This window comes from Falco biarmicus, chromosome 2, assembly GCF_023638135.1.
Source record: "Falco biarmicus isolate bFalBia1 chromosome 2, bFalBia1.pri, whole genome shotgun sequence".
Lineage (NCBI taxonomy): Eukaryota > Metazoa > Chordata > Aves > Falconiformes > Falconidae > Falco > Falco biarmicus.
Window position 1 is genome coordinate 65,108,242 of NC_079289.1, and position 60,415 is coordinate 65,168,656.

Here is a 60,415-nt window from a genome sequence, read left to right on the forward strand (position 1 = left end):
TCAGGGCTTTGTTCCAGTGTCTAGTAGCTGGGTGTTTCTGCATAACTTTATATTAAAGGGGAAAACTTTGTGGTGCAAAGAGACCCCTTCTTGGAGTACAGATGGTGTGTCTACCATCTTGTGCCAGAGTGTGGGACTCCGGCTGTAGTGACAGGAGAAGAAATGAGATAATGAGAAGATAGGAGCTGAATTCTTTAGAGTTTATAGCTTGTTTGCAGCCTTTTAGTCATCTGAGTGAACACTGATGAGGATAGGGTAGTGAACACAGGACACTGGAGGATTAGCATGGGTGGGTCAGGTGTGAAAGCTTCTTTGGCAATACCTTGAGTTTGAGACAATAGAATTATTTTTTTTCTCTCCAGAATACCTCACCACACCTCGCTTACTGTTTCAGTTTTCCATTCACATTGAGCAGCAAGCACTAAGCTGAATATTTCATATGTCAGCATTATGTATTTTGTGATTAATCTCCTCACCATCATCAAATGTGCATATGGAATGAAAAAGATCTAGGGTAGTACAGTGATAAATACAGGGGAAAAGGGGACAACGGGAAGTGAAGTACCTCCCCTCAAATTTAGCTGCTGCTTTTTGAAGTACAGAGGAAGATGGTGCTTGTCTGTTGTTGAACACAATGGGTTAGCTGAATTGTGTACCAGGCCCAACAGAGCTGCTTGTGAGTCCTAAAGCACCTGTAGTTCTTTTTCCTTACTGAAACACAAACACATCAGAGAAAACATCTGAAAATCTGAGTTTAGAGGCAGATGTAGATTCAGTATTGGAGAGTAAATAATGAAGTGTCTGAGATTTGGGGAAGGAAAAATGCATTTGACAAGGTAGTGTGATGCTATTTCAGGGTTATTGGCACATAATCCATGTGTTTCTATTGCACAACTCAAGTCCAAAGGGGAATTTCAAACCTTTCAAACACAGTAAAGAGAAACCTGGACAATACATTCCAGCCAGTGAGTAATTTGGTGTTGTATTGTTTTCCTCAGTTTTAGCATTGCTAGCTGCGTGAAACTGAGACAGAGTATAAATTAGTTTTCAGAAAATACAACTGCTTTTACCTTGTGCGACTTTGAAAAATTATTTTACCAAATGCTGTCCTTAACATAGTGTTTGCTTAATACCTTCTTTAAGTGTGTTGACACAGTCTCTAAGGATCTGAATTTGTGTGCTAGTCTCAGGCCTGTTGTCATGCGATAGGTTAGTCAGCTTGACTTTGGCAGCTTTTGTGACTTGTAAAGTAACTTCTTACCTACTAAGAACTCTGCAGGTTCCCTGACATGCTGCTTTTGAGATATGTTCCCTGGGTTCCTCTTCAGGCTGACAGAGAAGTTTTATTTTTGGTGTTAACCTGTTTCTAGATTGTTCTGTAGTGAATAGGATGTTTGCGAATCAGTAGCAGGTGGTAAATGGAAGAATTACCTCCAGGTATGGAGGAACCCTACTCAAAGAAAATATGGATATTTTATTGAGAAGTTAACTAATTATCTCTATTAAGCTTTTCTATGTTGTAAAGATAACTTATTTCTAGCACTAAGAAGGCATGCCTCACCTTAGTTTATTGCACCTTAACTGCCAACAGTTTGTCTTGAGTCAGACATGATTTGAAAATTTCTTGAGAAAGCTTGATGTCATAATGGATTTCATGGTATTTATTCTCTTGGCAGGAGACCCTTTTGGGTATGTGAGTGGCAGTAGTTACAACAGCTGTTTGCACACTTTATTGTATTATCTTAATTCTAAATTATATATCTTAAAATGTACCTTATGTTTTGGTAAACCACATTTCCATGTTTTTTGTGCACCTGACTTCAAGATGGACTGGTGTCCTTTTCAGTCTAAGGGTAACAATTTCTTAACCTTCTCTGTCACTTGATAGCACCACTGACTGTCAGTACTACTTTTTCTACTGTAATTTGAAGTGTGAGAATGCTAGTAGCACCCCAGCAGTAGAGTACAGTTTCAGACATGGTTCAGCTCTGTGCAGTGGACTCTTGTCTAGCTGTGCCCTCTCCATTGTTCAGGCTTGAGCACAGCAGTCTGCGCTTAAGTCTATTGTATTAGACTTCAGTGGCTTCTGATTTCTTAATAAGGCAGAATTCAGTCTGTGTAACATGGGAACACCAGGATGTCTTTACTTTTCTTGACAGGGGTGAGATCTAATCTTCTCTCAACAGGACTAGGAGAGTGGTTTTACTCAGGCAGATGGTTTATTATCTTTTTTTTTTTTAATACCCTCTCCTGTGGGGAGGCTTTCTCTTTAAATTGTCAACACAGTATGCCTTCCTCCAAAATGTTGTTTGGGGCTGTCAGTTACCTTGAAGGATGTGTGTTAGTTGTGTGGTGTGAAATAGCAGCACTAACCAGAGCAAGTGCAAAATGGACTTGTGTGCGTGCTGGAAAGGGTCTAGCCATGAGAGTTCAGACCTTCCAGTGGACTCATGTAATCAGCTGCTGTAGAGCTATCCCAAGACTTCCTTCCTCTAGATAGGAAACATAAAAAAGCTTCATGTGACTAAACTTGAGGCAGTTGTGCAATTCTCTGGCCAAATGGCAAGTGTACAGCTGCTAAATAGCCTTTCCTTTATAATGCTTTTGTACTTTTATTAAATTTGTTTATAAAGGCAGAGGTTATTAATTTGCAAACTTGAATTGACAAACAAACATTTACTGCTTTAACAGAAATCAACACTATCAAAACCAATGTGAGGCAGCATTAATTTGTTAGTTGGCAAGGATGTATCTTCTAGGGCTGGATCAGGAACTTGTTATAATCAAGTGCCACCTGCACAAGTGCCGCTGATTCTCTTCTCCCCTAAAGTATTCCATCCTTGAATTAAGCTCTCTTCCCCCTTTCCAGCACTGTTTGTGAAGTGAGTCCAACCTTGTCTTTTCCTGCTATGCTTTCCAGATAGCCAGCGCTCAGTTTTCTGAGTCTGCTGGTGACAGGTAAGTGTAAGTCATCATTTTATGAAGACCATCTTGTCTCAGGTAGAGCGGTTCGTGCATTAAGTCTGTCAAGGCGTTTTCCTGCTTTCAGTTGTTTCCCAGAGATGTATAGTTAGTAAATAGTGTGATCTTTCAAGAAATACATTATTTTTTAAGTTCTTGGGGTTTTTTTCTGTACTATCCCAAGGTGGTATAGATCCTGCATCCTAAGCAAATGATCTTGACTTGGTGTTCTGAGAAAGGACTTGTACAAGGTATCCCTCTGGGAGCGGTGCTTACATTAGAAGACAAGTGATTAGAGGAGAGCATAACTCCTCAGGAATTTTTCCATTGTCTTCTCTGGCATAGATTTAAGAGTCTAAAGTGGTGACTAAGGTCACTGCTTTTCTGCTTTGTTCACAAAATGACACTGAGATGACAGGATCCTTCTGAACCATCAGAATGAGTAAATTGCTGGATACTTCTGATCGCACCTACAATAGAAAAACATTCTTTAAGTAAAACCCAGCATTTCTTATCTCCTTGGATTAATACCCCATAGATAGCAGCGTCTGCTGTGTATACCATAAGAACATCTGGGCAGAGGTGCAGGGCAACACAACAGCGCTGTAGCTCAGGTAGTGATTGTGTAGTGCCGGCGTGGGTCAGCAAGCATCACTTACCTTCGGAGCAGCGCTGCACAGTAATTACAGGGTGGGCTGTAGCCAGAGAGGCTTTGATGGGTGTGACCAGGCTGTGGGGGTGATACTCTGAACGGCTCTTGAGATGCTTGTGGGGAGCCGGGAGCTGGGTTATGCTGCATCCGTGGTTTCCCTCCCTGATGCCATAGGCTTTCAGTGTAACTGCGAACAGTCTCATCATCCACTGGATAATCTATATCGCTTAAATTACTGATGATGTGAAATACGTGCCCAGCTGGATTTGGATGGCTTGCTGTCCTTTCTTCCAAGAGGGAGGAAGAAATATGCTGAAGAGGTTTTTACTTATGCAGGAAACATGACTATAGTAACAAAACCCAAGGTGTATGAAAGTAGCTTTTGTTTGAGATCCTTGCTGACAACGTTCCATGTTTCTGATGGAAATTGGAGACAAAGTTGAATCATTAACTATAGTAACTGAAGTCTTGTTTGCAAGCAGTGTAAACAATTGCCATTAACAGTTGCCATTGCATTTTTAGAGCACAACCATCCTTCATCTTTGTCCCATAGTAGGTTTCCATTGTATGGGAGAGTAATGCAAGGGTAGCTGTAGTTGGCTATCAGGATTTCAGTTATAAGTGAAAGCATCTTTGTGTGGTAAAGAGATGGGGAATCTAGCCATTCTAAGAGTCATATTCAAAAGGGCTTAGATTTAGATTGTTCAGATGTGCTAGATTTTTCTGTTAGCTTTGTAGTTTTCAGTTTAAAACAAACTTCACCTTTTGAGGTAGATACTGTTAAGATAAATTGCTATATAACCAAGGAAGTATTAGTTTTGTTTGTTTGTTGTATCAGAGTGTTAATGCACTGTGCTTGTTTTTTTGATGTAGGTATGTTAGATAAGGATGCTGGATTTAATTCAAGTGACGCATCCAGCTGTTGCTTCTACAGTTTCACCTTCAATCTTTTCTTGCATGAGGCTGTAATTTCAGAAATGAGGCATAAAGGAAGAGCTTATTTTATGATTTTAAATTGAAAATATGCAGCTAGAATAAATGTGTAAGCAGCCCTTTTTCAAAACCTATTGGAATACAAAGGACGCATCTGAACTAAGTGAAATTTCTTTGATGCAAGTACGTTTTTGATGATTCCTCTTCTAGATACCCATAATGTAGTATTTCCAGCTAAGTGAATAATGGACTTCACAAAACTTACTTTTTGCTGTTGAAAAGTCTAGGAGCATTTCAGTTCTGTAGATCTGAAATATTGCCCTTGCTCTTCCACAGATAGTTGTAAAATAGGGCACAGCAGTTTATGAAGAACATTTAAAGTCTGAAGTTAAGGAGCTGGAGGTTGTATCTGTTTCTGTGTTAAGTAGCAGAGAATGATATTATGAGAAGTAAAAGCACTATTCTCAACTCGTAGATATGCCATGATAAAATTGAGCAATACTTTATGTAACTTAATTAGAAATATTCCCAGGACAGATTGATTCAGCATCAGTTTGCTTTTCTGTATTCTTGACATTTTGACTGTAGGCTCTTACTATTTGTGGACTGGTGGTGATTCATGCATTAATCACTAGTCAACACTGAAACTGCCTTCACAAACTCAACAGCTGCTTTTCTGCAAAACCCAGGGAGCTGTTCGTCTGCCTTAAACTGGCTGGAGCAAAGAGTAGGCAGAACCTTCTTTCCTTCAGTGTCTTGACTTGTTCTTCAGTGGTTTTTTGCTAGTTTTTCTTTGCCCCTGTAGTCTTCACACTTTCCTCTGCATTCCTCTGAGACCATGGGAGCAGATGATGCTGCAGCACAGTGCTCTCTGATCGCCATCCTTACGCACATCGGCTTACTTGCAGTGGAACAGCCCTCTTGCCACTTCAAGGACAGCTCAGTGTCTCGTGCTTGATGTGTCTGTCTCATCACTGACACTGCAAATCCAGCAGCTGCTGAACATTTCTCAAGGAGTGGAGGTTTATAGCGTTTGTTCCACACTAACGAAATTGGGATTCGTGTCATGGTGTGAACTTAACATTCCAAAAATCTAGTAGTTTTGCAGGTGATACATTTTACTGTTTGTTCACACCCTTTATTTTCTTACTACTAAAGCTTGCTGAAAGTGATTTATCAGCTCTTCATTCCCAGACTCTGGCTTCCATTTGGTGCTTTCTGGTACTTCTGCATTGTCTTTTGTTGTTCTCTGAATCATTTATAATGGGCAGGTCTGTCACATTTTCCTGTAGGTCAGCAACATTTTTCTTAATTGCTTCTCAGTCTTTTATTTCTCTTGCAGTTTTAATTTTTTTTTTCTTCTTTCATTCTTTTACTGTCTATTATTTTTTTATTTTTAGCTCTAATTTTGCCAAGATTTTTAATAGCTGTCAAACAAGGGAGTCTGCATGTGCACTGAAGGCTTTCATTCTAGTGTGTTTTCCATTGGTAGTGTTAGTTCAAGTAGCCATGGACTCTTATTGCCTGCCTCTGTGCTAGAAATCTTCAGGAAAGCATAAGCAGCTTGCTCTTGAGAAAATAAGGGGTTGGGTAAAATGTAAACAAGTTACAGATGTGAACTCAAACTGAAGGCAATTTTGCAAATTGAAACTTCCATGTGAAGGAGCATTGACTGTTTAAAGTACTGCTCTAAACTGCAATGAATAAAATTTTCTTTGTGAATATATGTTCCTTAATGAACATTATGAAGTGGACATAAAGGCAAAGGTAGGACAGTTTTGCTGTGAAATATCAGTTTTCTACAGTACCCATTCTTAAGCAATTTGTTTCTTTTCTCTGTCTTTGGTTTCAAGTCAAGGCTCTTCGAACAGCTGCATAAAGTGTACTAATTCCAGCTTAAGCTTTGGCCCCCTTTGGTGCTGGGGAGGATACATTGTTGCTAAGGGGAAGGCAACAAGGGAAAATGCTTGCTGAGTGCCAGAGAAATTGTTCCCTATGTGTTCCTACAACTGAAGGGCCTTCTACCAAAGTCCGGATGGCAAAAGTCCAGTTTTTCATAATAATTGTCTTAACACAAATGTACGCACCATCATTTTGTAGTGAAAAGTTTTAAAATCGGGATTTGCTTTTAGAAAACTTCTTAGGGAGGGAAGCTAGCTAATGGATAATCCCTTAGCTGGATCTTTTTGCTGTATCAGCAGTTGAATGGATTAGCACGTTTGACTCTTTAAAGCTTATTTGCTGGAGATAGTGGTTTATGTCCTAGAGCTGCACTTTTATCAGGTTTTCTGCAAGACTGAAGTTGTTGCGAATGCAAGCTGATAAAGTGCTAGCATGAAAATGTTGCAGGCTTTTTGCAGTGAGGCTTGTTTTACATGTGTGTGGTGACAGACTGAGAATCAGAAAAATTAAAATTCTACAATAAAGAACTCTGAACACCTTGGTATGATTTCAGATACAGGAGATCTGTCCGGTTAGCCCTTACTGCAAATGAAGTATGAGACAACCAGCTTTCTGGCTGTCTCCAGCCTGCTGCAACATGTCCCCTAGGTGAAGCTTCTTTGGCAGTGGATGCTGCTGTCAGAAAGGATGATTCTGCGCTGCTCTTGCTGCGTGTTCTTACCCTGTTAATTCAGTACTAGTGTGGGCAGTTGTACTAGTGCTCTGAGCCCTGGGGCTGGAGGGGAGCAAGTTGGGGAAAAGCTTTTGTCAGCAGCTCAGTCTGAGGTTAGCTTAAACCAGTCAAGAAAACAGAACCTTGGTCTGTGTCAAGGTCTTGGCACCCATCCTCCTATCAAGTGCAGAAAGCATGATGACAGTAAAGAGAGGTTCTCCTGGCAAGGGTGACATGCTCTGTCACACCATTTTTGGCAGTCCATCCAAAACATCTGCAGTCAACCCAAGCTTTCTAAATGCTGCATTCAGTGCATGTACAGCTGAGTGTCCTGGTACAGCAGCGGGAGTAAAGGCTGCGTGGTGTGCTGCTGGGGAAGGCTGAGTGCTATATGAGTGCAGGATCAAATATGCTAAGTCAATTCTGCCTGAAGCTTGCAAAATAGTCACTGTGTAGGGTAAATGCTGCGTAGCTGCCTTGAACAGTATCACTGGTGTTTGTTGCAAGTTTTTCTTAGCCTCTGAGGACCCAGACAACAGTTCTGGTTTGGATGGCTTTGTCTTTTCATAAATGGGGTGTTAAATTTGTCCTCTGCATTAGGGATGTTGAAGCTAGTATAGAAACTGTTAATGCCCAAGTTTCCAAACTCAAGTGCTACTTAGGATGTACTCACAAAATGTACAGTTGTACATTTTTGTCTGTTCGGGATCAAAAATAAAGGTTTGTCACACCAAGTTAACCACTTGTCATTCTTAACAGGCTTTTTACAGGTGTCGTCTTCATTTGAGGTGAAAGATTCAAGTGGTAAGGTCTGCATAATCGCTGATCTGACAGTAGCCTTCTCGGTGGAATACAAAAGCAGTGGGCAAAAAGAGGTAAGGGGAGGCGATATCTCGCTGCTTGTCTCTAACTTGTGTTTGTAAAATGTGTGGTATTTCTGCATGTGTACAGCATTCCAATTTTTTACAACTATTTAAGCATGTAAAACTGCTTCAGCAGAGATTTCCCCCCTCCTGGTCATGTTGCATCAAGTTTTCTTTATTACTGATGCTTCTTCTAACTAAGCAACAGGGTTCAGGCTGCCTGAAACCACCAGAAATAACAATGTGTGAAATTCCTTTTGTAACTGAAATTCCACACCAATCTGATAGGTAGTTAAAGTAGTTTTCATTGGAACTGTAAAGGCAAAAATGCTTACCAGTTGTCTTTCGGTGAACTTGGTCATACTTACATGGACTAAATCTGAACTGAAGTGGCTGTTGATGTGTAGCTTTTAAACTTCCCTTTAATCTGTGATCTTCTCACTTGGCAAATCTCTGTTTCAGTGTGTCTACAGATTAGTGCAGTGCTTGCAAGCTGTTCCATGTTAACAGGAAAAGCCTGTTAATGGAAAGTTAAGAATTTTTATTTATAAATACTCTGCTTTTCAGTTTATTTTTTGGTATCTCACTACTGAACAGGAATTGTGGATTATTTATAATCTCATTGCAGTTGCATGTTTTGAGGCACTCTTGTTGAAGTTGATTTTTTTTTCTAGCTATCCTACTACTATGCCAGTGATGCACTAGGTATGTGTGATTTATGCTGAGAGTTCTGTTGCGTAGTCAGCTTTTTCAGTGGTGCTGATAGCCTGAAAACTGGCTGATACTGGTATACAAGTTTGCGTTCAGAGGTGACTGCTTTCATAACATGTTTTTGGCTGTTTATTCTTGTAAGCAGTAAATTCAGAACTTCCCAGTAAACATTGTGTTGGTCTTCAGGTACCATGTTACTTCTCAACGTGTAATAAACACAAAAGTATTGTAGCCAAACTGTGTAGGCTGTATCAGTTGCTTTTGGGTTTGCTCAATTGTACGACAAGAAGCAAAGCTTAAATTCTCTCGTTTTTCCCATTTCCAGAGTTTGCCAGATTTGATTCACCTAGTTCAGACGTACCTGCAAATTCATAGTGCTAGTTCAGGGGTAAAAAAAGTCTTAAGAGGTGCTGTATGTACTGTTTTGTCCTCAGATTTCAGAGAGCAATATTCTTAGAAATCCAAGTGCCATTAACATGCTACTTCCTATATACAGGTATGTAAGTAGACATCTTACAGCATGTATGAATGTCAGCTGTATGTTTTATAACGGTTTCATAGGATATTTAAAAAGCAGTAAGAAAAAGCTGTTACACCATCCCATTTAAATGTGTTTTGTTTTCTACCCCACAGTTTGCATACTTTTTTCTTCCACAAAATGCTACAGTAGATCCACAGAGCTCATGTGGTAAAGATAACACATCTCATCCACTTCTGGTGTTGGCTTTTGGAGCAGGACATTCATTAAGCCTGAATTTCTCAGAATCTGCAGACAAGTACCAAGTTGAAGAGCTAGTTTTCCACTACAATCTGTCAGATGCAACTTTATTCCATAATTCAACTGCAGGTAAAATGAAAACTTCCTGTTCTCATTGTGTAACCCTTCCAGATGTAATACTAATTTGTTTCTGTAAATACTGTTAACATACTAATGCAATATAATCTTTTTACAGGTGAAATGAAGAGAGTATCACATAAAACTATTATTCAGGCATATATGGGCACAAAATACAGATGCATCAGCTCCAAGCATGTCAATATGAAGAATGTGAACATTACTTTTAGCAATGTTACTTTGGAAGCCTATCTCACAAATGGCAATTTCAGTGTGAACAGTAGGTATCTTGCAGCAGAAAATGTATGCGGTGAGCTAGTGTTTCCAGTAATAGATTATTTCCTTTTAAGTCTTTATTAATCGTATTAGGCAAGTACAAGCTGGATCTGGAGCTGTGATAACAGCATCTTTCTAAATGAATGGAGTTGCTTCAGGTTTTCTCTGTAGGGGTGTCACCATCCACGACTAGAAGACAGGGCACTGTGTTCCCATGGGTTTTGTATAGGTATTTGGGAACATTCCTTCTGTTAATGAATGTTCACAGGAGTAAACAGGTGCTGCAGTAGGTCGACTGGGCCCATAGTCAAAATCCTAGTTTAAGAAGTATCTGGTAATTTCCAAGTATTATGCCTCCAAACCAAAGTAATTTGAACTAGTTACTGTGTGCTTTGGGGAAAATTGGTGGTAAATGGCAGACAACGGAAACTGGCCTGTAGGGCGCAGATATGTACACATTCCTACAGGAGGCTTTATCTAAACTGTAACAGTGATGTTCTTTCTCTGTCAGGCTCAATCACAAAGCAATTTTTTGTACTGATTGCTTGTATTGAAAAGCATTTTGGAATTTTACTGCTGTAATGATTAGAAGAAGATTAACTACTTCATGGTGTGCTCATGTCCTTTGCTTTTGTGGCAACAGTCTTCAATCATAAAGAGCTATGTAAACTGACCACCCATGCTATCGTAAGGAGTGATAAGTCTTTGCTTTACTTTTGGGGCAAGTAAGAAGTCTTCATCTTCTCTGGGGAATGTAGAACTTTTCTTATGCTGTTAATCCCATTTATGCACCTTTTAAGTTGAAATGAATCTTAAAAACTAGGGTAGTTAGTGCTGGCATGCGATGGATAAATTGAACAAGTGCCTTCTTACAGGAGTATCTCAACCTGTATGTCTGAAAAGTGCCTTGCCTGAGGATGATAATACTGGCATTGACTTCTTTTATGGCTGCCTCACGTGACTGGCTCAGATTTCGGTGTGTGTTGTTCTCTTGATCAGCCTTTTCCATTTAATTAACTAGGCCACAGCAAAGATGTGGACCTACCTTTGTCATTTCAAAAAAACTTGATTTCTGATTCCAGTATTCAAAACTCATGTCACTTTTTAATTACAATGTCTTGATCCCATTACCATAATTAAGTGTAAGTGATCAGTTATCAGCAGGCCTGAACATAAGCCACGATACTGAGGAAAGCTTCTTTAACTTCTACAAAACCTCCCTACTGTGTGATACTTTTAAGACCACCTATTATATGTTCTTACATAGTCCTTTAGTTTTAAAAAAAATAATATATTATTTCTGGAAGGTATTCCTTATGCAGCACAAGTTTGTCAGCATTTGCTTTATTTTCTGTTCTTATACTTTCTTCTCTTCTTATTTTAGAGTAGTATAAATGCTTTAATTTGCCACAATCGCTTCCCCAAAGTTGCTTTTCTCCATCCTGTGGTACCACTGTCTTGATGAAACTGTTGATCCTCAGAAAACCTACGTGATTTCCTATGATCCTGGGATAAACACTGGTCTGAATTCAATCTTTTTGTTTTGGAGTTTCTTTTTTGTTTCCACATTCCTGTTACCCATGCTGCCATGTGCAGTTTTTTCTTCAAATTGGCATCATCCCTACATTTTTATTACTGTTTTGGGTCTGCAGCCAGATATTTTTTCCATTCCTACCGCACAGTGAACTATCTCTCTCTTGTGGTTTTGTGGTTTTTGGGGGTTTTGTTTGGTGGGTTTTTTTTTAATTCAGATGGTTAAAGAATTCTCACTTTATTCTTTTTTTAAAATCTTCTTGACCCTGAAATCACATTGTTCTTTCCAGATCAGTTTCTTCTTTTCATTCTTGGAGGCTTGAAACTTCCCCGGTCCTTTTGGCAGCTAGTTATCGATATTCTTTTCACAGCAGCTTTTTCATTAGAGAATATTTCTGCTGCTGATCTGGGCAAGGCTTACTGAAGGGAAGAGGAGTCAATATTTAGTGCATCTGTGTATCATTAGTGATAGTAGCTTCTGTCGGTGTACCTAGAAGTTAGTGACTGAGGTTACGGTAGTGATTATCTGCAGATCTGAAGAATAGACAGCTTTCATTTTATCTGTGTTGATAGTTTTGTCAGCTGCTTTCCTGTAACTCTGAAGAAGACACATCTCATCTTCAAGTATGTCTCAAAGTTACTAGGAGCTATGCTGTAAATCAGTTCAGTAAAAATACTGTACAAGACTCCACCTAAGACAAACTTAGAGCTGAAGTGATTTGGTCATTTCCATCTCTGTCAACTTGAGTAAGAGGCTGCATGTCTTGAGGTCCTGGAGGTGAAGGGAAATTCTCCCTTGAAGTACCAGGTAAAGTTGCTGTTTGGTTTATTTATTAGGAAATGATCACACGTTGGGACCTGAGCAGTATTAGTCTACAAAAGATAGGGTTGTTCCTCCGTTCATCCACCTTCCCTCTGCTTTTTGTCTTTCCAGAAATGGAGTAGAAATAGGAAAGCATGCTATGTTGGAGTCTGTGTGACTTCAGAAGGTGTGGTTAGAATTCTTCTTTCTTGAGCCATAGTCGAAAGTTAAGTTGCTGTTTAAGAAGCTAGTTATTAGATATTAGATATCTACAAGATGCATATATGGGTTACATTTTAGAGGTAGGCCCTTTGAGTCAGAATTGACTGCTGCAGCAGTTGCTGTTGTCCTTATAAAGTTGCAAGCTGTTATCTCTGACATGTGGACATGACCTTGGCTTGGAACATGGAAGCTTCTACAATAATGCCTTTACTATGACCTTTGGTCTTGGCTTAGATGTTCAGTGCAGGAACCTTCTTGGCTCCCAGATCAAGTTAATAATAACGTGTGGCTAATAAATTGGAGTCACTGTTCTTTCTCTCTTCTTTTGCCTTGGAAGTTGCTGCTGAACTGGATGACAAGAGAAGGCAGTCTTACACATCTTCACTCAGCCGTGTACCCCCGGTGGTGGGTGGCTACTAATGCAGGACTAAAGGGAGGGTGAACATGAGAGGATGTAGCAGAACACTTGCCATGCGAAACAGTGTCTTAAAATCCCTTTCTTTAAGGATAGAAGAGCCACAGCATTGCTATGAGGACTTGAGAGGTCCAGTATTATTTTAATGTTACTGTGGGTATTGCCAAAATAATGACATAGGGTCCTTGCAACCTGGAAGTGTAACTGAGGGAGGGGGAGGAGGACAGCACATCTTCTGGGAGGCAGTTTTTAACAGTGGGCAGGAAAACTGTTCCTCTGCTTCTAGCACACAAGTGCCCACCAGAGTGTCTGAGGGGTACTCATCTCAGCCTTGCTGTGAGCATACGGCAGGAACGCTGGCTCTGTCGTGTGGCAGTGTCTTATTTATCCCGACTTGATGGCAAAGTGAAATGACAGGCGTGAATGAAAGCAGGTGCGGTCACCATGAACTTCTGTAAATGACAGCAGAGGTGTCATTTTCAGATGCCAGGCTTTAAAAGTGTCTCAAACTTTGCAAGAGAGTTTAGGTAATGCTTTACCATTGTGTTTCTCAGCTTTTATTATCATGTTAGGAAAAGCTGCTTGAAATTACCCTCTTTTCCCTTGAGGTTTAAAAAGGTAGATCATCCCACAGCTTAATTTTCTTTGGTAATAAGTTTTCCTTTCCCTCCAGAGACAGAATGTGCTGAAGATATGGTCTCTACTACTGCTGTAGTGCCTACAACTCCTAGACATACTACTAGCCAGGTTCCAACTAGCCCAGCACCGACTGCATCACCTCCAAATCCTGCAGTTGGTAAATACAATGTGACTGGTCCAAATGGAACCTGTGTACTTGCCTACATGGGCTTACAGCTTAATATCACCTATCTAAAAAGAGATGAAAAGGTATGTTTTTTTCTTTTTTTTTTCTTCAAAGCTTTCAGATTCCTTCTTTGGGGAAGACTGGGTAAATTATTGTAAGCTAACTTTTTTCTTTAAAAATCCCAGTTCTTTGTAGTGTTCCTTCGTGGCTGTCCTCTATTGAATTGCTTGATTTGGATTAGACCAGTGACAGTTCAGCTAGTTCTCTTCTATTGAAAGTGATCATGAAAGATTTTTCCATTCAGTAGGGACGCTTAAACTTGTCTGTCAGATCCAGTAAGTGTATACAGCCATTCCACAGAAGCATTAAAAACGGTCAAGATAAGAGTAGGGGGAAACCCTTTTATCAGAGATGCCATCTAACCAAGATTTTAAAACTGTTAAATAAAATAGAGGAATTTGGCCTGAGATGCAGCTTACACCAGCTTGTAACTTGCAAGTGGTATCTGCCCAGTGACTGCAACGTGTGGGCAAATCCGGCATTGTATGGCTGTGAGTGTAAGCAAGCTAGAAGCCGACTGAATATACGGTGATGTGTTGGTCTCTCTAAATGTCGTAACTAATCCTCTTCTCTCACAGGTGGGTTTGGATTTGCTGAATTTCATACCCCATAATACAACTTCTTCTGGGAGATGCGACAATACGTCTGCCTTGTTGAATTTGACTTTTGAGAAAACGAGGGTTATCTTCCACTTTGCATTGGTAAGTATCTGAGGGTCTGCATGACATTTCACGTGGGAAAACTAATCAGGGCAAGTACAACAGAAAAAAGATGCAACTACAGGAAGGGGGAGCAAATAATTCTTTTGGTTTTAATACTAGGATTTAAATTGTTTAATACTTTATGACTGTTGTGAGGAAAAGATATGTACATGTATATCTGCACACATATACATAGAAATGTCTTTTGTTTGGAATGGGAATTGGAATGGAAAAAAAAATCAAATGCGATTGTATTGCCTAGTTTCTAAAGCTTCTTGCCCAAACTGGGAACAGCCTGTGACAAGTAGGCATCTCACCTAATCATACAGATCTGGAACTGATTTAAGTCCTCATTAATAGTACAGCCCAAGCGCCATGTGTGCTTGTCTTATGGTCTCGTCATGGTTGGGAATCCTGTTTCACACAGCCCTGCCCCAGGGCTCTGTTAGAGTGGCGTACCCTTGGGGACTGAAACCACTGTGTTTGTCAGACTCCTTTTAATACTCTGGGGATGTGATCGTGTTTGATCACTTGACCTGTTGCTATAAATTACTGTCCACATCTCTGTGGGGTACCTCTCTGTGGAGCTGCTTTGAAGCTGTATGTGTATGTGTAGCGCAGGTGAGATCATTGCACTGGCATGGGTCGGACTATGCCTGTAGCTGGGGAATCAAATCAGGAGTCTGAGGGGTGACAGCCCCCCTCTTTCTTCCCCCCTTCCCTTTCCCCTCTTCCCTAAGGCACATACCTTCTGTAACTTTTCTCTCCTTAAGCTCTTCCTTTGGATGCTAATCCCAGTTGTGGACTATCCTTTGAAAACCTTTCTCAAAATGCATGCAGAATTGAACACAAGTGTTAACAGCTTATGTTGTACATCATTAGCTTAAATGACAACTACTGGTTTCTTTTTTTTAAAAAAAGAATGCAAGTACTGAAAAATTCTTCCTGCAAGGTGTGAATGTAAGCACGACTCTGCCTTCTGAAGCAAAAGGTAGGGACTTTTAAGAAACTTATTTTCTGTGACTACTTCTATAAATATTAAGGGTAATCTGCATTAAATAACGTTAGAAATGTTGAGGATGAATGCGATGAATTTAATTAATTAAATCCATGAGCTTACAGCTCCTGTTCTTCAGCATTCTGTAATAAGACTTTCTCTTAACACAGTTCCGAATTTTGAAGCATGGAACAACAGCATGAGTGAGCTGAGGGCTACAGTAGGGAACTCCTACAAGTGCAGCGCAGAGGAGAATCTCCAGGTCACGGACAAAGCCCTTGTCAATGTATTTAATGTTCAGATCCAGGTTTTCAAGATCGACGGGGACAAATTTGGGGCAGGTAAGAGGCTTACATTTGGGGGGAAACCAAGATTTGTGAAGTACACTTTGATATAAACTTAATATTTTGTAGTGAAAGGTCAGCCTGTGGGGTGCTATGCTGAGTCTCTGCATGCCCTACTACAGATGTTGTGGAGGCTAAGACGTCCGTGTTGAGGCTGCTGTGAGAAGTATGTGAAAAGCTTTGAAGTAACTAGAACTTGTTCCTTGTGGTCCAGAGGAGAATTAAGGAAGAGCGTTAACTTTCCCTCCTAACTGTGTGCAGATAGCTGTATGAAAGGGATAGTAAAGTTCTGGGCGCTAACAGACTCTTAGTTAACGCTGTCCCCTCTGACTGTGGTGGTTAAAGCAAAACAAAACTCCCACCTGAGGAGCTGCATGGATATATTTGATGGCTAAGCTTGTGCGTAAGAGTAACAGCTCTTGAAGGAAACTATTACGAACCTCTTTATTGGGCATACAACAAGTACTAGAAAGACTTTGTCCTGAATGATCACAGTTAGTGGAGGTGGCTTCCTCCTGGTTGTTGGCAAGCTAAGCTAGAAGTTAACTTGAGCCAGTTTTATCTGTGTACTGGGAGCAGAAGCTTGCAGTTCTGAATTGAGCCATCTGTTGCTGCCGTAGTGCCTAACGTGGATCTTTTTCTCTCTCCTCAGTGGAAGAATGTCAACTGGATGAAAATAACATGCTGATCCCTATAATAGTTGGTGCAGCTCTTGCTGGTCTTGTTCTAATTGTCTTGATTGCTTACTTGATTGGCAGAAAGAGGAGCCATGCTGGATATCAAACAATTTAATGACTTGCACTAACATCCACTATAGATGAAAAGCAATTGCAAGAGCCTGGGAAAAAAGCCCCCACACATTTCCCCTGAGCTAAAATTGATATTGTAAGGGAACACCTTTTCTTGCAAATTGCTTCTTCTTTAAAGTCTGCTTTATTAAATGTGAAATCATCCTGCAGCATTTAACTATGCACAAAAATAACTTCTGAAAATTCTGGTGTTTAATTTTGCTAACTAGTTTAAATATTTACCCACTTAGAAACAAGCTAAAAGTTTTTAAGGGTGCTTTTTTGGAATTGGCATAAGGTCATGTCAGCTAAAGATTCCAGAGAGGGATGTTGCTAATTCACACTGACTCAATTTCAGAGCTCTTAACAAAGGGAAAAGGTTCAGTCTTTGTACCGCTGCCATCCAGTGATGATGTTAATTATACTGATGATGCATTGTGGGAAAAAAAACCCCAGTAACAACTGACAAAATTGGAATTTAAAATCTAAACTCCACCTTGTCTCTTAGGTGTGTATTTTTTACTAAGCTTTAAACTCGATGCCTGGCATATGCAGGGTGTGAACGACGCAATACTCAAACCTTACAGGAACTCTTTACAATTGGACAGCTCCCCTGTTTGATATTTTTGATGCTATGCCAGCTTGTTAGGAGCTGGTACTTTTTTAAAATGGGTGTTATTTTTATTTACTTTTTTTTGTAAAGTGACTTCAGTCTGTTCTGTTGGAAGGTCCAGAGAGATCCTGTTACTGCACACGTGTACAATATAGATCTCAATCTGCTGATTCTCTTGCTTTAAACTTGGCTGGGGGGTTGTACACTTCAAGGATCAGTTCTTATGTATGCATTGCCTGTAACAATGCTAATAAAGACACTTTTTTTCTGTATCTCTTAGTGTATTGCTCATGACTTTTAAAAACATTTGGCTGTTTGGTAAGTGCTAAAATCTTGGTTTGTCTCTACTTGGGATGTTTTAATGATCCTTTGTGGAGTTACGTTAACCAAGTGTGGTTTTGGTTTTTCCTCTGCGGCACAAAGGTGAGGCTGAACTGCGTATGCTTCTCCAGAACAGTCCCTTGTTTTGGACTTTGTGCTTGGAAACAGATAAAAGCTTCTGTGTATCAGTAACCTGGCATCTGGAGAAGTTCATTTTCCATTAAATTGCTGCTTGCTGAGAAATGTCAGTTTATTATTGGTCTGCCCTGCTAAGCATCACTTTCTGAAAGTGCTGCTAAGATAACTCAGTATAAGGAATATGTAAATTACATTTTGTGTTTTATGTTGAAGTTGGATTCTTACTACAGAGTAGGAGGCACATGTCTGTTGAGGTCTGTGTGTGTTGTCACGTGCTGGAAATGAACAGTTGTGTTTAAAGCTTGTCTAATTCCCTCCTGCAGCAATGTTTTGGTGTTACTGGCACTGGCTGTGCAGGGCAGGAACCAAGGCACACTGAAACACTGCACAGGACACGAGTCTTCTGACAAGAGCCAAATGTATGGCAGCAAGGCTGGCATACTTTGGATCATCTGCCCAGCTAGCTTGAAGGTACCTGGAAACTGGATTTTGCCAGTGGTGAATAAATATTTCAGCATAATATTACATAAACATTACAGCGTAGTATTTCATAATGCCTGCTGCTGTGCCAAAAGTATGCTACTGCTAATGTCCTTATTCACTACTCGAGGAGAAAGGTGTCTGTCTGGTACCATGAAGGATAGATAGCTTGAAATCCTACTGTGGAGTAGCTGTCTTTACTGTCGAGAAGAGCGCTCACCTACTTCCTCTGAAAAGTTGTGGGGGTTTTTTCCCTGCTGAGGAATGAAAGAAAAGCTGCAGGGGAGGGGAAAAAGAAGTCTTTTGAAAGACTTTTGAAAGAAGTTTTTTGAAAAGGAATGAAGATAGCTTTGAGTGGAATCTGGCAAGGAGTGTGGAATTAAAAGGCGAAGCTTTCCCCAGTAGTCGTTCAACAGGGTGAATAAAAAGCACAAATTGCTGGTCTCTTTTCAGTTGCCTTCCCTGCCTTCCGCGGCCGTCGGAAGGTGAGGGGAAGTATTTGGCCACGCGAGGGCGCTGTGGGGACAAGGAAGCAATTCCTAGCCCGCGGGCCCCAGCAGGGCTGGAGGAGGCGTAGGGCCAGGCTGCGGCTGCTTTGCTGGCTCCTGCCCAGGGCTAGGCTGTTTGGACTCGCGTTAGGGTACAGCTTCGGAACTGCCCGCTGTCTCGCCCTGTCAGGGGAGAAGTCTGTTCGTGCCTGTCTTTACAAGTGTTTCTCCCCAGATTTTTAGTGACGGTGGTGTATGACATATAGCACCTGTAGTGCAAGCTTCGTATGCCAGCATGAAGTGGAAGTACAGCATCTACTTTCAGCATCCCTTACAGCAAAGTGAGAAATGCTACTTCCAGATTTGAGTCAAATTACTTTTACCTGCTGTGCTAGAGCTAGAAAATCCTGAAAATGCATATAAAATACCAAGCGCAGTCATAGAGCAATTGTTGCTGCTGCTCTCTGTAGCCTGAACTTGCCCCTTTCCTGCTTGCTTTACCTGAAGAGCTATTACTACACTGCACAGAGTAACTGCTAGTGAAGATGAAGATTGCCTTCCTCATTGTTGTCTTGCCCTGCACTTTGCCGTATTTATTGAGTTCCTTAAGTGACAGCAGCAAGGAAAAAGGAAGAAAGATGCTTGTATTCTAGCCTACTAACAGCAATCAGGAAAGAGATAATACACTTTACTCTCTTCACATCAAGTGACAGGTTCTGACAAATTAAAATAATTTATTCTGTACAAATGACAGCAGTGTCACAGTTAGTACGGTAGGAAGGATATGTAATTTTATACACCTGTTTTCTTTTAAGGTTACAAAATGCCCTGTGACTTTAAAAGGAGCATGCTGACACTGATCATGTTCTACTCTGAAAACACTTTACTCTTTTTAAAAAAAAACACAACCACAAACAGCAACAGAACCACCAGTTCCAGTTACCAAGTCTGACATACAGTACAAAGTGTTAACAACACTTACTTGAAAGGCAGGAAAAATTGGTCAAGTGTCAGTTAACTCATGGAAAGCTTAAAGTGTGCTTTAGTGCAAATAGAGGAATGTGTCAATTGCTGTAGTATCTGACCACCTGGTTAAATATGGTTTGTTATCCCTGAGAAAGCAGCTTCTCTCTGCAAGTCTCTCTGAGTTTGTTGATTGTTGCCATGGATAAGCTTCCAGGCTCTGTGAATATTTTCTGGGGGCAAAAAGAGAAAATTCATAGTTAAAATGCTGGATTTGGACAACATGCTGGAATTCTCATGTAGTTCTCTGAAGTGTGAAATCCCTGCTTTGATACCCATTCTGTGAAAATGTTTACTGCTGTTTGACCTCCTTGTAACAGGGTAGCATCTTTGCCTACTGTGCTGTAAAGATAAGGTAAAACTGCAGCTCTTAGCAAGAGCTGTAAGTGACACAATGACAATATAAAAGCTAGTCTGGATATAAGTGTCCAGTTAAAATTATTTTGGAAGGCATTTGTGTTGATGGATGACAGGCATACGCAGAACATCATAAGGCATCCTGAGAAACACACTGGTGCTCTGTAGCATTACCCATATAGTGCTAGCGTAGGTTGTTCAGGTCCTGGAACACGTGCATAAAACAGTATGTTCCTACTGCAAAAAATCAGTCTTAATCCCTCAGTATGCTACCTTTGCAGTTCTCCTCTACCATGCTTTTCAGGGTAGTAGTGTATATGGATGTAAGAATTCGATGCAATGCCATCACACATCTGTTTTGTTTTGATTTTTTTTTTTTTTCCTTTGGCTTGTTGCTCAGGAACAATACATTTCTTTCCACTACTTCATCTAAAACTTCTGACCAGACAAAAGCAAGGTGCTAGTTTATGCACTTCAAGCTACAGTTAAGATGTGTGGCTCCCTTGCTTCTCTGTAGCTATAACTGACAACATTGGAGACGAGATTATAAACATGCCAGCTCTGAACAGCATACTGGTAAAGCAACCTGCATTGCAATAAACAAAAACCTATGTTTTTGTTCAGGCAGAGGGATGCATAAAATACTTGACTGCCATCACCTCTGCTGGTACTAGTATCTGTACTGCTGAAAAAAATCCCAAACAAATCCAAACCCAAAACGATGTGTTTCAAAGTTACAGAAGAACCTAAACTGTTTATTTAAATTGCCTTTGAAGCTCCCTCAGTAACCAATGCAGTTAAACTGTTTTGTTGAGCATAACTGCAATAAAGAGTAGTTAATTTTCTAAAACCAGCTGCTGTAAAATGTAATTAAGGAGAGTCCTTTAAGGACAAGTGTTTGTATCAGCCTCTGAAGTGGTGTTCTCATGGCAGTTAATATTTAACAAAATTCTTATTCTAAACTCTTTATGGAATGGGAAAACCCCTTAAACATCTTCCTTCTAAATTAAAGTTGTACCTGCAATTTATTTTTCTTTTGCTTCCTTGCTTAAAAGACTCACAAACACTAGTAAGTTAAGCTTACTTTCCTTCAACATGAGCAAAAATGAAATGTAACATTAGTAACATTGAACTATGACAGATCTATGCAGAGTTCTGACATGAGCATGAAACTCTTTTGGGGGTAAAAGTCACCTGCTGGGATGTAATTTTGTGCACACTTGGCAAACAATGATAGTGGAGTTGGCCAAGTGGTTTACAACAGGGTTTTTTTGCAGCTAACATGATTCAGAGCAACTCAGAAATGTAAAACAAGTGTTTTATACACATTTGGGATCCAATCTCTGAATAATTCTTAGTTAGCAATTGTCATAAGACTTGAGCACTCAGCTTCATGGGGTTTTGTATGGAAGTAAGAACCTGGTGCTACCTTTTTGTTCTGAACAATGCTTTATATTCTGGCACTATGAAGATTTATCAATGCAAGTTTAAAATTCACTTTGTTTATTCTACGGTACTCTATTATAATTAATCTGGAAAAAAAAGCACAGGAACACAATCAATATAGTTCACAGAAAGAATGCACTGAGGTTGTTTTCTCATCAGCCTTCCTGCTTTAACTGATAAAAAGGGCAACAAAAATTTTTCCATGTACAACAGATGAGTGGATTGCTATATATGGATTTAGGTAATAATTATTCTTGAAAATTCTTAGAAAGGTTTGAGTTTCTTATGTAAAAACATTCTTCATCCTTTTGCTAAGTTCAGACAGATGCATTTCTTCCAACGGTATGCAACTTTTTGACTGAACAAAACATTTCTAAGCCCGTCTTGGTTTTAACTTGTAAAAATTAAAAGCTGCAGATGATTTACCTGCATGAAGCTGTGACACTCTGTTACAAATGTGCCTTTGGTGATCTGCTTAAATTTGTCGCATATGTCAGGAAAATTCGTGGCTTCCAAAATAAAAGCTTGGTGTTGCTTGATTAATGTTAAGGCCACGCGGAAGATGATCTTTGACCCTTCATAGAATAAACAATCCCATATTCTGAGCACAGTCTGCAGGAAAGGAGAGAATTCAGATTACAGCTTCTTGATTTCCAGGAGGTAATTAAAGCAGTACAAATGAAATAATTACGATGATTGTATAAGTAAGAGAACTTTGTTACCCATTACCTCTACTGGAAGAATGTCAATGAACAAGCATATAAACCAGCGTGACACCACTAGGGTCCACATGACTCCATGTCTTTCCATCAGCTCTGCCACAGCTGGAACTTTCATTTTCACAAGTTCTCCAAGGACTTCCTGATCAGTTTTCAGGCCCAACATTGCAGGACTGTAATAATCTTGGAGAGAAGAAACCGGAATTCAGGAATCTGTGGATGCGATCTTGCCACAAAATTGAACAGAATGTCCTGTGCAGGGGAGTGTATAAAGGTATGCTGAGCCTACATATCTCAACTCGAAGTAAATTAAACCGTGCAACCAGACGTCTGCACTGTGGCCATACAGCACTTCCCTTTCAGCCAAGGCTAATCCCTCTACACAAACACCTCATTCAAGCCTACCAAAGCATCTTCTTTCTCTCTGATGTTTTTTGGCAGGTCATTCTTCCTTCCCAATAAAAGATCACCTAGGCAGATTTTAACGGCTAGCTTCAACTACAAAAGTCTTACTAATTAACAGTTCAATCTAACCACCACCTCCTTCCCACATGTGGGGGCTGCACGCCTCCCAGTCCACACAACACCCACACAGGTGACAAAAACTCAACAAAACAACCAGAACTCCAAACAACGTGTAGCCTTTAGGCTTGGTCCAGTCACAGATTGGAAATGTGACTTTTTGAGTGTCAGCTATGCAGGGGTGCTGGAGGCCTGATAACTCTTCTAGGGTTTGACATAGCCATTCAGTTAGAAGTTCTTCCTCTGTATTTCTCTGAGCCAAGGAAATCCCACTTTTCACAGAATAATGCCGAAAGGAAGTGAATGACAGATCACTTAAGCGACATCTCTTCCTACTTACTGGCAAGACAGGGGTTGAAATTAGACCCACACCTGCACTGTTGCCCACTGCACTAAACTGTTAAATCCAACGTAAAGAACAATGAAGCACAACCCAACTGTCACTCCGCAGCCTGTTTGATAGGGTAAGCATTGTCATTACCAAGGTGCAGGCTTAATGACAATAATCTCAGTTCTATAAACAAGCAGTTACGGGTATACTTAAGGGAAGAAAAATACTATTTTAGTTCTTAAGAGTTGAGATGGTTCAGCAAAGGACAAGAATTACACAGATATTTAAGGAATTCATGTTTTTGGTTTAGATGTCAACAGAATCATTTAAGCTGGATTTGATTGCTCCAGCCCTGGGAAGCAATCCTTGGTCACTCACTAGCGCTTTGCTGGCAAGACCTATGTTATTATTTACTGAAAGAAATAACTGGTGACACAAGCACCTTTCTCTGTGTTTCTTTCCTTCACTGATTCTGGAAAGCTACAGTTCAGATTTCTCAAACTTTGTTGGTTTCCGCCAAGGTTCCTAGACATACACGGCACAGGCCAAGGATTCACATGGGGATAAACGAAGCTGAAAGAGCAAAGCCCATTTGTCTGAAATAAGTTTTTTAAACCTCCCAGTGCCACAAACAAGTTTAAGAAGATGTCCAAAGTATGCAGTACATTTATAACCACTTTAATTTCTCTAACGAAATCACAAGAACAGTTGAATATTTCAGTTTTCCCTGTGTCAATGGTTTTCTTGAACAGAATTCCCACCCCAGGAGCTATTTGCTCTACATTTGCCCTGTCAAACTGCAGAACATCTACAGTATGGTAATAAGAAGCATCACATTCAACCTTTAGAATCCAGCTTTTTGTCTGTGACCTTTTTTCTTTGCTCCCATTGAAGAATGACAGGTAAAACTCCTCTACAGACGTAAAAGTCACTGCCACTATATACATTTCTTTAACCATTTGCCTTTCAGTTGCTCGTAGGGAAACCTCAGAGCGAAAGCACAAGTAGTTCCCATGAAAAAGCGTACTAAACCCAGAGCCACACCATGACCTCCAAAGCCAACACAAAAACCTCTCTGCATATTTTGTGTTAGCGTCGTGCTCATTTGTGAGCTGTAATGCAGGTAAAGTAACATTAACTGGCAGAGTAAACCTTTCTTACAATGTAAACAGTACAATTACTTTAGTGTAAGTGAAAACCAAATCACATTTCAGATAACAGACTAAACCTCCTTCCCTTTCCTGCCCTTCCTCCTCTTCTCATACATCCACAAACTTTTTTTTTTTTCTTTTTTGTGCTCCTGAGACACGTGGGTACTTAAAACTTCTTCAAGTTGCCACTGGCAAGTGTCCTCAGGAGGAAGGACAGCAGCCCACATGCTCCCTGCTCTACTGCAATCATCTGATATGCTGGAATCAACAGCAGCTGCTATTTTTAATTTGTACAGCAAAGTAAATGTCAGGATCTCAGTGAGAACACAACCGGACACCCACCCAGCTCTTTGAGAGCTGGCAAGTAAAAAGTTAACAGCCAGGCAACTTGGGTATATCACTCCTTGAATTACTGAAGCAGCAAGCAGCTGGGAAGCCTTGGTGTAAATTAAAATGTCATTCAAGTTTGTTAGATTGTAGCGCCGGACGGAAAGGAAAAAGGAACTATTCATCTATCTGGGGCAGCCTCCTGCTGTTCCTCTTGGAGCAGGAGCAGCCCCCATGCGCCCTGGCACACAGCACTGCGATGTTCAGCCCAGCGTCACTGCAAAACAAGCAGGAGTGACTAACGATTTTATGCAAATACCAATAACTGAATAGCAGGTTTTTTCCAGGGTATTAGCTGCCAGTTCACAACAGAAAGAAGTTACATTAAAAGAATATGCATCCAAGACTTTTTAATATGTAATTATTATATATTAATTATAGTTAGTGTGGGTATTAGTTGCAATTATTACACATAATTAATACGAACTTATAATTTAATATATAATTTTACTGTATAGATATACTTTTCTACATAAATGTACGTATACAAAGTTAGTGCCTCAAATTAGAAAAGCCACATTTCCAAGTCTCCAGAAACATTCCTTCCTGCAGGACCCCCTATTTGTGTAAGACTTACCCACAGAAGACTTACAAGGGACATAACAGCATTGCAGTAGCCCAGGGGGTGGCACAGACCTAACCTGATAGCTCTACTGTCAGTTTTTGGAGGGCGGCGTCCCCCGCAGTGGGGAGGAAGGCCTTCAGGAGTGCAGCCAGCAGCACCCACACCTGCACTCTGCCCCAGGCACTCGCACCAGGTCTGTGCAGGCATACCCGGAACTACATGGGCAAGTCAGAAGAGGATCCAGCATCATGCCTGAGCCGCTTTTCATGGTCCACATCTGGTCTCACTAGTGAAAATGATCTTGTACTTGGTTCCGTGCCTAAGTGCTTGGTAACATTTAACCTACGGCGGCTCTTCTGTTCTGTTCCTTGCTGAGGATGCCCAGCCCCCAAGTCTTCTGGAAATGTCTCCTCAGCAAAAATCCTGCAGCCCTCCCTTGCTGCAAACATTTCACTGTGTGCCCTATTTTCCTAATCGTTTATAATTGGCCGCTCTGCCCAGAATCTCTCCTAAAGTCAAGGTATCGGTGTTTACAAACAAGTCTACACAAGCCTAACCCTCCCCCACAGCACAAAGCTGTTTTTCCACAAGATACTGTGCAGCAAATTATTTTTACTCACCCATCATCAAAATACATTAGCTTTATGTTCCTTCCATGTCTTATCTTACTCATTACATAAAATTTCTAGATTTGCATGATCCACATTTAATTAGCATATTAATTATTTTCCCTCTCAATAATCTAGCAAAATACAGAACAGACGTGAGTCAGTAACTGCTCCCAATCTGCCACTTACTAATAATAATTTAAAAAGTAATCAAATGTAGGCTAATTATATTGTGTATCTGTTGATCTAGGTTGGTTTATAGGAACGTCCTCATAGTATAGCATCCCCCTGAAAAAGCACAAAGCCAGATTGCTTCCTTTTATTCATCAAATTGTCACATGGAACTGATAACAGTAACATTTAGGTGATCAAATACTACATTACTTTTCATCATCATCTTCTGGAAAGCAACAAATGAAATATTGCCTTATAAATTATTATTATAGTCTATTATTAAATTATTATTATTAAATTCCAGAAAAATGTCTAGATGAAAAATAAGTTTCCTAATACAAAGTGCCATGTTCCCAAGATGTGTGCTAAACTGGTCCTAGGCTTTCCGTACTTTCCTCTCAGCCTTCCTTTGCCTGTTGCTTACCCACATGCACCTGCTTTGCCTAGTCTGTTGTTCCTGGTGCCTGCCTCTGAGTTTTGGATGTCTTGCTATGTTTAGGAGCGCCCAAGAGAGTAGCAGAGGGCAACGCAGGCAGCACCCCACGTGGAAGTTTCCCCTTCCTCAGCAGGGTCCTGACTCCAAACAGCAGTGCAGCTCCATGGCTCTGCCGGAATCGTCAGCTTCTCTTCCTCTTGGAGTCAAGCAGCAAAAAGGAAAAGCCAGCTTCACCAGCTGCCAGGTATTTTATTGCTTCTGTACAACACAGGTGACTAGATGAAGGGACTTTCTTCCTTGTTCAAAAGGCTTTTTCTTACTAACACTGCACTGACTGTGGCATGTTGTCACTGAGCTTGAAACCTGTTCTAGCTCAGTATCTGGCAAAGAGATATTCCTTAAGTGACATTTCACTGTCTCTCCATCACAATAATTAGCTCCTCCCTGAATCCTACCAGCACATCCAGAACCGAGACATAACTCGCTGCTTGTGCTCCAGAGCAATAATGAGATTTGCAGGAAATAAGGATAAAGCTTGTAGGGACTGCGTGACCTTGTTCTCCGTAACAAATAGATTAAGAGGTTCCAAAAATAAAAGTTTAAGAAGCAGTACTCTTATAGCCTTAAGTTACCTCTACAAGTCAGAGCTGCAGAAGTTAAAAAAGAATCCTTCAAGTCTGCTGTGCATATGTCAGGTTAAATATAAATACTCCTACAGGAACTGACACGATGATACAAATTCTTAGTGTTACAGAAATACCCAAGACAAGACCTCAGCTCTGCTACTTATCTTCCAGCATTTCTAACTATTATTTCGAAAGCCTATAAAACCCAGCCTGGGACAAACTAAGTGATTTGTCTTGGTGATCCAGTTTATTTAACCAAACTGAAAAATTAAAAATTAGCTGGTTTAACTTTTCCCAGTCATAAGCCACATAAAGTATTTTATTGACAAGAACACATTGATAATGTCCATGAGAGCCAGGGTGGGGAATTAATGTTCTCTCTCCCCCCCCCCCCCCCCCCCCCAAACAGGCAAAAATGGTTCATTTTTAAACCAACATGCGAGATTAAAAAATGTCTCCTTGCTGTAGATGCACATTACCATTTGCTACTGGACTTCACTGGAATCCAGAAGAGACAAACAGAGCAGGCCTCAATGCTGGCAGGCAAAAGCAGAGGTTGCCATGAACAGAACTGGCCAACCTCATGAAAACCATTCAGTTCTACATCTCAAGTCATAACAGAAACAGATTCCACCATATGCCTTTGTGGGAAAAAATCCTCTTCTGTAATCCTTCACTACAGAACTTCTCTGTTTGCATGTTACTGAGCACAGGGGTTATTTTAAACAATCTTGGCAGAACAAAGCTTTCCTTCCCAAAAAGATATGCTGTCATGGTCAAGTTTATGAACTTCATGCAACACATGGAATGAATTTCATCACTTCAGTTACACAGAGGTCAGACAGTCCTTTCTCACCTTCAGAGCATCTAAATACCATTTATGCTATCCCTACACAAACTATTGACTCATTCCCTCTGTTGGCAACTGTCAGCCTGTTTTGTCCAAGAATGCAGGGCAATGTTCTGCTATTTTATTTCTGCCACGGGATAGTCCAAAAAGGTGCAATAGGTCTTCTAAGAATCTACATCATGAGCCTGGCATAAAAAGTTGGACAACCTATGTTTGAGAGGAAATCAGAAAGTCAAAACAGGAAAAGGAGGAAAGCTAAGAGTACTGCCAATTCTTTTGGCAATATCAGGCCAAAGTAACCCCCTGCAGGTGTCCTGGCCAAAGTGATATCCTCAGATATATGTTAAGCAGCAAGCTGAACTCTATGTTATTTTTAACACCTAAATTCCTAATCCTCCAGGGAACTGGGCAGGGGGAATCAACTACAAACCCAAAAGAGGCTCAAGCCACATTTTATTTTTCCTTCACTGAACCGGAACGTCTGTCCTGAGGTACTAAACTCACACCAGAACCGGCAGTAGCCATATTGTTCACAATTGAACAATCAGCTTTAAAAAAAAAAAAAAACCATAACCAAGGCCCATTTCCTTTGGGTGGAAGAACCACCTTGAAATAAAAAACCAGGGGGAAGAGGGGGCGGGGGGAGGGGAAGAATGTGCAAGGATTTTATGGATGCTTGTTTGTTGTGATACTGAGATTACCCAAAATTTAGAATAATAGATTTTTGAAAAATGATTTACCATTAACAACTTTTCAGCAAGCACAAAAAGGCAGTATTTGAGTGTTTCTACATAACCCCATCTGCCTGTATTTATCTTCTGCTTCTGAACCCAAACTTGGAAAGTGGATCTTGTGGAGCAGAAAGCAAATAGGAAACCAAAGGGCTCTTTCACACAGCACAGTGGGATTCTGAGCAGATGTAGTAGCTACCATTTGGAAAGTGAAGGATGCTTCCTAATTATAAAGAAAACAGAAAGAAAGGCAAACATTATATCCTTCTAGACATTATAGAAGGCAGAGATGAAATACAAAGAAACAAAGATTCACTGTGTAAATTCAGAGAAACAAACTGAAGTGCACAGCATGTTAGAAAGCAGAAACACAACTTCCAGAAATTCTAGTTAAGGAGAATGAAACTGGCTAGTTTATTTATTTAATGTACTGCTCAGTAGAGATGTTTGCATCATTAAAACCTAGTCCAGACTAAAGTTACAGCTACCAAAGTGCTCTCATACAGGTTAAATATAACTGAGAAAAATTCCGTTGGACAGCTTTCTTCCCTCTTCCCCCTTTTCGTATCCACTACCATTGGAATTGTTCCTTTTGTGGATAGGGTTTTTTTTTCCCGTAGTTTCAGTGAGCTGATAGACACCAACAGACATGAGTTATTCACCACTTGGCTGTTTCTAAATGGCCTGGCCTGACTCCAGTCATTGCACTCTATGAATTGTGCCAGTCTAAAGAAGTTCCATGCTTTGGGGAAGGCTGCAGCTTACTGGGTTGATGATGATGGTCCCAGGAGCCAAGGCTTTTAATTCACAAAACCCTTTGACAGACTTTTAACACCAGTTTCCTCAAATGGAGAGGAAATTAATGAACAAGCACTGAAGATTACCACAACTGCTTGTCATGCCTGTAGAGGAAACAAACGTTATTTTATTTTTTTTAAATTAGTTTACAATTGTACAGTGAGTCTTAATGACTGATGACTTGAGCTGAATAAGGATTCCTGGATCTGTGGCTTTTTAAAGTCCTCTACAGGATTAGGAAGAATAGCTATTTTATCAGTTCACTGCACTGACAAGATTATTCTTAACAACTCAGCACAAACCACAGCATTTATATTCTCTCACTTAAAACCACCAGCGTTACAGTTTCTTCACCTCTTTACAAGAACACTACAGTCACGCCATGGGAACTACCAAGCATATTACTTAAAAGACTGGAACAGAAGTAGGAGGCTTAAAAAGAGAGCTGGACAGACACATACAGTTCTAGCCTGCTGTTTGGAGAGGGAAAACAATCCAAACCTTCAGTCTGAAGCCAAGGGGAATGAAAGCCACAATCCTCTTACTTCAAGCTTGAAGAAGCTAACGAGAATTAATTTTAACCTTGAAGCAACAGGCTTTAAAACTGTAAGAGGACCAAATGAGAATGCTCCACTAGCCATTAATTGAAAGCTTAGTAAAGCATGCAAATCTTCTGAATATAAAACACACAAAACAAGTACGGTTGTATTTCTTAAGCATCTCAAACTGAACAGTCACTTCTTATACTATTATGTAGACAAAAGTTACCACTGTGCTCTGCACATCATTTTCTTCATATAATTTCCTTTACTACCAAAGCACATCTCCTTCCACAAATAATATATGCTGGATATGCAGTACATTATTTTGAAACAATATCAAAGCCTGCTGTCAGTGCTTCTTTATATTATGCCATATTAGAAAAAAACCTTGATAATACAGTTGAGCAATTTCAAATAAACGATGCTGTAGTATCTTAAGTTCCAAATATGATGAATCCAGAGTAAGCACATCTTAGCTCAGGAAAAGCCAAAGTAATCCATAGATATATTCACTACTCAAGGAGAGAATATGTCATCTCTGTATATGACATTAGCAAAACTGAGGTTAGAAAACTTATCGAGCTCCGATATTCACATTTAAGGCAGAAAGTTGAAGAACTAGAAAGGATGTGGGAAAAAAAAGGTTACAAACAATACTTACAAAAAAAAAAAAAAAATCAAGCTCTGTAAGGAACTTCTCTACTTGTAAAAATTATACAAGGAAAATGAAAAACAAACTTGATCACTTCATAGAGAAAACACCGTAAGCATTATGGGCTTTTCAATATAGTAAGAGGAAGTCTCTAAAAAGAAGCAACAGCTACAAGTTATGACAAGGTAAATTCCAATAAAAAGTATAGCAAACATTTTTAATAAGAGTGATTTATAGTTTGAATACACTATTAGGAGTGGTGGTAGGGTCTCTCATTCAGACCAAGTCTGGGACCTTTCACAAAGATGAGCTCTAGCCAAACGAGTCTGCTGCAGAGGGAATGGGAGGAAATACCACTGTTTCCTCAGCCGGTTTCTTGTACAGCAAATCCAGTTACATTTCCAGTTTTAGGAGTCTTGGTATTTAACACAGAGATTACTTCAAGCATATGAGTATAGCTTATGGCAACTTACAAGTTAAAATACAAAACTGTGTATTAGGATCTGCATTGAGCACCATAACCCCATTATACATTTGTCAGCAATTATACTATGCTTCTTGCTGTCAAGGTGATATATTCAGGAAGGTTGCTTTATTAAAATTGTAAGTGAACATGCAGAGCCCTAGCTGGCCATTAGAAGGTAAAAAAAAAATGCTATGAGGAATGAAATAAACTACTTTGGCTTTATGCCTATGTTTTAATTCCACAGTTAGAATAGCACAATCCCTTTAACATGAAGACAGCTCTGCCAAAACTATAGTTGCAATACCACACATACACATTAGTGCTTTTATGACTAGAGCCATTAGCTAAAAATTTTAAAAAACAAACAAAAAACCCCACCAAAAAAAGAACACCCCTCCAACATGACTATTCCAATAAAACAAAGGACAAACTAAGCAAGCATGGTACTGCACGCTAAGGCTTGGCCACTAATTGGTTTTTACACAGGAAAAAAAAAAACAAACCAAAAACAAAAAACAACAAAAAAACCCTCTTCCCCCAAACCCACACTTCTGTGTTTCTATCACTCTGTCTACCTTCCTCCTTTGTACACAGCCAGGAAATTCTACCTTTGATCAGTCCTAAATGAACTAAGATTTCTTTTGAAAAGTTTATTTTGCTGGTGACTTTTGGAAGGGATGAAACTCTGATTTACTGGGGAGATAAACAGGCAAATACCACTACTTGCACAGATACCCAAAGGCTGCAATCCCATCCAGAGTAGCACAGAGGGCCTACTGAAGATACCTCAAGTTCAACATAATGAAATCATACTAATACAAGGCTTGCTTGCTAGAAGGAAAGAGGCATACTTGACTTTTTTGGGTGGAGTAAATCACTTAGGTCCTGCTTCCAGTGTAAATACAGCCATATCAAGGAACACAATATTCTTCAGCATTTTTAAACACTATGGGTCCTTTTGCTGCATAGCTGACACCTAGCATGTTTCCTCACAAAAGTAAGGCTGACAACATGTATATTCTTGTCATATACAGGACATTTCTGTCTAGAAAAAAACGTAAGTTTTCTACCCAGCTACCTAAAGTACACCTACTAAATACTGAGCTTGTTCTTTTATTGATGAGGCTTGTGATTTGGGGACAAGGGGTGGGCTTACAATACATACAGGAAATAAATTATTCCAAAAGTATAACTATATACATAATTTTAAAGAAGAAAAATGTCAGTTACTCATGTCCTGCTTGCTGAAGTCTCCCAAGTCCCCTAGCAGGTCAGATTTGTAAGTAATAAGCATTTCAGGCTTATCATGGTTTCTAAATACAGGCACACGATGGCTCCTACGTTCCGCCTTGAGCTTAACAGGACACTGTATGCTTAATTCCTAGGTAAGTACAACTGACCTATGATGTTCAAACATTAACGCTTTCATCATGGCTACTGGTTAACAGTTAAGCATGTTGGAGTCCCATATTTCAAAACTAATTGTTCAGCCTACCAGGCAAACATTCCTCTCTCCTAGCAGCAGATGTGATGTGCTCCAGAGGTGGGCACTGCTATGGCTTCACACGTGATCACAAAGGAACTCTCCAAGGATAAGCAAGAACTCTGCCAGCTCATGGCCCTGTAGTTGGGTGCTGCCAGAGGAAGATAAGCAAACAGCCTAGAACTGATCAATTCGCTGGAATTTTCTGGGTGGGTGGTGCTATAAAAAAGCTTGGTTATCAAAACCTACTGTGCAAGCATGAGGTCATGCACGTTATGCATAGCAAGGAGCTTTCCACACCAAAGGCACATGTCTGTGGTGCTCAAGTCTTGTCTATGAAAGGACATGCTTTTCATCACAGGCTGCAAATTCAGCTCAAGTCAGGTCTAGCGGTGACTTTTACCTGCAGAGCTGAATACAATGCTTCATGTGAAAAGAAGTTCCACTCCCCTTTGGAGAAGCAGGTCTTAAAAGACACAGCTGCCTAGCCAGTTCTGCATTCAGAGGCTCCCTGGCAATAGCCATCAGGGTATTAAAATAAATTCAGCCACAAGAATGAAATAAATACATGCTTAACTGCAATTAAAGCAAGCAGTCTAAACAGAAACACTGTAAAGGTAGTACAGCATTCTGCATTTCTCAAGCGGCCCTTGCCTTCAAACCTGGAAGTCTGTATGATGGGACTTGAAAGACTGTTATAACATTAATCTCAAAAGAGAAGGATATACAAGAGTTTGATATGTAACTATGTTGTTATTCAGTTCAAATATTCATGTCTCTTACTATGCCTAATCTCTTACACAACAGTACCTGCCAGTCTATGGCTGACACATGCAAGTCTATGAACTGAGAACCATAGAGAGCTCAAAACAGAAATGTTAAATGTCTGCATGTTGAGATAACAGGTATTTGTCTTAACCAGCAGTTGCTAAGCTACTGACAAAAGTGGCTTTTGCATTGTACCTTGTGTCCTTGCAGATAAAGCCAGTTAGTTCAGTGCAGTCTTACTACTTTGGTGACTATTTCATCATGCAAAACTCTGTTCTTATTTTTAGTCATTTATAAACAACCAGGCAATACATGTGGGTAAAAAAAAAAAAAAAAAATATTTAAAAGACAAAAGGCTAAGAAGTACCAGGCTGAAGGACAGTTGTTAGACTGATCCTTGAATAATGCTTGTAGGCTACATCTAATGTAAGATCTTTATTAACATCATTGGAGAAAAATAAAAAGCTGGTATTTTTTAAGAATCCTAAACAGAGATACTGTCCCATGTCAATATGCAAGGAACAACAGAGTAACATAGTGAAAAGATTGGAGTAAGAGAGACATGATGATATAAAAAACAACAAGGACAAGAATGTGCAAATAAAGGTCAGCAAAAAGGTGTTATGAATTCATATAAGCTGTGGAAAAAAAACATCTGTTGACAATGAGAGACGAGTAATAGCACATGCATTATTACTGACATCATAAATCAAAAACAGAGTGCCACAAGGGAAAAAAAGCAAGGAAGATCCTACAGTTTTTCTGTCTCAAATAAAACACTTTCAGCTGTGAAAAGAGCAATAATACCACTGCAGAAGGCACTAGCACATGTCCCACTGGAAAAAAAGGGTGCCATTGTGATCAAGTGGGGAAAAGGGAAAAAAAATTAAAATTGGAACAAGCACACAAACTAACTATTAGGCCAAAACAGGAACAGCGAAGAGTTTGACTGAAGCAAAAGAACTGTAAAATGACTCTACTGTATCCTACAAATACATGAAAGGTAAGCACAAGAGAGAGGGGGACATTTTTTACCCTAGAAGTCAACATTGGCACAAGAATAAAAGGATATAAAATTGGCCATGACCAGGCTAGTGCAGAAATCATAAGACCTCTCAACCATTGGAGAAGTACTCTATAAGTGGGTTTCAGTAGGAGTAAATAACTCCAGTATAACAGTCTAGTAGACTAATTGGCATATAGCTTGATAAACACTGCTGCTTTCAAGACTGAGAACCACTGAAGCGGGGGGGGGGGGGGGGGCGGGGGGGAATTGTTCTGCTATATATAAACATAACTGCCATGCTAAAGGGAGTCCAAATTGTCAAGTTTTTCTTCTCTTAAACTCACCATTTAATCACAAACACGTAAAACATTACAAACATGCTCCTTAAATTACATACCAAAGTACCACAGTTAAAAGTTCCCCACCTACCTGATGCTTTCTAAAGCAACCTCCCCAGTATTTCCTCAACAGAACAAAATAATTTCTCAACAAGAACCAGAGTGATGAACAGAACAGAACCACTAGAGCTATGCTGAATACAAACTGCAGGCGCGTCCACTCTGAGCTTGAATTGAATCCATACTGCTTCTTGTGGGCAATACTGTCTGCTCCAGCCATCTGTTTTGAATGAACCTGGGAATGAAAGATCTTGGTAACACCCAAAACTTCAGTTAAACAATAATTCTCTTCTGCCTTGCTGTGTTTAAACAAGATACGGTCTTAATCCCCCCAAATCCCTGTCTGAGCAGCTGATAGACACAACAAGCAGTAGACTACGGGCTTGCCTTCAGCAGGAGAAGAATCTTTCTGGCCTCCCCCAGCCATACCCAGTAGTGCAATGTTCAGCCAGATGAACATCGTGGAAAACTCCACATACCAACAAACCAAGCTGTGATTTTTGCTAGCACAGCTGGAAGAGACAGCCAACTCCACTTGGGCATAACAGAACAATTCAGCCAGAAAACCTCTGCTGATGGGGTTCCATTGCCAAATTGTCCTCCTTTTGTCAGCGGGTGGAGCAGTCAGGCCTTCATCATATTCTATGGTACATACCTCCACCCAGATGTACAAAACAGTGCAAATGGGGAGGTAAGCCATAGTTTTGGGCACTCTTCTCTGTCACTTCCCAGAAAGCTGCCACTAACGCTCCCGTCTATCGCATTCTGCATTTTTCAAACAATGATATTGATCTGTGGCTGGCCTGGTTCATCTGCCGACCAAAAAAAATACTGTCAGCATCAAGGTACTAGAGCAACTGTTCAATGTAGTTAAATGTGTGTGGGCAGGGGGAAGGAAGCATTCATAAGGACACTGCAGAGGGCAGAGAAGGGATTTCTAGGTTGCCCTACATCACCATCGATTTAACTGGCAACAACAGGACACATTGGAAAATGAGGACATGACCTGGAGGCATATTTGTTGAAATGAAAGGGGAAAACATATATTATAATGCAAACAGATCAAGAAAAGAGCACCCGCAACAAAACTAAAGGAAAAACGTTGGCTAATCTAACTGTTAGCATCCCACAAAAAAAGAATGCTAATTTTCCCTCCGAAGATCTGGAGAATGCAATGTTCTCTGCTTCCCCAACAAATACCTGTAGGGCTTTAACCTGAAATGTGCTGTACCTTGCACTGCTACCAGAAGGGTAGTGATTACCTACCTGAATAAGTTCCTTTATGGATACAGTTTGCCTGCCTGTCTGATCTCTCTCTCACGTATATACACACAGTATTTCACTGAAATTACGCCAATTATTTTATCCATCATGCTATTAATCTTATAAATGTACAAATCAAGCATGATATAGGAAGGCACTGGGAATAAAAGTGAAAAAATATTTTTTACAAAGTTGGGTAAAAAAAAAAAGACTGTCAGCAACAAGTTTTCTGACAGTGAAGCCTTGCATTACTCAATACAAGTATTTTTACTACACAAAAGATTCATACCACCTCACATGAGCTCTTGTTGAAGCACCCAAGCTGGAAGGGACACCTCAAGCTTTCTTAAAACTGACTGTGGAGGGGAAAGGGTCACACTCAGATCAGCAGTTCTGATTAGATATCTATTCCCCTGCCCATTGACTATCAAAGAAACGTAAGCATGCATGTTTTCAACTTAAGCACCTCAGATGGATGCTTGTATTGCATGTACTGAACCCAGACCAGTCTGTAACAAGACTTTTGTTACAGAGTAGTAAAAATATATCTGTAAATAGGGTAGTAAAAAATATATCTATAAATACAACTTCACTAAATTTACATCTCCTTCACACACAGTAGTTGCCTTTCACATTATGAGGTTTTTTTCCCCATCATCAGTGCTACTGGTATAAGATAAATTCAACAACTAAGAGGGAAAAACATGAGCAACTTTTGTCATTTAGGTATCAGCAAAGTAGAGAAGGATATACAAGAACTAAAGGTTTTATGACAAACTAGAGTAAATTGCCTACCAAAAACAATGAATAAAAAATTCTGAACCTACTCCTTTGCCCCAAATAAAAACATGTAAGACTATCAAAAAGATTAAAAGCAAAAGTTGCCACACATCATTTTACAATACAGCTTGCCTTATACCGGAGGGCTCTACCCCTCACACAGTGATGCCAACGGAAAGACATACACCCATGTCCGCCAGTGGCAGGTCATGTGGCAGACAGCAGCCCTGTCTGCTACCTGTTTGCACAGCTTACAGCTCTCAAGGCTGAATGAAAGCAACAGACAGTTGATTTCTTTAGACTGTTTTTATAGCTTAAAAGACAACTTCAAGGCTGCAAAACCTCAAATATTTGCAGATCGATTCCACAAGTCACAGCACTCCCTACCTGTGTCTACTCTTTCAGTCTGCAAAGAAAGTTCAAACGCTCTGCTCATATGCAAGGAAAATCTGAGTTCCTACATGGTGTATTCACTGTAAAAGATTAATTTCTTACAGCAGTTCAAGAACATGAAAAGACTCTCTCAGCTCTTTTTTCTTCTTTCTCCAAATCTTTCCTTTCTGTTCCATAAGGAATCAAAAATTATATATATATTTTTTTTGTTGTTTAATCTTAAACAATAACAGGAAGAAGCAGAAATGAAAGTATCAACCTTAATCTCCTTGACCAGCACTTAGCTGACACTGTAATACTGAATTTAGTCTCCAACCGTTTAAGATTAAGATCTGTTGAAAAGCAAAACTAGACCAATAACGAATTTCAAAGCCTCCTTATAGAAAAATTAGTTTTCCATTTTGAGTATGGCTCTACATTACAGAAGTAGCTGTAGCCAGTCCTGGGCAATGCTATTGGAAATTAATGATGAAACCATTCTTAGTCTGTAATTAAATACTAAAAACATATCCAAATGTATTTCACAGGAGTATAATATATAGCTATGCCTGATGTCTGCTTCTGGTTTTAAACTACTTCACACATGCAGTGAGATTCAGCTTATACATGAGGCAAAATACATTGTGTAAACACCTTCTGCGAACCCAGAGATCGAGGCAAGGGAACAGAGAGTTACTGAACTGACCAGATGTAGATACTGCTTGTAGTTTAGGGTGTGCTGAATTTCCCTCTGGACTCTATTGACCAGCCTGGCCAGATCACCACTGATTGTAACAGAGCTTTGACAAGAACTTCCTATACAAAGACAGGGATTTTGACATTTGTTTGCTTCCTTGCAAAATCTCAACATGTAAAGTGCCCAAGACATCCCCGCTCAGAAGCACAGGACAGTAGAAACTACTACCACCTTGCCAAATACTTCTGAAGAAAGCTCACGCTGCCTCCTGCCAAGCCACTGGGCATCCCTACTTCAGGCTCAGTGCTCAGACTGTGCACACCTCTCATCTTCACTCTGCTCTGCAGTCGCTGCTTCCTGTCTCATATCATATTCCTGCAACCAGAAGTGCCAAATCCCAGATACCTTTGCAAGTCCTGTTCCCTGGCATCATACTGATACAGGAAGAGATCTACTTAACAAGTGTAAGTAGGGAGTGAGAAGTAGGACTGCAAATTAACACACACATAAACCACTGCATCAAGACTAAAATCTAACTATAAAACAGACAAGTTTTGCCTCTGTGCTGTGTCTTTGTCCTGTGTTTCCAGGACCCTAGAAAACCTTCAGTATATGCAAGTCCATTTTAACATCTAAAACATCTAAAAACTGAGAACTCAAAAGATGAAAGCTAAGCTCCAGTATACAACTACATGTGTTTTTAGCATACCAGGCAATATTCTTCCAATAAGAGCATCTAGCAACCAAAAGGACTCCTCTTCATTCTTTGTAATAAGAATCAGGTATCCAGCTATGAAGTTCATGCCCTGAAATAGAAAGGAGGGGTTTAAGACAAATACATTTATCTTAAGAGTTTCTAGTTTATTTCTTTTGATTAAGGGCTAAATTACTACATTTCTACATAGGGGGCATATTAAGTAAAATCTCATAATAAAGGCCACCGATTGAGTAAGCTATTAAACCTGCATGACAACAGCTCACAAGAATTATTAACAGAGATCAAGGAGAGGAAAATTAAAAGCAAAAGCTTAGTAGTCTATAATTTGCCTTCAATTTTCCTTTTTTTTTTTTTTTTTAAATCCCAAAGCCCTGTCCCAGTGTAACCGAAGACTGCTTTGACCAGAACCAAGACACAGCCATATTAAATGTGCAGTGTAAACACAACACACCTGCAGGTGTAGGCAGTGCAGCTGCAGAAGGAGAATGCCTGAACCCAACACACCAGTAAAAAGTTGCAGCTCCAGCAGCTTTTACAAGCTGTTGCTGCTTAACTCATCAAATGACTGTATACAAATCATTTGCTTCCATAATACCTCCAGTACTCCATATGCTAGTCAATGACTGGCCACTCTAGCCCCTGCCTTTCAATGTGCAAACAGAAGGTAAACACTGGGAGGTGGGGGGACTGGCAGAGCTACCAGAAAAATTGTTAAATGTAGTCAAACCAGGACTGGCCAAATTCCAGCTGTGCAATTTAATAACTGTTACTGACCCTTTCTGACTGGAGAAGTGGCATACAGAACACACAGGTCACAAACTGGTACTCCCTGTAAACACACTGCTTCTGTCACAGGGACTTTTTTCTTGTATATACCATAACATTGCTAATTATGGCAATATTACCAATTTACATGCACAGTAGTTAACTTCCTTATGCATTTTTTAAGTATGTCTTTTCCATTGTAAACAAGCTGACAACTGTAGTAACATAGCACATCAGTACAACAATATACAAAAGCTGCCTCTGAGATGCAAGCCCCCCCCCCGCCCCGCCCCACCCCAGGTCTTCCTAAGCTAACCGAAAATTGTCTTTAAATATTTATAGACTATGAAGGTTGGTGTTGGCTACATTGCATTCTTTGGTTTCATCCCTTTCTTTGGCCTTCTCCCTACTCTCTCTCCCTCCAAGCTGGACTTCTCCAGCATGTCTACCGCCACAGGCAGCACCATCTCTGGTTATTCCGCAGTGCTCTCAGTCATGGCTGGGAGCCAGATGGCAGCTACCAAAAAGAACACCCCTCGCAGCCTCTGCAAGCTGCAGCTTCCTCTCTGAACTGAGATCTCATTTCTTGCATTCCACAGGTCTGATTCACCTGTCCCACCTCAGAAGGCTTTGCAAAACTGCCAGAACATGGTAATATTAGGACTGCATCTTCTCCAATGTTTCATTTTCAAGCTTTGAGTCACCACAGCACTTGTTACACAAATGGCTTGGATAGACCTTACATGGTGCTTGGCCTTCCAGTTAGGAAGGCAACTATTTGTTTTCATGCTGGCAGCTTATGTCACATCTATGGTGACAAAAGACCATTTGGCATTTAACGTGGCATGGACCAAAAACTACTCTGGAGCATATGTTCACAAGACACTGAATTTCACTAGTTATACCAGGGTAGACAACACTGCACTGTGTCACAGCATGACAATGCAAAGCCTAATATGCTCCCACATGGGAGACTTAAATGCCAGTAAGCACCACAAATGCACTGGCATTATGGAAACAACCCCTTAACAGCTTTCAAGTCAGTCAAAGCTCCGCAAAACACAGGAAAAAAATTCATTTCTCACTCTGTTTTCTAGCGTTCACAGGATCTCTCCTATCATGCAGTGGGTATCACTGTATCTATCTTCATGAAGTCTGCTGCTTCACTAGCAGAAAAGGTGATTTTTTTGTTTGATTTACAACATGCCTTGGAAAGGAGAGGCTGACTTTTGGGTTATGTTCTAATTATTTAGTCAGGAAAGATAACATTCATCCTATGAGGAGACCAGAGGTAAAAAGAAATCACATAAGGCTTTGTAAGTCATCGTCTTTCACCTTCAGTGTTCATAATGCCAAGTTAAAACGTCCACTAAACAGTTAATGTACCAAAACTTTCCAGTAACAATTGAACATGCATTTTGGGTAGAAGCTAGCGTGGTTTAGAAGTTGTGTATGTTCGTGGGTATAACTACCTCCATACAGAAGCCTGACACTTACAAAAGAGTATTCATAATTCTCCCTCTTCTGTTAGTCTCAAAATATTAAAATTATAGTTTAATAAATACATCATACTGAAAATAATAAAAATAGTTCCTCTTTTAAATTTTTTTTTTTTCATTTTTCAAATAACTTCTGTACTAAACCAGGTTGGGATACACAAAAAGAATATTTTATAGTGATCTCAGTCTAGGTTTAAATCTAAGTCTTCTCCTCTCCAGATTTCAAGAAACACAATTCATATTCTTTAACTTTGGAACAGTTGTATTTACTGTACTAACTTTCTCAACTAACATGAGGTATAGGTTGGCACACATATCCTTGACAAGGAAGGGGAGGAGAGAGGAAAGGACTTAAGTGAACTGAAAACACATTTTGCTCATGACAGTTCCTGCTTCCTTATGATCTTAAAAGACGGCCGCTTCTTTCTTGATTGTCAACCTTTAGCTTGAGTCCCACAAGAACCCTTACAGTACTTGGCAGCAACAACAGAGGCTTTTTTCAGCTGCCATCTAAGCAATACCGGCTTGAATTTCAAACAAATTTTCTTCCTACTTGCCTGTCCATACAGGGAGATTGCACTAAATGAATGCTACCACCCGCCCAACTATGCAATGTTACATGAACGCTAGTCTTCCTGTATTTTTAAAAATGCGACAGTGAAAAAGGAAATTTAGATCTCATGCCTTATACTTGACAAGGACTGTTTTGGGAAAGATGGCAGGAGGGAAGAAGAAGGAAAGGCAAGCTTGCTTACTCCTTCTCTGAAGCAACTAATCTTGATACAACCATGTGTGACAGAACATTTATTTTGCAGCTAACAAATGGAACTAAACATAATCAAGCTAGCTACAAAAAAGGTCACAGAGAAACTCACAAGGATATCTGAACTTGCCTAAAGCGATTCACTTCCCCCTACTCCTCGGGCCATTTTAATAACAGAAATAGTTTGTGGATCTGCTTCTGAAAACGCACATTCTAATGGACAAGAACAATTACCATTGGTGAAATGTACCATTGCTTAAAACAGAGTGATTACGTACCTGACAATATCCTACTGCTTTATTATGATGCCCATATGCTACCAATACATTGTAGAGTGTATGCTGCAAACAAGGATCAGCAGTTTTGCGGAATTTTACGTTATCTGGAAATGTTCTGTTCATGTCTAGACAAAAAGGAAAAAGACCAAAATTAAGAGCCATTTCCTCCTTCACTTTCCAAATAAACCCTTACAGCTCTTCTGAAATGCAACTGAAACTTCACTATGGCTCACTATACTGTAGTTTTGGTGGATGAATGTTAAGAAAGAGCTTTACCTCTGTTTTGGCTAACTGGCCATCTGCACTCAAGGATAATCTATTCCTAGAAAGATTAATACTGTTCGTATACAGAAGTCAGTTTCAAGAAGGACTAAAGAAAGTCTCCTCAGATTGGACTCTGTCAACATCTGACTGCAAAAGTCTAAATGAAAGCAAACATTGAACCTGCTTGTTCAATGAACAATAATTCAATTGAAAATAATTCAACGAACAATGAATAATTAGTCTGACAGAAACAACACATACCAAATTTATCTAGCCAAGTGGCACGAAATGAGCTGCACCTCTAGGAAAGCATATCCTCATAACAAATCAGATTAACTTTCAACTGATTTATTCAGTGAACTTCTACCACACAGTCCCAAACAGCTAAAAAACCAGTCCTGTTCCTGCAGTTAGTGAATTCCACTTGAAATCGCCTTTTAAAAGTGGCTGGTTTTTTTTAATTTCTCCACAGTGTGGCCATGAGAAAAGTTGTTTCTTCATTAGTGCGAGATCACCAAGAGAAGTAGAGTGATTTTTTGATATCCAAGTAGCAGAGCACATCCCACCTGTTTCAAAATCAATCCTAAGCCAAGTAAGGACTATGCAATTACTGACATTTCAGAACATTCATTTCTTCCAGACCAAACATGAACAGTAGGACTCATCTCTCCTTACAAAAGTCCAAAAATCAGACACACAAGTTTGAGCTAGTCACCCAAACTCCCTTTAGTTGCTGGAAAGAAACAGACAGTTAATTTTGGGCCTGCTTCACTCTATAAACAGGGAACCCAAGGCCACTAGTCCAGACTTGCGCATTTGATTTTCAGAAGTTCAAGCTGGGGGGAAAAATCCTGTTGAAAAGTAACTCTGAAGATTTTCAAAACCTAAGACTTATTAATAAAATACAAATAGTTGTTTTGGTTATATTTAACAAAAAAAAAATATTGGGTTCAAGTTAAAAAAAACCAAAAAAACAAACAGTAACAACATTACTGTTAAGTTATCACTTCTTATCAGCCTTTTCCTGCATAAAGGAAGAAGTCTGTTACTGTTACAGCTTTGACTGTTACAGGTTGAGCTGTAAGCAACCAAAGGAAGAAAGCTACCCAAATCACGAGTAGTGTAATGGAAGTTACAAGCATTAAAAAGTTATCTCACAAATGACTATTTCTTCCTTTTAAAGTGAACAAATCATTTACAGAAATGGGATGTCAGGGAAATACTTCACCTCTCATGTAACTGAAAAGAAAAACACACGGAAAAAGACCTTTTTAAAAGGACTTGAGCAATAGCCAGTTATAGGATAGATAAATTTGTTTTGTTTCTTCTTAGCAGGAAGAGCAGCATAGTATTTGGATAATTAAAATTTGTTGTTTATTAAAGTATGTGCTGGATGTTACAGAAAAGTTTAATGCTGACATTTCAGTTATGGCTTTTCCCCTCAGCCATGCAGAACAAGGGTTAGGGAGGAGTACGAAGAGTCCATCACATACAGAGGAAAGACTACTCATACTGAACTAATCTTTAATTTCACAACCTGAGAAAGGTTTGCAGTTGAGAGAATCAGTTGCAATTTGCTTTTTGATTGCAGAGTATGTTTTTGCCACAAGGACTGGGGGAAGTCCTCCCTAATTTTATGAAGGACTTAAAACTTTTATTTATATTTAATAACAGTATTTTAGTCTAGGGGGAGGGCACACAGACAAAAACAAGATACAAGAGCCAGAAGTCTTTATCCTTAATAGAAGACATGGGGCATGGTCTCACAGGACTCCTTGTGCCAGATTATTAACTTGAGCGCACTAAGTGTGGTGGGTCTCACTCTCCATCGTCCTCTTTCTGCTCCACTTGCATGCTCTCCCTCTTCCTCCACTTCTGAGGCTCCTCTGACTGCAAGGTGAGGGAAGTCAACCCACTCCCCAAGCACACACAAACTGGTATGTTTTGCCATACTGCAAGACGCCTGCCAGAGATTACTTGAAGCAAATGGCAAGAGCAGGCAAGAGCAGGCAAGAGCTGTTCATTTGACTTGAGCACTTACCCCCACTTTACTACACCTGGCCTGCGGGCCGTAGTTTGAAGACCCCTGATCCAAACCATGCAGTCAGACCCTTATGCCAGCAGTCACACTGTGCAGTGCAGGCTTGGGGGACTGGCTGATAAATATCAGACCCTGGGTTTCACAACACCTACCACTCCTCACGAAACACAAGAGTGGAAATGTGGAGATTAGCTGCATGCACATGTGAGAGATCTTGCAGACACAGACATACTTTGAAATTCAATGGCCTGGCCTAAGCATGGCTTACTGCAAGGAAACTACATCAACTTACACCCAAGCCTTTTTGTAACCAGCATGTAGCCTTTGTGTTAGGAAGACAGCCACATTTTACCCTGCCGACATAATTTGTCTTACTAAACTTTACTATAATAGGGCATGAATAACAAAGCGCAGTAGGAATGCATGCCCTTCTAAATGTGTACATAAACCAAGCCATGAAAATTTCCATCAAAATTTAGAGACCTGCACTCTTTAAACTCATTCTTCTGTTTAGAGTAAGAAGCCTGCTCTCTCCTACACTTCAAAAAAAAAAGTATGCTCAAACAGCAGATCATCTACAACAAGATCAGCAATAAAGCCCATCAGTCAAGAATCAGCAAGTTAAGGGGTAAAAATGGTGAAATGATAGTTTAGATTTATTTAGCTGAAATACTTCTACTGCTATCACTAATTAGATCTTTCTTTAAAGATTAAACCACTTCTTTACAGTCTACCTGCACATTTTAACCTGATTATATCCCATTAAAGACATTCCTGTACTGAGACTGAGTTCCAAATGCCTGCTGCTTCTGGGCATGCAAAAGAAACAGGACACATTAGCCCTTACTCATGTTTTAAATTGAATTTGAAATAAAGTCTTTGGTAGGCCTTGTCCTCCTGCCCTTCTCCCTGGAAAAAAGAAAGCATGGTTGCTGTTCTGTTGTTTTTAAACTGTAGCATAGTCCTGGGCTATAACTTTACAGCTAGACCGTAGGACTAAAACCAGCACAACTGCCTGAAAATTTTGGAAATTGGAGACATGGGAAGTAAACAGCAGCAAGATTCCACATCTTAGTTTAGTTTACCATCAAAGCCAACTACAGTGATGGGAAAAAATCACAGGCAGAAACACCATCAGACAACTCACACCGAAACAGTCCTCAGCTAAAGCCCACTATAAAATCTGCACAACCAACAGGAACATCAAGTTTATTAAACACCAAGTTTCCATTCACCTTAAGTACCTCGCTCCTTCCATCCCTCACACGTTCACATTGTTTCTTCCTTTCTGAAGGGAAATCTAGCACTTTTTTCTCCAATAAAACCCTCCAAGCCATTTTTCTTTATCCCTTCCCTCATTTGCTCCTTGTGAGTTTTCTCTTCTGCAGTCTTACAATTGATGCAGCAGCTCTTCCAAAACTTTATTTCCTCCATAATTCACAAAAATCTTTATCTTCAGCCATTATGTTTCCTCCCCCACAGAAATATTTTTATTGCATGGTATAACCTGTGTGAAAAGCCACCTACTGTCATGATAAGACCCTTCACGTCATTGTCTAGTACTGGAAAAGGAATTATTTGCAAATCCCTCTTGCAGCAATTGTACCCAAATGAATACAGTTTGATCCTTCTCCAGGCCCTTACCAAGGCTGGCTTTCAAAAGTCATCTTAGTAGGTCAGAGCTCTACCATTTCTAGTTCTGAGCAGGATATGGGCCTGAAGATTTCTGACTAGACTTCAGATTTGTAGGAAAATGAAAGTTTATGCTCCAAAATGCCTTACTAAGGCATGCAGTCCCAAAAGCCCACAGTGCTGCTGCTGGTGTTGTGGGGAAAGGCAGAAGAGAAACTCGGCATAAACCAAAAAGCATTCAGATGGTTATCCAACTCTAATAAAAATCCATAAAGCCCCAACTTTAACTACTTGGCTTTTTCAAGGGGCAGAAGATAACAACTGCACTTGCCATTCTAACCAAACAACTTCAGTTCAGCACTGTGCTTGTCCAGAGCACAGCCCAGCCTCTTGACTCATTAATTGAGCAATACTGCCAATACAAGCTTCTCTACAAAAGCTCTGCTGCAGCAGGTTGAGAATCTTCAGGACAAATACCAGTTACATCAAACTTCTACTTGCTTGTCCCTTCCCTATTGCCTCTTTTAAACACCCAGCAGGCCAGTCTAAGGTCTGGTTGCCCTAATACCCTGTCAACAATATTAGCCACTGATCAACGTTCACAGAGCATATGACACTGGATTAGCAAAGATGGGCTATTTCTCCTCCTCCACTTCCCTTCTTTCAGGGATTTAAATTTAGTGCTTAGGGTTTCATGCATCAGGTGGATTTCCCCACCCCTCAGTTTGTCAAATGCCTTTTTAAACCAGTTCACACTCGTGGCCTCAGCAGCACCCTCCAGCAACAAGTGCCACAGTTCAGTGGTATGCTCTTCTCAACCTGCAGCATGGCAAATTTCGTTCAGTATCCTTTGTTCTTATGTTACAAGAAACAAGTAACAATTGCTCCCCATTCACCTTCTGCAGACCATTTATAATTCATATAGCTCTGTCAGCAGCTTTTCAACTTGAGGAAGAAGACTGCTGAGAAAGCCTGCCTCATACAGACACTGTACCACATCTTTAACCACCCCGTCTGCTCTTCCAGCGTCCTACTGGAACAGAAGTAAGGAGAAACAGACCCAAAGGCAGGTTTCATGGTACAAAATAATAACTTTTCAATCACTTAGGAGATGACATAAGAGTGTTTTCTAGTTTGTCCTCTGTACCTACCCAAATAACTTCTAACCTTCCTTATTGCTTTTGACCCCATGATGAACCTGGAAAGATCTGTGCTGTTAAAGAGCTTAAGTCTAATCTAATTTACATGTTAATTCAGCACTGAAACCACGACAGAAATGTAAGTTTTCCATGACATAACTTGTTTTCTTACATGTAAGGACATAGGATGGATAAACATGGATAAACAGTTTTATCAGGACAACAACCTGTTTTGATTGCTTCAACCAACTTGTCATTCTTCTCTCCTTCAAGCAGCCTGTGGTAATATCCAGGGTTTTGTTCCATGTTGGTTTGGGCCCCACTCACAATCATCCAGATCAATGCACGGTGTTCATTGGGGATGCCTTTCCTGATATATCTCTTCACTGCAAAAAAAGAAATTTGGGGTTTGTTTGGTGGGTTTTTAATAAATAAATGAAAAATCTAGCTGGTTTTTTCCCTTTTGGAAATTAGCAACAGAAAGTTGAGGACTCGCAGGAAAACTCTTAACTAGTGATTATTATGCTTTCTCTTCTATGCTACCATTTAGGATAAGCATTTCCTTCTCAGCTATGTAGTATATTTTAGATTCACTCCTAAGTTCTTGCCAGTCAGACTCCCCATACAGATCTCCAGATGCAGGCTTTCTTCCCTCCTCTATCCCCCCATTAAGATTTTGATTCCTTTCCTCTTCTTCCCACTGTTCCGGATGGAGATAAGAACAGCCAAGTTTCTCCTTGATCTTTGTCCTTTTTCATTCAGACAAGCACTGACTTTTTCCTTCCATACATTACCAATGACCTCCAACACGATAGTCCTGCCCGTTTGCTTGATTATGCTCTAGCATAAACAGCTATGTTAACCTAACTCTAGGATTTCAGCTTAGCACCTGATCACTGAAATCACAGCAGAAACTGAGGAGTATGAAGTATGTGCTACCCTCTCAATAAGCCTCTGGAAGAACTGGAGATGCGAGTGAGCAGCAGATGACTTTTCCTAGAATAACTGAAGAAGTCTTTTCAAATCTAAAGTAGCTCTTATCTCCTGCATCATATTCATCACCAGAGTGTGCTTTGGGTGTCTTTTTTTTAAACAGATGATTCAGTGTAAATAACTAGGATGCAAGATTGCAGGAAGAAGCATCAGGCTAATGACAGCCAAAACAGCTTTATCCAAGGAATGGTATGAAAAAATATGAATAGGGAGCCAATGCTGCATATCGGTATATAATCCTAAATCATCATTACCCCTTCTGACCCAAAAAGCCAAGTGTTTGAGATCCTTCAGATTTTTCCAGGGTGAAGAAACTGACAAAGGAACCAGATGCTTCTTACTAAATGAATGAGGCTGTATGAATTACAGTATCAAGTTCTCCTCCCTAAATTCCGCCCACACACAAACACAAAATATTATTACCTAACCTGGTTTTATCCAATCACAAAGACTGGTAACTCAAAATAAACGCTGCCTGAATTAAAGGCCTTAAAAACAGCAGAGTGAAACAAGGTTTTACAACCACTCAGCCAGGCACCTTCTAAATACTTTCCACCTAATTGCAGCTGTCTATCCTCTAGGAACTAAAGCTGCTTTTCCCAGTGTGAGCAGAGAGATCTGTGCATCTCTAACGGGCATTTCACCCACCTAAAATCTGGTGGTTTCTCTCAAACACTCCTACCCTTAACATTTGCAATAAACACCTGGTCTGCAGGGTACAGTTTTTGTTAAGCTTTTCAATGAAGATTTATACTATGGGTTACAATCTCTACTGTTTTTTTAGCTGTAAAGTAACATCAACTATGACCTTTTTAGACAGGCTGGAAATAATTTGTTTGCATCGTTGTTTAATAATCCCCGCTTCATCCTTTTTACAAGATTTTGAACTCTAATGTTCAAGAAATCCTGTAGATGGACATAGCAAATGCAGAAATGAGTATGAGGAACCAGTCCCATTTAGGTCAAGAACAGACATCCGGATGAGCCTGTGAACATCTCTAGAAGCAAACTTACTGGCTAAATTGCTGGATTATCATATTCTAACCTATCATTCCAGAGGTATTTTTTTCTGGAACAACTGTCAATTCTGAAAGCATAGCCAGCATCCACATCCAACAATACACAGTAAATTCAGGAGAAGTAGGGACAAGCCTTTGACACTGGCAAAAGGGGAAAGCAGCCCTGCAGCACAGCACACACTCATTCCTCAGCGTCATCATTCTCATGGTAATAGACAGCCAGAGGCTTGTATCCTCCCCAGTGACTACCTACCCCAGCTCCCCCACCCCCCGAGGAATGGAAAATCTCTTTACATGGTGCTTTTCTTCCTCACACAATTATCATACTTGCCAGGATCTGCAAACTGGCACACAAAAGACGCAAAGTAGTTTTGAAAATAAGGACAGCTGCAATTTAGTATGTTTTATATGTATGTATATGTCATATTCTATACATAAAATTGTATTGTTTTATACAAATATTTTGTTGTCTTTAGGCCCTCTTCCACATTAGTCTCAGGAACTAAAAAGCCCCCAGCAACAGTTCACACCCCAGAATATCCTCAGACTGTAACATTTAAGAAGCTTTCACAGATTAATTGTGCATGTGTCTTCAATCACTCATCAAACTCCAATTGTAAACAAGGGGCTTGATCTCAAAAGTAGCACCGCTGAATACCACCAACCCGTGAGTATCCCCATGCAGAATCACTCCCAGGACTGTCACATTTACACAATGCGGTCTAAGCTTTAAAACATGAAGAAATATCTTTACATGACATTTTTGCCTCTGATCATTAACAAAATAACAAACATCAATATTTAAGCAAACAAAAGCAGTCTTGTAATCCATTACTTCTGACACCCAGTGCCAGTATCTGCAAGTTTAGAGTCACATTTTACCGATATGTTTTTCATATCACAGGAAAAAGCAGTTACATGATAGGGTAGATAAAACCCAAAGTAAATTCAAGAGAAAACCAGGCAGAAAATAACATTTTCCAATACTGTGCATTACTTATAGTAACAAGACTTAAAAATAAGTAAATCACTTTAAAACTGCTGTCCTTGTTTAATGGTAGAATACAAAAATTTTGGAGGTTTTTGCTTCTAGATAAAGTTGTATTTACCTTTTCCCCATTAACATTGTCTCACTCTACACCACAGACTAAGTTGATGTAGGAAAACACCATTTAAAAACAAAAATTACCTTGTCTAAAATATTAGAAGGGTGTGATTTTGAGAAGCACTTGCACTGTTCAGTTACTAACAATTACTGTTGAACGCTGAGGAAACCAACTTGGACCCTACAGGCAAACTTCTACAGAAGAGTTGAAAAGAGCATACAACAAGGAATTGAAAGTCTTATTTTCTGAATACATCACAGAAGAAACAAAGCAGATCTGTTCTGTAAATGTTCAAGTTACAGTAAAACATGAAAACTGACTTTCTAAGATGCTACTTCCTTCCTTCCTCCAATCCCTGGGCTGGAACAGAAGTGTTCCTGTTATAACCACTGTTTAGTATCATTACTTTCACCTTTCACTGTATTTTATCAGCCTCAAAGACTAAAAAGCATCTTCTGCCACTGGTCAGTTTTAACTAATCTACTTACAGCCAAATTCTTTTGTGTAGCACACTTTTGGTCAAAAAGCTACTTTGGGCAATTATGTCAAGTCAGTTTGTTGCCCACCTGTAAACAAGCCAGAGCATAAAGCTCTTTTGGTCGCCATAAAGATAGCAGCTGAATGGAGAAAAGCAAAAAATTAGGAGGATCTCAGTAGTGCAAGACAGAAAGAAGAGGTAAGTGACTGAAAACTGGAAATTCACATGTGCAGAGGAAACAGTGAAGATAACAAGGGTAGAGGTGGAAAAAAAGTACCAGAAAATAACAAAAAGACTGGAAAACAAGTAAAAGGAATTGTCAGACAAAATTCTCATCACCCGCACTGCCAGAAGGCTGTAATCCAGAACAACAGGATATACTGCTTAATTACTGCTGTTAAAAGTACAGTCTAATTATTTTTCTTTACAGTAGGACAGAATTATATACATACATGCCACCCTGGATATGAGGCAAACACAGAGCATGTGAACACGCCCTATTTCCAAACTGGAAAATTAACACAAATCATCACATCTTCCTGTTCACCCTGACAGGAATTATGAGCTGCCCTATATGTAAAGACAAATGGGTGTGGAGCTACTGAGATATCACACTTAGGATGCCTCTCCCACATCTACTCACAGTGGGACCCATTTTGAAAAGGCCCCAGCAAAACTCAAAATAAGGATATGGATTTGCAGATCCAGCTATTGTGTTCAGAGGCAGAGGGAAGCGGTAAATAAAGTATTCTTAGTTCTAGCTTATGGCCAGCTTGCAGAGGGGAAGTTAATCAGAACCAGCAGCTCCTGCACAAAGCTTCAGAGCAATGAAGTGAGGTCCTAGAAAGGAGGGAAATTCAGTGCCTCACCAGGCAAACTTTCTGTTCTCTGCCTGTCCGCAAGGAAATTGCTGTGGGATCATCTTGCAGGATAAAGCACACACCTAAACAACTGCTTCTATAATTCTGAGTGCATAGCCACAGACTTCAATCTCAACACTGATATAAGGAGGGAAGTATTTAAAAATCAGTAATTGTACAAGTTAATCTGTTGCTCTTCATCTTCTGAGATATCAGTGGAGGATAATGCAGGAGGCTAATTGTAACAACTTTGAATTTACACTTAGACTACATTTCCTCAACTTTATTCCAGTCACTCTCCTTAAAATTACATGATTTAGCGGCAGACTTGACAGTCCTGGGTTAAAGGGTGGACTTGATGATCTTCAAGGTCTTTTCCAACCTGAACAATTCTATGATTCTGTAATTCTACTCTACGATATATACATGAGAAGCCATAGTCTACAAATCCAAGCATCTTTAGCAAAAGTTAGCAACATCAAAGATTATGCACCAGCCCACAAGGGCTTGCTATGATCAAGAGCCATTTCCTGTGTCCAGTGGACTTACGGTATCCCATTTTTCACAAACAGTAGCCTATTAGAGACAATTGAAACCACATTAAAGGTTGCGGTCATTATGTAGCTAGTGGGGCTGCATGAGCATTGGTACTGAAGCCTGGTGGACAAGTCGAGAGATTTGGTCAAAGTTTTGGCTCCGAAATAAGACCAAAGGCGTTCACACTGTTTGTATTCTGTGTGTACAATGCTGGAACAGGGAACACAAGGGAAGGGAAATGTAACGACCTCATAGAAATTGCTAAAAGCTGCCACTCTCACACACAGTTCACACATTTTTTAAGAGGAGGAGGAGATGAATCAAAACCTGAAATTATTTTTCCACAACTAGAAGACTAAGTTCTGCAGAATCTCAGAATCCTCACTAATTCAAAACACCACACAGTTAACGCTATATTCAAACTTGATACCCTAAACAAAAGCTTCTTTACATTTGGAAGAAAAAGAAGAGAGCAGAAGCAGCTAGTTTCTGGTTAGCAGCATATGGTCTAGCAGCTATAACTCAGACCTATATTTTCCTGGATTCCTCAGACTTAAAACGGACATCCATACACTAAATGCATTGTTACACTTGAAATATCTTGCTAGTTACCATGCCATTCTTGGTGCCAAGAAAATACCCCAAAGACCCCAAAACAACAAAATCACCAGAATCAGCAGTCAAAGTCTGCACCTGAACCACAGCTCTAAGTATTCAGCTTTGTTAATCAGTGCCTGATTAACTCGCTCTTAGTTTTACTCACTATTTAACATATCTACAGAGAACTCTCCCCAACTCCAAAAGGCTCCCAAAGAGAAAGCAAACTGAACAGCATCATTAAGAGCAGAGAGGAGAATTTAGATGCTTACATGAAAAAATAATCCAGAGAAAGAGTGTAGGAGAAAAAAAACCACGTTAGAATTTCACAGGATTCCTTGCCGCCTTCTGACTCCCTCCATCGATTTCTTCCTGTCTCTCTTGCAAGATAAAAATATCACTAGAGGTTTTCTTGCTTTTTGAAGAGGCCATTAACAGTTCCATCAGCATTTTATCCAACGTTGCATTAGCTCCTGCATTAATTTTATTTTCTTCACTTCGTAAGGCATTTAGCATCAGTTCTTAGTACACACCTTTTTAGCTATAAGGTGAACGTGATTTTACAAAAGGAGGATAAGGAGAGCTAGAAAATCTCAGCAATCTACAAAACTATCGAAGAGTCGGCAGCTCTGAGCCCTAACATCCTGATCCCTGGGGTTCAAAACACTGTCTTCTACATTATCTCATGTCTTTTTAAAGACAGCACAGAGCAGAATACAGTACAAAAAACAGCTGTAAAAGGGCATCTTCAAGTGCCAGTGGCCATAACCTCTGGGTTACAGATGTAATGTTATAGCGGATGCCAAAGAAGGTTTTATTCCTTTGTAAACTTTTAATCAAATCAACAATCCCCCTAACAGCATATTTACTTTTGTATTACTACTGTTTATACTAGTTTTTCATTTGAAGACAAAAATAGTATTTAACATTCAAAACCACAAACCAGTTTAATATGATTTAGATTGGTTCCAACATAATACACTTTCACCTATAAACAGACATACGGCTCACCTTTTAAACTCTTCCGTATACTGTTATTCCCCTTAAGGAGCTTGGACCATTTTATTGCTCTTCTAGTGAGTACCACTAGATATCTGGAAAAGAATGCTTCATAGGATGCATAATCAAAGTCTTCTGGCCTTTCAAACCCATATGGATCAACCCTACAAAATAAAAAAGAATTCTTGTACAAATGTTCCTACAGCTGAAAAAAATACACATGCAAGTATGCTTTAAATAACATCCAGTTGCTATTTCTAAAAGTGGCTCAAAACTCCCTTCCCCCAACAAAAAAAAAAGCCAGGGAAAGTTTAGATTGAATATTAGGAAAAATTTCTTCACTGAAAGGGTGTCAACCATGGAACAGGCTGCCCAGGGAGGCAGTGGAATCACCATCCCTTGAAGTGTTCAAAAATACATAGCTGTGGTGCTTAGAGGCATGGTTTTGTGGTGGACTTGGCAATCTTGAGTTAATGTTTGGACTTGATGATCTTAAGGGTCTTTTCCAACCTAAATGATTCTATGATTTACGCAAACATTTACACTCCATTTAGTATATCAAATGTTACACTCAGTATATCAAAGCTGTTTAAGTAAATGGATTTAAGCATGCACTGTTCAGTCAGTTTTACAGATTTCAGTACTTTTAAAAGTTGGGAGTTTTTAGAGCAAAGGATCAGTTGTGTGCAAAACTGACCCAAATTATGACTACACAGAATTCTGGGGCGTATGTTTCTCCATAATACAGACAAGTAGTTGAAAAGTAGGAAGGTACAGCACAACAGCTCAAATATGGCCTGAACTTGCTTTCTAAAAACGAAAAGTACAAGTGTAACAAGTTACAAAGATTCTTTTTGAAGGGGGTAACTTCTGAAACTATCTTCACGAAAGTATATGGCTTGGAAGGAAACACAAATCCTTATGTCAATCTACCTTCTTCATATGTAGTATCAAAAATTCTTATTTTAATATCTTTGATGATTTTTCAGTGTTACAGCACATCATCTCAGGCAGCACACCACTAATGGAGTTTCAGAACTGCAAATCTGACTCCGTTTTAGCTTGATCTATCAAGTCACCTTGCTAAACTGGATTCATGGCAACTTCCTAGGATGCTTTATAGCTGCCAGTTATCACCTGGGTACAGAACACTCAACGGCTTCACAGAAGTTAAACAGGCAGCAGGGTCTGTCCACGCAGAAGAGTTTGCAAGACAGACATCGAGGCTTATCTTCCAAAACCACTGCCCACTTCATTCATGGAGAAGGAATTTGCCCATGGAGTGGCACCACACAGCCTTGGGTAAACTCTGGCTCATGGGACCGTCATGGGTAGTACAGCATGAATCAGAACCGGAACAATTAAATACTCAGACCTCAAATTGTTGAATTGTTGCTACCTGATCGGCAGTTAGAAGACTCACCTTTGTATATTCTCCCACTCCTCAGATTTGACACAAAACCCACGGGTGTAACAAATACCGACACCCCACATCCCACACCCCCCGACAGAGGTTCCTCTGAAGACAGAGACCGAACACCTCCACCAACACACATCTCATGGCTGCGGCTACCCAGCCAGCACGTACAGAATAATTCCGTGCCCCACGCCATTCCTGAGGTAAAAAGGGGAAAATCCAGAGTCAGGAAGCACGGCTGTAAGGAGGTTACCTTCCCTGACCTGCCTCCAGGCAGCGGTTATCGCCCATTACTCCTCGGTGCCTGCCCTTAGGGCAACAGCCACAGCGTGTGCCGGGTTGTGCCGGGGAGACCCGGGGCTCTCCCCCGGAGAGGGGACTGTCCCCCCTGAGAGGGGGCTGTCCCCGGGCTCCCCCCGGGCTCCCCCCGCTGCCCCTCGGCCGTTTCCCGCCGCCCTCCGGCCGTTACCTGCGGCCGCCCCTCACGCCCCGGGCGCTCAGGCAGGAATGCCTCGCTCCCCCCGGATCCACCGGCTCCAAATTCACCCCCCACCACGGCTCCTCCCTGCCCCAGCCCTTCATGGTTCTCGGCGAAGTAACAGCAGGGGAAAAGCCTATTTTAAGGGACTACCAAAAAAAAACCAACCCAACTCCCTGCAAGGGGCTGAGAGTCACCGCTCCTGCTCCCGGCTCCCCTCACTCAGATTCGCAGGGAAGTTGTACGAGCGGTATTTTCAAGCGTGCCCCCCCGCCCCGGGAGAGCCCAGGTGGGAGCGGGCAGGCGGCCGCAGCCGGTGCCGGCAGGGGGGCGGGCACGCCGGACACTCCGGGGGCCGCTGCCAGGCTCCCGCCCCAGAGCCACACGGGCCCGGCGCCGGCGAAGCGAAGCGGCGCCGCCCGGCAGCCCTTACCTGTACGCCCAGTCCCGCCCGTCCTCTCGCCGCTCCATCGGCCGCCCACGCCCGGCCTCCCCCGGCGGGGAGCGCGGCGCCTCGGCCGCGGGGTGCGCTCTCCTCAGGCCGCGCAGCGCGGCAGCCGAGGCCCCATGCGGAGCGGCTCCCAAGTTCAACTCTCCTGCCGCCCTCCGAGGGGCGGGGGCGGCCGCCGGGTCCCGCCTCCCGTGCCAGGGGCCGGGCGGCGGGCAGGGCAGCTCGGGGCCGGCGGGGCCGGGCAGCGCGGCGCCCCCTCAGCCGCGGCGCCCAGCTGCGGCGGGGCCCGGCACCGCGGCAGCGAAGAGATGTTGACCCGATTCTGACACTGGCTTAGATTTGTGTCTTTCACGTTTCTGTCCCATCTTGGAAAAACATCAAGTATTTTAGCTCGGGGGAAACGTCCCGCTAACACAGGGTGAGAGTGGCTCCAGGTACGGCCCTTCCACCCAAAGGAATTTCCCCACAGCCAGCGGGAAGAGGTGGTTGTGCTGGTATTTAAGTTCACTTGGCTCATTCGGGCTTTTTCCCCCCCAAACCCTCACACTCTTCCATTTAATTTCCCCAAATAATTTATAAAAGTCAATGCTTCGTCACACTGAAATGATCTCAAGTTTAGCTCCTGCTGACTTAGTTTCCACCATAAACAGTCCTTTAAATACGATTTCAATAATACATGGCAGGTTGTCAAAGCTGTGGAGTAATAATATCCAAAATTATACCCAAAAAGGCTTCCCCATTTCCGGAACCCGCCTCTAACATTAGCACACTGCTCTTCGGCTCTGGAGGTGTCAAACCAACCTCAGAACCCACACAGGCTCTGCCCTGCTGACTGCCAGCACCAAAATTCGTAACACGCAGCTTGACAGAAAGGAGAGTGCAAAATTATATTCCTGCTTGTCCTTTCTGAATCAAGTTCTGACTTTGCACCCAGCGAAGCACTTGGAAAATTACAGCTACTGCCGGAGAAACATTATCTCGTTCGTTCAGCCAGCAAGTAAGAGTTGCTGAAGACAACAGATGGGATTTCACAAGGGAGATCAACAGTTGTTCCCTCCCAGCACACTCCTCAGGAAAGCTACCTCCTCTCTGCAGGATCAAAGGCAATCACCCACACAGAAATGTGGAAGTAGTTCGGCTGCAACGTCAGGGAAAAATTAGACATTTGTACTTGGTTTAACTGCCGTCACAGAGCTGTAAACGTCCATGATTGTTCAGCAAAATCTAATTTTTTGGGGGTGGGAAAATTCTGTGCTTCAGCAGGCATAGGGCTTCTCTTGCAGGAGGGTGGTCCTGCTCAAATTACTGTGCGGCGTCACGAACATGCTTGGGTACAGGCAGGACTGGAACCTGATTACAAACTCGCCGGGGGAGAGCAGCCTGTACCTGTGCCAAGCCTGTGCTTTGACATCCTGCCAGCGTTGCCTTGGTGGAGCGTAGGCAGAGGCACGTTCTGCAAACAGCTCTGTCCCAGTGACTTGGTCAAAGTTGCATAGAAAATCCTTGGCAGAGCTATGAATAGGAGGTGATGCTGTCCCACGGATGAGAAGAAGGAAGCCTCAGTTACACAGAATACCCCCTTCTCCCCCAAATCCTGAAGCTGCAGGCTTGTTTGGTGACAGGGTTATACTTCATCTCACAAGGCTGGGCTCTTTGATGCGTATCTTTTAAAACGTATCTGTCAAAAGTTCCCTGCAAACAGCAGATTGTTTCTGTGATTAATTAAGGGTACATCTGCAGTGTATCAAGAGTAGCCTCGTGTACACCACAGTGCATTTTTACTGTCAGCAAGCCTTAAATGTCATATGCAGTTTCTGTTGCTCTAACACAAGCATAACAACTGTGTGGTTCACTCAGATTTATGCCTTCTTCACACTAAATCTGCTATTAAGAAACTCCATGTGATTCGTGTTAAGGAAGCTACTTAGAATGTTAATCGATTAATAGAAATAATTCCTACATTTCAGTGCAGTAATTGGATCCCCATATTGTGGCTGGTAGTATGGACCAGCCTGCTGTCTGGCGATAGGCAATACCTTGGTTGTCCTTCACAGGGTATCAGTACTGCTCTCTTCTGGGCAGATTGTTCATGCAGCTTTTCAAGGCATGCGAAGAAACCAATCCATAACCTCCCAAATCTGAAAACTGCACGTGCTGAGTGTTGCGATCAGCAGAAAAGGTTACTATTTACTTTTGATCCTTTACTTCTGAAGGAGTTGGTGGCAGTGGCAGAGTGCCGGAGGGCAGGCTTAGGTGATGTTCAGACCAAGGAAGCTCACAGCCTTCCGACCTACCGCGTGGCACAAAGGAAATGTACCTTATGTAACTTTTTTTCCACCTTTTGCATCTGAACCTTATCCCTGAAGTTTTTACATTATAGTGAACTTGTTTGGTAGAGGTTCCCATCCTGCTGCTGCCAGAGTAAGTCCTTAAAATAGTCACTTCCCTTTAAGGGTAGGCATTTAGATGTGTTCCCTGCAAAGGCAGATGAAGACAGCAGACAAGTGTTTCACAGGCTGAGGCATTCAAAGCTTCGCTTGTATTATACCCTGTATTTTAGGGAGCAAGGCTTCCCTACTTGTGTTTGCAGAACACTTGTTGTTAAATAACAATACCTGCAAAAATTTCAGTCTTATCAGGAATTAGTCTGGGCTGGCTTTCCCAAAGCTGTGGAACGTGTGCTACGCCATGCATGTTTGATGTACAGGCAGTGCTGAAACATGGTCTAGCTCCTCACATACCACCCCAAGGCTGTTGTTAATTTTAGGCCAGAACCGGGGAAGGAACATCAGGAGAAAGCCTTTGATAATATTTGTGCCTGAAAGTATTTCCTTGGCTGCCTGTGGGGGCCATAAGGATTCTTATCCATCCGAGAGAGGAAGAAATATCTATATTAATTTGTGTATCATAAAGGTGTCATTTTTCTTGCCTGAGATTCTTTTCACTGGCTGCAAGGAGGTCAAAGAAAATAAATTGTTAGGGGGAAACGAAGTGCAATAGGACCAAGAAAGGGATAAAATGTGTTTTGATATAGTGTGCTTACTGTTTTAAGACAGCATGGTGAGTCTGTTCATTAAGAAAAACCAGTGAGAAACACCATTCTCAGCAAAGCTAGCAGCTTTGCTTTTCCAGATCCAGACAGCAAGTATTAAAAACTCCTAACTGCTCACGAAACAGTTTATAGCCCCTGCTTAGAAAATGTGAATGCAGCAGCATTGGAAGAGAGAAAAAGATATTTTTTACTAGTGACCGTATGTTGTAGTATCCCAAGTAAGTGATACAGTTCCCACAGGCTTCTCTAGCTTGTGTGGTTTGTTCATACAGCCACTCATTTTTGTGTCTGTACTTAGTAAACCACACCACACAAGCGTACCCTGCTTTCGTGGAGCTTTACTCTCCATCCGTTTGGCTTGAGCTGTTTTCCCATGACCTAAAAAGAATCTGCTACTCCATACTTAGGGAAAACAGTTTAGATTCAGCAGATTTGTCAGTATAGAAATATCCATAAGAAGTAAACATATGTGTGTATGCATATATTTAATCACTGTAAGTCTATATTCTAACCTAGGCACAGTGTGCTCCAGGACTAGACAACTCATCCAGGTAGCGAGGTTAAGGAATGCCACCATCATATCCAGACACCTTTGCTTCCTGTTACAACTAGCTGCCTACCAAGTTTAGTCAACCTTCATCTAGGTATAGATTGAGGGTCCGGACACGTAATAAAATGCTGAACTTCCTCCATATTTTTGTCCCAGAAAATTGCATCATGCTTACATAATTGTAGTCTGCAGGCCTGATTAAACCTGTTCATGTGAATTGTTCCAACAGCAGTCACTGAACTGAAGAACAGACTGCATAGCAAGGACAGAAATGTATTTTTAAAAGTTAATTTTCTCCCCTAAAGGCTTCACAGCTTCATGTCTGTGAAGGTTACTAGCTGGTAGGACAAGTTACAAATCCACATGTTGTCTGGGAAGTGCCAGTATTTTGATTATTCTCAGTATGACTGTGGCCCCAGGAGTCAAAGCATACTGATATGAGCAACTATAAAAAGGAGCTCTAAAGCTTGCTGCATACCACCACAGCCGCCTGGAGAATCAACATTACCCATGGAAATCTCTGCAGAAAGGTTTTTGTGCTCAGCTGCCATCCTCCAGCTGCGACAGAAAAGAAGACTCAAGGCTGTAAGTGACAATGCTGGAAACAGCACAGAAAGAAAAATGATATAGTAGTGTAATAGTAGCCCTTGGTGTGAAAACACAGCAAAATTATATGTCAAAAATGATATGGAAAAACTACTTGGACATTATTAGCAGGAAGGGTTCCTAAAACAGGGACATGTATGTCCTTAGGAAAGGTCAGTAACTATCACAGGCCAGTAACCCAGTGGTGTGGAACTGAGTAAACCAAAAGAGAGGTTCATAGAGGCTAAGTACTGGATGAATCCAGCTTAGGTCAGGCTGCAACTCTAAAATGTTTTTGTTATTTCAACTGACAAAATGAAGTATTTTCTAGATGGCTTTGTTCTGTTTGGTTTGTTTTTCCTTATCTGCTTGAATGATCATGAGGTGTATGCTGAAAGCACTTTCAATTCATGCTGATGATGTCTACGTTCCTGGCTGCATGAGTATAAGACTTGTAACTGAACTTCGAAATTTTGCAGGGGGAGATGACA

At 40.8% G+C, this 60,415-nt stretch overlaps 2 protein-coding genes across 2 annotated transcripts in view; one reads left to right on the forward strand and one right to left on the reverse strand.

The window, feature by feature from the left end:
* The window catches only part of LAMP1 (lysosomal associated membrane protein 1), an 18,935-nt gene extending 1,538 nt beyond the window's left edge, over positions 1–17,397 (forward strand). The window contains exons 2-9 of the mRNA XM_056328278.1: positions 7,920–8,035; positions 9,368–9,581; positions 9,688–9,849; positions 13,491–13,705; positions 14,261–14,383; positions 15,305–15,374; positions 15,551–15,721; positions 16,377–17,397. Coding sequence (XP_056184253.1) covers positions 7,920–8,035; positions 9,368–9,581; positions 9,688–9,849; positions 13,491–13,705; positions 14,261–14,383; positions 15,305–15,374; positions 15,551–15,721; positions 16,377–16,516 — 1,211 coding nt within the window. The 3' untranslated portion in view covers positions 16,517–17,397. The remainder of the gene's footprint in view (positions 1–7,919; positions 8,036–9,367; positions 9,582–9,687; positions 9,850–13,490; positions 13,706–14,260; positions 14,384–15,304; positions 15,375–15,550; positions 15,722–16,376) is intronic.
* Positions 17,398–19,417: 2,020 nt separating this feature from the next.
* GRTP1 (growth hormone regulated TBC protein 1) lies at positions 19,418–55,897 on the reverse strand. The gene is made up of 8 exons (XM_056328281.1): positions 55,720–55,897; positions 53,404–53,555; positions 47,030–47,188; positions 41,727–41,851; positions 38,413–38,509; positions 22,108–22,280; positions 21,805–21,990; positions 19,418–19,748 (listed from the first exon to the last, which is right to left on the reverse strand). Exons 1-8 carry the CDS (start codon positions 55,755–55,757, stop codon positions 19,659–19,661), a joined length of 1,020 nt encoding a protein of 339 aa, XP_056184256.1. The 5' UTR covers positions 55,758–55,897; the 3' UTR covers positions 19,418–19,658.
* Positions 55,898–60,415: the final 4,518 nt, after the last annotated feature.

What these genes read in the sequence shown, in the direction of transcription:
- GRTP1 (XM_056328281.1), bottom strand. Translation starts at nt 55,757, where the DNA reads ATGGAGCGGCGAGAGGACGGGCGGGACTGGGCGTACAG. An exon ending in TATTGGAAGAATATTGCCTG is followed by an intron (nt 22,281 to 38,412) that starts GTATGCTAAAAA and finishes CTTCTCTCCAAG; the next exon opens with ATTATTACAGTCCTGCAATG. An exon ending in TTGACATTCTTCCAGTAGAG is followed by an intron (nt 21,991 to 22,107) that starts GTAATGGGTAAC and finishes CCTTTCCTGCAG; the next exon opens with ACTGTGCTCAGAATATGGGA.